The sequence below is a fragment of the Aethalodelphis obliquidens genome, unplaced genomic scaffold (assembly GCF_003676395.1).
Source record: "Aethalodelphis obliquidens isolate GAN/ISIS:26980383/991018 unplaced genomic scaffold, ASM367639v1 scaffold8, whole genome shotgun sequence".
Classification (NCBI taxonomy): Eukaryota; Metazoa; Chordata; class Mammalia; order Artiodactyla; family Delphinidae; genus Aethalodelphis; species Aethalodelphis obliquidens.
Window position 1 is genome coordinate 55,631,259 of NW_020837952.1, and position 70,104 is coordinate 55,701,362.

A 70,104-nucleotide genomic window follows, 5' to 3' on the forward strand; every position below is an offset into this window, starting at 1 on the left:
TGGGAGCTTCTCCCTCGTGTCGCCCCCCCTGCTTCCCAAGCCCCAGACAGGTGGCCATGGAGCAAGGCTGGGGGGGGGGTGGAGCTCAGGCGACCCCCACGCCCCTGCTTTCCGCCTTGATTAGCAGAAACATTCCTACATCCGTCACGGGAAGACAGCCTGCTCTCCATCGTCAATCACCCAGGAAACGCAAACACATTCTGACTGTGCCCAGACCATCTTCCTACAAAGTCATGGGCACCATGGGGGCCCCCACCGCCAGGGAGCAGGCATGTGGGAGAAGCTCCCCACCAGATCTCAGCTTCTGCCACAGCCAGGGAAGGTCTGAGTCACACCTACCTCCTTACATACACACACACACACACACACACACACACACACTCACACTCACGAATACACAGAGCTGCCAGCAAAACACGGATCCACTCACAGCCACACCCACAGACAGCTGTGCACACGCACACAGACACACAGACCACTGACCACAGACCCACGGAGAAGGGGTTTTGTGCCTGCAGCAGAGATCTCAGCTCTCCTGTATCTGGCATACAGGAGCGCACAATAGGTCCACTTTAGGTGGCCCTTCGGCACTCCTCACCCTCGGACCTCTGGTGTAGTGTACCTGTTTCTTCCACCTGCTTCCATTGCCCTCTCCCCCAACTAGGATATGAGCTCCGCATGGGCAGGATTTTTCTCCCTTTCACAGCTGTGTCCCAGCATCCAGCACAGGGCTTGGCACACAATGGGTACTCATTAAACATTTGTTTGTTGAATGAATATCTGAGCAGCCCCACCCCAGGCCCAACCCCGCCCAAAGTCCTGCAGTCATTGCCTTCCTTTCCAAGCCAGGCTCCCAAGTAGCTCTCCAGGAGAGCAGGTGTAACCTCAACATCTTCCCAGAACCCAGGATGCCCCAGCCCCTCCTCTATCACCTGGCTCGGAGGTGCCGCCATCTGACCGCCCCCGACCCCTCTGTCCTCATCTCCCTGCCTGCCCCCAGCCCTCCCCACCTCCTGCCCCTGGCCACACTCAATTCCCAGCAGTCCTGATCCACAGATCAGGTCCTCCCCAATCAAGCCAGGCCATGTCAGTTTCTCCCTCCAGGCTCCAAACTCCCCTGTTCGGGGAACAGGACATCCTCAGTCACTGCCTTAGGTTCCCAGGGCAAACAGGCTATGACAGTACAGGATGCAGATGAGTGCCATGATGGGGGACATGCAGGCCGCTGTGGGGTCCTGCAGAGGTGACACCCAGCAGAGAGAGCTCACTTCAAGAGTTACTTTGCCTCGGGGCTTCCCTGGTGGTGCAGTGGTTGAGAGTCCGCCTGCCGATGCAGGGGACGCGGGTTCGTGCCCCGGTCTGGGAGGATTCCACATGCCGCGGAGTGGCTGGGCCCGTGAGCCATGGCCGCTGAGCCTGTGCGTCTGGAGCCTGTGCTCCGCAACGGGAGAGGCCACAACAGTGAGAGGCCCACGTACCGCAAAAAAAAAAAAAAGAGTTATTTTGCCTCTTCCTATGGAGTGCTTTGCTGAGCCCCTACTTTGCATGTCTGTGAGTGTCATGGCATCTCCCCTGCCCCCACCCCCGCCTCCTCCCACCCCCGGCCCTCCAGCCACGCAGGACTCTGTTCCCCAAGTTCCTAAACGTGCATCTTCTCCTTCTCTCCCTCTTAGGTGCCTTTGCACGTGCTGTCCATGTCCTCTTCCTTTGTCCACTTGCTTAATGTCCACCCCATCCCCCAAAGCCTAAATTTAGGTGTCTTTTCTCTCCCAGTTTCTCCCACCCCCTCCATCCTTTGGCAAAGGTAGAGACCATCCTGATGTGCCCACAGCCTCCCCGCCTCCCACCATCACAGCCCTGTCTCTTCCTCTGGAGCTGGTTTGCCTGCCTGTCTACCCCTGTGGCCCATGAGCTTCTTGAGGGCGGGACTCTGTCTTGTTGGTCTCCATGTCCCCAGTGCCAGCAAGGTCCACCGAGGGCTCGGCACACAGTGGAGTTAAATTAATGTTGGTGTCAGGTCCTCAGGGGTGGGTAGGGTACTCGTGTCTTCACTTAATCTTGTCTCTGCTACAGTTCCTCACCTGGTCACCGGAAGCTTCCTGCTATCCCAGTGCCCACTACATGTCATGCTCTGTGTGACACAGCGAACGTGCCAGACTGCAGTGCTGGCCTCAGCTCTTACTGCCCTGGAGCGGGGCTGCATGTCTGCCCTGTGCCATGGCTTCCCCGCACCTGGATTGTGGGCTTGGCCACGGGACTTGCTCTGACCAAAGGGATGTCAGTGGACAGGACATGAGCAAAAGTCTGAAACGTGCTTGACGGTTATCCTCTTGCACTCCTGCCCTTCGCCAAGGAAGACCAGATGGCCACTGGTCCAAACAGGACGAGAGACAGGGGGAGGGACTCTAGACCCGACCTGCAGCTTGGAACCGAGTCTAGTCGTCCCTCAGGCCGGTAAGGGAGATGCACATGCTCAGTGCGCTATAACACTGAGTTTGGAGTTTGTTACACGGTGTTAGCGTGTCAACTGCTGACTGAAACAGCTGATGTTGGCTGAACTCACATGGACTTTTTCACTTGATTCACTAAGCTTATTTGATTCACTATTATCATTAGCCCCCTTTTTCAATGAGGAAACTGAGGCACAGAGAGGGCACCCCAAGGCTAAGGGAGGGGCAGAGGCAGCTAAGTTCCAGAACGTGAGTGCCTAACCACCCCATCATGCTCTGTCACCAGACCTTCTGCCCCAGAAACAGGGGTGAGGCCACCCACTGGCTGGGGCTGGGCTCTGCTTTTTCTCTTGTTACAGTTAACTTGTTCCTCACCCAGGGGAGCCGTGGTCTCCAGGAGAGAGGCCCACAGCAGCCCTCCTTCCCAGCTGAAGCTTTCACAGTTCACAGAGTAATTTCACAGCCTGTGTCTCATTTAATCCTCACAAGAGCCTGGTGAGACAGGTGTCTTACCTCCAACTTGTACATGATGAGACGCTCAGAGAAGTGTACCTCTTGCCCAAGGATAGAAAAGAATATGAGGTTAGATAAAAGCTAACATATATTGGGCTATGTGACTATGTGACTATGTATTCTGTAAGAATAAATTTAGTTTTAAGTAAAAGAGAGAGAAATCTAATGCATGTCAAGAGGTGGTAACAGTAACCCTGGCATTGCTCCACAGCTTGACAAGGTCAGGGCTGGAGTGTCTAGTCTTCCCTTGACCTTGTCATCATCCTCCACCTCATTACTGCAAAATGGCTGCTGATCCTCTAAGCATCACATCTGCGTTCAAAGCAGGAAGAAGGGAGAATAGGGAAGGGTGCTCTCCCTCGAAGTCTCTGTCTTTTTATTGAGGAAGAGCCTCCACTGTCACCCTCCTTCCATACTTAACACGCTTCCTCTTACATCTCAGTAGTCAAAATAGGGTCAGCTGACCACACTTAGACCAATCACTGATCCAGTGGGATCAGATGTCCATGATTGGGTTCGACCAATCACAATTCATCTTCTGGTGCTGAGATCACAGCATTTCTGCCGGCTCCATAAGCAGATCAGAGTTCTGTCTGTCGGGAGAAGGGAGGATGGCCACTGGGCAGGTGAGGCGATGGGCAAGGGGTGCTCCTCCAGACATGAGGCCAAGCAGTTTACCTATGACGTCTCACTTGGTCCTCTTACAACCTTACGAAGCTGGGACTGTTTTATGCAGATTTATCAAATGAAGAGACGAAGCTAGCAAGCTGCAGAGCTGGCCTGTGTTCTTAGCTGTTCTACCAGACTGCCGGGCATGGAGGGACTCGAATGCCAGGAAGGCAGGAGACTGTCCAATGGGACCACATCAGGCCCCACTCACCACCAACCTCATCACACACCTGCCCTCCCTTGGCTCCGAGTGTGCAGGGTTAGAGTACCTGGGTGCCCAGGTACTGACAGGTGACTGCACCCATGTCTGGGGGGTGGTTCCCACAGTTCACTGCAGCCACTGTGCTTTGGCCAGAGGCATAGGCTGACCCTCCCCCACATCGCCCCCATCTTGTTCCTTCATCCATCCAGCATCTGCTGATGCCAGGCACCCAGCCAGACCTCGGGGGGAACAGATGGGTGGCCCCGGCACAGATCCTGCCCTCACGGAGAGACCTGGCTACCCTGTCTCTCCTACCTTAAAGAAATCTTGGGTAGAATGATTAAGAGATTGAGCGGAGAAAAAGCTCACTTCTGGCCACAGGGACAGTCTTTTTTGCCTCCGTTTTTTAAAAATGTTTTTAATTGTGGTAAAATACATGTAACATGCTATTTACCATCTTAACTATTTTTCAGTGCACAATTCAGTGCTTTTAAGTACATTCAGATTGTTGTGCAACCACGCCACCATCCATCTCTGGACCATTTTCATCTTGTAAAACTGAAGCTCTATACGCATTAAACACTAACTCCCCATCCCCCTTCCCCTGGCAACCACTGTTCTACTTTCTGTCTCCATGAATCTGATTCCTCTAGGGACCTCACTGAAGTGGAATCATACAGTTTTTGTCTTTTTGTGACTGGTTTATTTCACATAGCGGAATGTCCTCAAGGTTCGTCCGTGTTGTAGGATGTGTCACAATTTCCTTCCTTTTCAAGGCTGACTATGGGAATTCCCTGGCGGTTCAGTGGTTAGGACTCCACGCTTCCAGTGCAGGGGACATGCTGCGTGGCCAGAAAAAAAGTGGCTGCATAATAACCCACTGAGTGTATGCACCGTTCATCCGTTAGCGGACCCTTGGGCTGCTTCCACATTTTGACTATTGTAAAATAGTGCTGCTGTGAACATGAGGTACAAACATCTCTTCCAGAATGTGCTTCCAGTTCTTTTGTGTGTACATCCAGAGATGGAGCTGGTGGGTCAGACAGTAATTCTGTTTTAATTTTTTGAGCAACAGCCATACGCTCTTCCTCGGCAGTGGCACTAGTTTACATTCCTGCGGGGGCAGTTTTACAGCGAATTTGAGGTTGACCTTGAAGATGGTCAGTGAGGTTTAGATGTGGGGAATGACACGGCACAGGAGGGATGAAGGGAGAAGGTGCAGCCCAAATCGTGGGCAGGAGGGCGGGCTGCGCACAGAGCAGCTGGGGAGAAGGAGGCCGGAACATTGATCAGGGCGGAGGCCTTTGCACGTTTATGTGTTAGTGTGACTCTCATTTGGGATCAGGAGCCACAGAAGGCGTTGAGCAAAGCAGGGACCTGATCACTCTGCCCCCAGCAGCTCCACAGGCCAGCTGAGGTGAGGTGGACTGTGGCAGAATATTCTGGGGGTGGGGAACCCAGGAGCTTTCTGATGGTTGGTGCAATAGAAAGTGACGATAGGAGACCAAGTCCCCAAAAAGAAGCAGCAAAAGCAGTGAACGTGGAGCCAGCACAGCAGGGTTAGGACTAGGGTGAGGCCGGCGAAGTGCTCACCTTGGGCACAAAATTTTAAATAAAAATATTTATATTTAATTTAAATAAAGGATCTGACTCAGCCAGGATTAAGGTGAAGCGGTTGAAGCATCGTGCAAGGGTAGGGCTGGATCCCGTCTTTAATTGAAACTTGATATTTGGTTCACCATGGATATTTTTTTGCATTCATTTTGATTAAAATTTTTTTTTCTGTTAACGAGCATATCTACCAAACAGAAACAGACTCACAGATATAGAGAACAGACTTGTGGTTGCCGCGGGGGAGGGAAGGGTTGGGAGTTTGGGATTAGCAGATGCAAGCTAGTGTATCTAGGATGGATAAACAACAAGGTCCTACTGTAGCGCACAGGGAACTATATTCAATGTCCTGTGATAACCATCATGGAAAAGCATATGAAAAATAGTATACATATATATACATATAACTGAATTACTTTGCTGTACAGCAGAAATTAACATGACCTTGTAAATCAACTATACTTCAATAAAATTTTTTAAACTTGTGTTGAAATATTACTTACCTTGATCATTAAGTTTTGGGTGCCCCCTGAAACTTTGTACCTGAGGGGAGCGCCTCTCTCACCCCACCCTGGTCCGTGAGACAGATTCATCCAATTATCCAGCAGTACTTGCTGTGAGCCTGTGGTGTGCCTGCAACTGTGATAGGATCTGGGGATCCAGAAGTCAGTGAAATAATTGTAGTTCTCTGTCCTCAAGTTTAAGTCCAGATAGAGATAATAAACTAGAGGGGAGGGAGACTTGGGCAGGTAGGCTCCTCCTGGGCTAGCCTGGAAGAGATGAAGGAAGTGTGGTGCAGAAGGAGACAGACATTTGACTTTTGATCTCCTTCGGTGTTTTGCCCACCCACTCTCTGAACCCATGGGTCTTAGGCCCATGGACCACCCCCCCTCTCTAGAAACTAAAAATATCAGCCACCCACATTCTCATACTCCTTACAGCTGAGGCCTTCAAGGCTCACCCATCAGATGCACCAACCCAAGATTTAAAAACAAAACTCGTGCTCCCAAGAAGCAGAGCCCCTCCCTGCTGAGCCCCTAGGACAGTAGTACCCAGGGCTGGGTGTTGCGTGTGGGACGTGCAGGTCACAGGGGCTGTGGCATTCAGCAGGTGTTTGGAGTGCTGACCTCACGAGCCATCTGGGAGTATTGATCCTTTGTGCATACCACAAGGTCCACTCTCCAGTTCACTCATGATTCATGAGTCACCCAACATTCTTTGAATATCCTTTTGAGTATCTGTTCCTTGAACATCCTTTTCTGCTTAAGTTAACGTGACTTGGTTTCTATTGTCCGCAATGAAGAATGTTGCCTTATATAGAAACTGGTGCCAGGAGATTTTACAGGCTATATGGATGTTGGAGGATGTTTAGAGAAGCTGAGGTTGGTAATCTGGACTGCTTGGGACTGGAGACACTAAAAATTCAGAGCAGACCTGGAATCCTACAGCATGCAGAAGGAAATGGGCATTCCAATCTGCCACCAGGAATCACCTGGAACGAAGAGCCCTTTGAGAGCAGGGGTTTTGAGGCTGAGACTCCATTGCCTTAGAAGAGAATGTGAGGAATGAGGAAATAGACTGTGGGAATGGGCTGCTGTTTCCTACAGTGCTGGACAGTTGAAGAAACAGAAGATGATCTCCTAAATCCTAAAGTCTTGGCTCAAGACCCAGATCAAACCCCGAGGACTTCTATCCTGAAAGTATCTCAATTCTTGCAGCCATAAGGGTGAGACAGCCAAAAATGACACTCAAAATTTGAGCCAGCAGCATGGCAAGTTACATCATTCCCTGATGCCGTGGCTTCACCAGCTCTGCTCCATGGACGTCAGACCGTTGACTGGGAAAGAGTGAGCTCAGCCTTTGCATGGAGCCATGCGGGAGGGTGTGGGGTGATGCTGACCCCCCCGAACCCCCATACTCACCGAACCCCCTTGTGGGCTGAAGCAGCCTCTCCTTGCTATCTGATGATGCTGGCCCTGCCCAGGGCCCCTTTAATGAGCTCCCTGTGTCCCACCATCCCTCAGGGTCTTCAGATCACAGTGGGGTCCCCAGATGGCCAGTGGGGTGGGGCAGGATTGAATATCAAAATCTGGGCAAAGCTTTGCTATTACATATCATCAAAAATCTGGAGACAGGGCTTCCCTGGTGGCGCAGTGGTTGAGAGTCCGCCTGCTGATGCAGGGGACACGGGTTCGTGCCCCGGTCCGGGAAGATCCCACATGCCGCGGAGCGGCTGGGCCCGTGAGCCATGGCCGCTGAGCCTGCGCGTCCGGAGCCTGTGCTCTGCAGCGGGAGGGGCCGCAACGGTGAGAGGCCCGCGTACCGCAAAAAAAAAGGAAAAAAAAAAAAAAAATCTGGAGACAATCTGTGAATGGACCGACTGAGCTGAACTTAATACGTACATACCAAGCAGCAGTTCTGGATTCAGGGTGTCAGGCTGATCAGCTGGGGTGGCTGTCATTGTCTCCAGGGTTAACTTATTGGTTGGCAAGTACGCTGAAGCCTGACTCAGCGGTGGCCCACGCTCGCTGAGGCAGGGATAAGAGAAATGCCGAGATGTAACGTAGAGACAGACTTGTATGAATTAACCACGGGTGACCTGCTGCTCCTAAGCGCGTTCCAAAATACCATCGTGCCTTCCTTCACTGAGAGGGTAAGACCCGTGATGCTGAGGCAGCCCAACAGCCTTCAATGGTCTCCACGTCCAGGTGGGGGTCCTACCAGTGATCCGACTCCTTATTTCCGGGGGTGGTGGTGGGGGGGATAGAGCCCTTCGGAGGGCAGAGGCCACGGCAGCAGTGACTGGCAGGGGTGAGGCGGGTGCATTACCATCACAGCAGGAGCGGGTGGTCATCCCAGTGGTCTGATCAGCGAGGAAGGGTGGGGCTAATGGATTCCAAAGTCCCCGGGGTAAAAATGGATCAGCAACCCACAAGGACCTAAGGCTTTTATAACCAGGTCTGACTTGACAGGAGACAATGTGTGGTCCCTCCCCCATCCCAAACCTGAGTCCCTTCGCAGACCCAGAGCTCCCTGGGTGAGGAAAGGACCCGACGCTACATTCCAAGTCTGTTCCCATCAATCTCCCTGCAACATTCCCCCCAAGGGGACCATGGCCATTTGTGGAAGAACTATGCCCTGGGGAGCAGTGTGGGGGGTGGTGGGGGGGAGGTCTGAACCTCGCTGAGTCTTTGTTTCCTCATCTATAACGGAGGACAATGATATCTGCCTGAAAGGATTGTGGGGTTAATTGAGTAGAATAATGGGGCAGTGCCTGGAATATAAATGCACGCGCTGGCTGCAGCTGAACCTTTTATCCCTGTGTGATTTCGTGCTCATTCTTTCTTTGTTTCCATCTCTACTCCACTGTAGTGGAGTATGATCAGCCATTTGCTGAGAGTTAATAACACCCCCGCCATTGGCAGAGGTGAGGCACGTGCCAGGAGCAGTGCTCGGCTCTAGTGTCTCTAACCTATGCAGCTGCTCTCTGAGGCCATGCAGTGGGGTTGGCGCTGCTGGGATGGGGCTATAGCTGTGTTCTGTTCTAAACCTCTGTTCTCTTCACTGGCACCACACTCCTCGGAAGGCAATAAAATGAGGTGGCAAGTACGGAGCTTGGGACATGGTAAAGTGAGAAATAGGAGAGGAAGGAGGGAGATGCGTGGATGGCAGAGTAGATGGATGGATGGGTGGGTGGATGGATGAATGGATGGACAGATGGATGGATGGGTAGATGGATGGGTGTGTGGATGGGAGAATGGATGGACAGATAGATGGGTGAATGGATGGATGAGTGAATGGACGGATGGGTGAAGGATAGGTAGATGGATGGAAGGGTAGGTGGGCGGATAGATAGATGGATAGATGGATGGAGAGATGTAGATATGGAGAGAGATGATGGCTGGATAGTTTAGAAGATGGATTCGACATGACCCCAGCTCTCAAGGATCTTCCAATCAAGGAAGATGCAGCACTAAGCATGGAGCTGGCTGAGAAGTTGAAATATCTCATCTGTAGTCAGTGCAATTTCCCAGCCACACCACAGCATGTGCGATGAAGATTAGCCAGGCAAGCTGAGACGTGGGGCAGACACACTTGATTGCTCCAGTAACAGACCTTCATGTTCATTCATTCAACAGGCATTTACTGAGCACCTACTCTGTACCAGGCACTCTTCTAGGCTCTGAGGACAGAGAGGTGAACAAAATAACTCCCTGGGGGGAGGGAGGAGACAGGAAAGATGTACAGTTGACCCTTGAACAATGCAGGTTTGAACAGTGTGGGTCCACTTATACACAGATAGTTTTCAATAGCAAATACTACAGTAGTACGTAGTTTTGAATCCATGGATAAGGAGGAACCGTGGATGAAAGGCAGATAGGGAGGGCTGACTATAAATTACATATGGATTAACCGCCGTGTTGTTCAGGGGTCAACTATACCTGCAGAGTGAGCCCAAAGAGGATAAGTCCTATGGAGATAAATAAAGCGGGTAAGAAAGGGGGGCTATGGGACAGCGGTCTGCTCTTCTGGAAAGGTCAGAGAGGGCAAGCCTCACTGGTGGGTTGACCCTTGCACGAAGGCCTGAAGGAAAGGCTGAGATCTGGAAGGAGCAGTGACTTTCCTAGGATCACACGGTAACTACATGCCTGAATCAGGACTATACCCCAGGTTACATACAGGTGTTAGGATTCTGAGGTTCCTGGTCTGAAGCTACAAAACAGTGGTAACACACCAGACGTGGTGTCAGCAGAGGAGGATGGGGTTGGGATCCAGCCACTCAGGAGCTATGTGGTCCTCGGCAGGTCACTTCCTCTCTCTAAGCCTGTTGGCCATCCCTTTGCCCTTCCTTTTCTCCTCCGTTCCTGAAAACAATCCTGAGAGTATTAAGAGGTTATAGATATTTTACTTTATAAGTGAAAGAGGCCATCATTTTGTTATTTTATGGAGGGAGCCGACACTAAGCCTCCAAAGGGGGCTACAGTTCTGCTCTAGTTGAGAGAGGAGGATTGCCGGCTGGGACAGAGAAGGCTCCTGGGCCGGGCGGAGGGCAGGGGGGAATGAGACCTGACATCTGAGTGGGCCTCGAATAAAGGAGAGTTCATAATATGATGCTGAGCACCCAAGGACTGTGGAAGACAAATGGACCAGCGTGGGGGCCACATCGGCTCTTTCCCAGAGTGAATGGGTCTCTCTATTAGGATTGGGTTTGGTTACAAAGGACAGAAAACCCCAAATAAGAGTAGCTCAAATACAGACATTTCCTCCTTTCTTATGTAAAAACTCCTGAGCTAGGCAGTCAGGTGTCAGGGACCCCCGGCCCTTTCCACTGTGCTCCACCAACCTCAGCATTTGGCCTTCACCTCAATGCTCAAAATGGCTGCTTAAGTGCCAGACATCATGCCTGTATTACAGCCAACAGGGCAGAAAAAGGGATGAAGAAGGGAATGCCTTGTTCCCAGCAGAAGGGATTCTGGAAGAATGCCATTTTAGCTTGGCGGTTCTAAAACCCAGAGAGGGCCCACCAGGACCCCGGAGGCCTACAGGCTGGACACTGCTGCTGCCTGGTTTGGCACCTGCCTGGGATGGTGTCTGGGAAAGGGAGAGATGCAGGCAGCTCTGCCTGTTTCACCCAGGAAGTTCCTGCAGCCATCCATGGAACAGCACAGCTGTTTGCAGATGTCAAGATGCCACAGGCACTGGCTCCCCAGCTACCCTCTAAATCCCATCCCCTCCTCCCCCCAGCCTGAGCCTTCTCTAGTGCCCTGGAACCCAGAACCCTGGGGGTTTGGGGAATGGGGAGGGTCCTAGAGACAGGTCGGGCAGGAGGGGGTAGGAGTTTTCAGGTAAATCCCTCTGATCGGCACTGCCCACCACCACCACCTCAAGCATAGGGCTATGAATCCCAGGATGAATTTACACCAAATTGCTATAAAAGCCCCTGGTAGAGACAGACACATGGTAGGGGATCAAGGCGAGTGAATGAATGAATGAGTCAGTCAATCTATCAATCAACCAATCAATCAATCACGGGGAGCCCAAATGTTATTCAGTTTAACCTCAGCCAACTTGTCACCCAGCTGCCACTTACATACTTCCAGTGACAGGGAGCTCACTACTTCCAGGGGCAAAATGGTTTTAGTTTTAGATAGTCCGTATGATGAGTCAGATTCTCCACCTCCTAGGTTTCCCCGTCAGCGCTAGTCTGCCAGCAGGTAAGACCCAGAATACATCTGGCATCTTTTTCATGGAATCAGACCCAAGTCTTCGTGGATGAGGGGAAGCACAGAACCACACAGCTGGACCTTGGAGGCCACAGGTCTCCTGGCCATCTTCTTCTGTTTCAGATGGTATTCCGACCAGAGAGGGGCTATGACTTGCCCAAGGCCACACAGCTGGCTAAGGGCTGAGCCAAGATCAGACCCCAGCCCCAACTTTCAGCTGTGTTCCTTCTAAACCCCACAGCCCCTCCAGGACCTCCTCCAGCCTTCCCCACGCTAGGTAACCCCTCCCCACAGCCAGTCCCACCCCACGATGCTGAGGATCCATCTCCCTTGTGGAGACCCTCAGGCTGGAGAAACCCATCCCTCGTCACTGCCCGTGACAAGCACAGGGACGTGGGGTCCAGGTGTCAGGAGCTGCAAGCGGGACCAAGCCATACAGAGTGCAATGTCTGGCTCTCACCGGCTCCCAGACAGAGCCTCTCTCAGAGCAGCGGGCCGGCGTGTGCGCATGCATGTGTGAACGTGTGTGCGCGCGCGCACGCGCGCATGAGTTTGCGCCTGAGTCTCCCAGCGCGAGAGGAACCCGTTGTAAGCTGTCGGCAAATCCTGCCAATGCGCAAAGGGTAATTGTCACACGCAGTGCCAACAGACAGAGCTCCAGCGGATCCATTTGGTTTTGTTTTGTGGTTATTTTTTTTTACAACTTTAAATACGGAATATAAATAAATTTTACATTTAAAAAATAAAAGGAAAGCCCCCAAAAATATAATCACCGACTTTACAAACTGAAGGAAGCAGATTTGGGAGATGGGGGGAGGGGGGAAAGTGCAGTAGAAGGTGGAAAGGGAGGTGGGAGCTCAGACCCCACCCCTAGGGGGCCCTGGGGATCTTTTCCCTTTTCTCCCCCACTCCCAGCCCAATAGCTGGTTTCCTGGGAGGAGCCACCAGAGATGGAACTCAAAAAGATCTAAGAAGAGGGGCGTGTGCAGGGGCGGAGCAAGGGCTACTACCCCCTACCCTTGGAGACTTTCTCTTGGGTTTTTCACACCCGCCTAAAGGGGAGACTGCTTGAGCTGAGAACTTGGGGAAATGGAGGCCACAGGGACAAGTGTTGCTCCCCTGTCCCCCACCAAGGGCTCAGTCCTGTCTGACCGCTCCAAGTTGCGGGCTGGGTCAGAGGCACAGCCAGTCCACACAGAGCCTTTGTGTCAATTAGGAAAAGGATCCCTTTCCTCAAGACACTTTACCTCCATCTGCCAAAAAATTGTCATAATAAATATACAAATTGGCCATGTCTACGGTTGTGTGTGACCTGTGCTCCCTGCATGCAGTGCCCTTGTGCAGTGCACACCCTGTACAACCTTACATGGCAGTCTTGGCTGGGCTGGGATATGACAGGCAGGCCCCCTGCCGCCCTGGGCCCTGGTCTTCTGTCCTACAGAGCAGTGACTGGAGTTATCTGCAGCCTCAATAAGGGGTCCAAGAGCCCCTTGGTGGAGCAGACTGAAGGGTCAGGACAGGAGGAGACACAGGGTGGAGGTAGAGAGATGAAACAGAGGAAAAAGTGAACAGGGGGAGTGGAAGGAGGCACTGCATGCCCAGGTCACCATCTCCATCCACCTCCGGAGCAAACTTCATCTCTAACCCGTCTGAGAGGGCACTCGGCTGCCTGGTGCTCTGGCCACCCCTGCCTGGAAGAGTCCGCATCTTCAAAGAATTCAAACGTATAAAATGAAAAGAAGCCACTGTGAGCAGAGGTAACCAAGGGGAGATGACCGGGCCTGGGCATTGCAGGAGGGGGTTTTCTCCAGTCTATGCTCCCCAACATGGTCTCAGCCACAGGAGTACGAGTACCCTGGCCTGCCTGGGGGTGCTCCCGTCAGAGCTGGCTGCGGGTCCAGGGACCAGGCAGGCCATGCTGAGAGGTCCTCAGGCCCACGTGCAGGGTTTCAGGCCAGTCCACAGCACTGGAGAAGGAAGCTCCTTTCCCCCAACAGCGACCCCATCAGTCTCTCTTGCACTTTCATCCCATTTTCTCCAGGTCAGGAGAGGAAGACAGCGATGGAGTCCAGGTCCTTCATCTCCTTCTTGAGCTTCTGGGCAAGATGCTGGAGGCCACTGAGGGGAGACCCACTGGTGGAAGTGTGGACGGACACGTGGAGGGGTGGGGGAAGCACCATTGGCCGTCCGAATCAGGCATCGAGACAGACGGACGAGGGGAACAATATTATCACTCCAAGGACCCCATGGGGGCAATACAGCAAATACCATATTAAATAACCCTGTAGGCCAAGCAGAGGAACACGGGGATCAGAAACAGCCTAGGGCTCCATCCCACTCTTACAGGCAACCGGGGGCAGGGAGCTGGGGTCAACCAGCTGCCCCTGATTTCCAGCAGGGCTCAGGGCTGGAAGATTTGAGGTTTAGACCTCCATCCTCTTAGGGCCTCCTGAGACACAGCTGGGCAGCGGTCCCTAAAGCCCCTCACCCAACCTGTGCCGTGGAAAAACTCCACTGATAACTGGAAGAGGAGATCAAGGCTTAGAGCCTGGATTTTGTACGGGAAAATGCCTCTCCCCCCCACCCCTTCCTCAGCCAAAGCCACAGACCAGGGAGAAGGAACACAGGGTGCTGGGCCTCAGTTTCCCCGCCGGGCCCTCACCTGCCCGCACTCTCCTGCAGATGCCCCTAGGCTCCGAGGGTCTCCTTCAGCGCCTTCTTGCCGTGCATGTGCTTGAACTTCCGGTGCTTCCCCTTGGGGGGCCGGCGGACTCGCACCGTCCGAATGGTCACCCGAGTTTGGGGCGTCCTGGCTGCTTGAGAGAAAGAAAGGTCTGGTTAGCAGGTGGATGAACAATGGCGGGGATTTGGGGGTGTCTATCCCCTTGACTAAGGCCTGCCACAGACCTCCCCATATCCTCTGGGCTAAGAGAAGGGGTGGGAGGGGAGTCTGGATTTGAAGCCAGCCAGACCTCCTGGGTTCAAGTCCCAACTCCACCGCTCACCAGCTGTACCTTAGGGACAATTACTGAACCATTCTGTGCCTCTGCTTCCCCATCTGTGAAATGGGGATAACAAACTGCCCACCTCATAGGACTAGTGGAAGGAATAACTGACAATATGCTGGCAAACACAGAGGGGAGCAGATGAACTCTGGCCTCAAGCTCTTTGTCATTACCCCACTGATATGCCCCTGATTTCCACGCCCCTTGTACCTGGACTGGACTTGGATCTGTTAACCAATTTAATGAGGCAGACGGGTGCTGGTCAGTTCCAGGCATGAGCCTTAAGAAGGCCTGGCAGCTCCCACCTTTGCACTTTGGGGAACCCTGTGCTGTCACATAAGAAGTCTGGTTCGCCTGCTGGGGTTGCCACATGTGGGAGCCACATGGGGAGGAGAGGCCCTGGACTACAGGGAGAGGGATAGAGGCCCAGCTCTCCTAGTACAGCCTCCAGATAACTGACTGCAACTGCAAGAGATGCCACCAGGACCACCCAGCTGAGCACAGCCAACCCACAGACGGAGAGAGCGTAGAAAATGACTATTGTCTTAAGCCACTAAGTTTAGAGAAGTGATCAGTAAACAGCAGCTGCTCTTATTCACTTGTTTCTTTTTTCCTTCCTTTGACCCCCTACTGAGGTTTCCTCCCACCAACCTCAGCCTCTTCCGGTCATGGGATGCGGGAGTCACTAGGCTTCGGGCATAACCACACCCCTCCCCCACTGACCTGGGCCTTTCCCTCCGTTGTACCTGTCACCTGCCTGGCCCTAGCCACTCCGAGAGGCAGTACAGTTGGGTGGGCCAGACCACCTGGGTCCAAACTGGGCTCTCCCAAGTGTTAGCTGTATGCTTTGGGGAAAGTCACATACACTCTCTGTGCCTCAATTCCCACATCTTTAAAACTGAGAACAGCAGCCCTGGCCCCCTAGGTTTAGGAGATAATACATGGAAATCGCCAGAAACCCTTAGCTAGCATGCCCCTGTCAACGTTCTAAGCTTATCTATCCTCACAGCAGGTATAGGTTTGTACAGTTAACAGATGAGGAAACTGAGACAGAAAGTCTGGGATTTGAATGCAGGGATCTGCCTCTGGAATCCATGCTTTCAACACTGGGCTGTAAATCACAGTGCCTGCCAGTCTTGGTTAAGATGAGCACTTATGTCTCTCTTCCTCCTGGGCTCCTAGGTAGACACCCTAGCAATGAAAGTTTTCTCTGCCAGGCTCAAGGCCTGGCTCTTCCTGGGAGCCTCCAGAGTTCTCCCCAGCCCACCCAGCTACTTTGGGGCCAACACCTGACTTCCCACCTCACAGGCACAGGCTCCCATGAGGCAGTTACCCCACTGCTGCAAGTAGGAAATTTAGGAACTCACTGGGGTCTCAGGTCCTCACTTGAGGGAGGCTGCCCAAGAGGGCCATTGAAGGGCCAGAGACAGGGCCACCAGCAGGACGCTGGGCTGGGAAAAGCCTGAGCAAAAGCTCAAGGTCATCACTCAGCTCATAAGTGACAGGACAGAGATTTGAGCCCAGGAGGTCTGACACTGACTATCACACGTGCCACACCCCCAGCTGCCACAGGAACTGTCACCCAGGGCCAAAATGCTGAAACTAAAATGACAAGACCTACATGTCAAGTGGTTGAACATGCCTCCTAAGAAACTGGTTCAGAAAATCACATGAGACAAAGGCAGTGAAAAGAACCCCATTCTAAACATAAAGAAGAATATAATTTTTCCTGAACGGCAGTCATTCTCCATATTAACTCTACAAATAATTTACAACATGTCGGTTTGAAGCTGTCAAATTCTCAGCCTTCCTAGGTCATCCATGACTCAGCTCAGCTCTTAGAACAGGAGGAAGAGGCTGAGATGGCCCTGTCTTCAGGAGGCTTGTTAGTAAGAAATGACAGTGAGATTGTCCTGTCCCCTAACCAAAGAAAGTTATTGAAAATCCAAACAGTCACTTGCATGATTTTTTTATGCTCATCTAATCCTATTAGCTTAATGAGTCTCACTTGATCCTTACTTTTCTCCTCGAGGGAGAAAAGGCAGCAAGATACAGTCAAAAGAACCCAAAACTAGGGCTTCCCTGGTGGCGCAGTGGTTGAGAGTCCGCCTGCTGATGCAGGGGACACGGGTTTGTGCCCCGGTCCGGGAAGATCCCACATGACGCGGAGCGGCTGGGCCCGTGAGCCATGGCCGTTGAGCCTGCGCGTCCGGAGCCTGTGCTCCGCAACGAGAGAGGCCACAACAGTGAGAGGCCCGCGTCCCGAAAAAAATAAAGGAACCCAAAACTAGATGTTCCAAGACCTGGGTTCCAGGCTCAACTTTGCCGCTGTGCTACCTTCATGAAGTCCCTTAACCTCTCTGTGCTCCAGCAGCCCCATTAGTAACACTGAAGGACTGACTTGTAAGACCATCTCTAGCTCTAAAATTTTTAAATCCTTAAAAAAAAAAAAAACAAAGATGAGGCAAGTTAAGAGCCAGTGACAGCTGTCAGGGTGAGGGAAGAGCCAAGAACAGAACTTCAGGATACCTGAATTCTAGCTATGCCCCTACCTGGAACTGGCTGTGTGACCTTGGGCAAGACCTCAGCTTATCTGGGCCTCAGGCACCTCCTCCATAAAATGTAGAGGAGGCAATTGGGCCATTTTTTTAGTCCCTTTCAACTCTTGAAGTCAAACTTGGCCCTGAAATTGTGAATTCGTGAAATTTAAGGACAGGAACAGAATTCCAGTTCTAACTTATCCGTGCGTTTGAACCCTATCTGTCACATCCCTGCTACATTGTTGCCCAGCCTTTACTTGCATACCTCCCGGAACACAGAACTCACCACCTCACAAGGCAGACAATTCCATCTTGGACTCCTGACTGATCACCAGCTTTATGCATATATGTAGTTAAAATCTCTCTCTGGTGATTTCTCCCCCCCCACTGGTCCTAATTCCCTCATCAAGGCTACAAGGAATTAGTCTGATTTCTCCTCCCCAGGACAAGTCGCCAAATATCTGGTTACGATATATGCCTTAGGGCGTTCTCTCATTCAGGCCATGGTTCCTCCCACCATTTCATGCACTCACAAAACAAAGTAGGGGGCTACGGTAGCAAGACTGGGATGGGGGCTGCTCTGGATGGGGCGGCCGGCAGACCTCTCGGAGGAGGTGACTTCTGACCTGAGACCCAAGTGAAGAGCAGGACCTAGGCTTGTGAAGAGCCAGGAGGAGTGAATTTCAGCCAGAGTGACGTGTACAAAGAAAGGCCCTGAGGCAGAGACTTATTTGGCCCCTCAAACAGGCCAACCTGGCTGGGGTGGCATAAGTGAGGGGGACTGGTTGGCGACAGGGCCAGAGGGCCAACAGGGGGCTACATCCTCACATAAGGCCTCCCAGGCAGGGGAGGAACCTGGATTGTCGTCAGTGACGTGGAAGGCTTCAGGCGAACTTAACCAGGGGCAGGCCAGACCCAGTTCCCCCAGCGTGCCCCCGGCACCTGCCATAGAAGAAGGGGGCTGAGCAACTAGAGGCAGACCCTGGACGGGCGGTTACCTCGCTGCTCCTGGGAACTCCCAGGACTTCGGGTCACGGTTCGTGCCACCACCGTCTCACACTTGCACGCCAGGTGGTCCTCCAAGGTCACCGTGGCCTTCTTAAAGGTTGGCTTCTTCCGTACAATCTCAATCTTTCTTACCTGGAAGACAAAACCACCAAAGTGCTTCCGTAAGACCGCACAGGCAGGGGCCGAGAGAGCTGCCTGCCCGCTCTGCCACCCAGCATCCCCTGCGGTGATCTTTCCTCGAAAGCCTGGACTGCAGCAGGGTAGACGCTTTGGCCCAAACAATGGCAGGACCTTGCCCTCTGCTCTTCTCGTAGCTTTTCCATCAAAACAAGCCCCCCTGACCTGGTCTCCGGCAGTCCCCCTCAGATCCCCCAGAGAGGGAGAAAGGCATTTCCCGGTTAAGCGTGGGGCCTGTGGTGTCCTCATTCCCTGAGCGCCAGCCAAGGTCAGGGGCTGCAGCAGAGGCGGGGAGATGGTTGTCTGGAAGGAAGTGGGGGGAGGCTTTATCCAGGAGGGAGGCGGGAAGGGGGAGGTCAGCTGTCAGGTGTCCATCGACAGAGCTGGCAGTGTTGGGGACAGGAGATACCATGACAGTGGGCACCGGGGTAGAAAGTGACATGGTAATCTTGGGCCCAAGGCCCAGGCCTGGGATGGAAGGCGGGCACGAGGCAAGGCCACGGCTGACCATAGGGGAGGGCAGTGTGATGAGGTAGGCAGGGCACTTGGCAAGAGTAGGTGGGAAGTACCAAGCTGGTCCTGAGTCCTGGAGAGGCGTGCCCACCGCCCAGCAGCAGCTCGGCCCAGCCTGAGCTGGTGTGGGGGCGAGGCTGCCCCCAGGGGTGCAGAAACCTTTCCACGTAAATCAGCAGACAGCTGAGACTTCTCTGGCCCTGCCCTGCCCCGTGTGAGACCAGGAGCTCCCCAGGACGTCCTCTACTCTAAAATTTCCCTTGAGTCAGAGTGTACACCCAATCTTTCCAGAAAGGGGACAGGATTCAGCATTCTGACTCTCTGCTAGGGGCTGCCCCAGCTCTTGCAGGGTCTGTTGCCTGGGGCGGGGGTGGGGGTCTCTCTGCCCTCCTTGCTAAAGACACAACCTGTCAAAGGGAGATGGGCAGGTGTTAAAGGTGCTGGGGCACCTAGCTGAGCCTCCCTCTGTTTGGACTGAAGAAAACTGAGAGCCCTGAATAGGGGAGATCTCTGAGGGAAGTTGAACGGCTGTCCAGAACGTTCTGAGCGTCCGATGTGTTTGTGGACCTGTCTGTTCCAGGGATGTCTGGGGATTTGATCCCTGTAAAGGAGGAGGCAGCATCCTTTCCATATGGCCCCACCCCGGGGGCCTGTCTGTGGCTCATGGTCACCGCAGCCTGGATGGCCTCAGCGGACCCATGGGCAGCCTTTGCACACCTGTCGGGAGGGAGCTTCTCGATATCAGCCCTCTCTGGACGGAGCCCCGGAGCCCGCCAGGAAGGCCTTTGGACGCCCCCCGAAGCCTGGTCAGCGAGTCCCGCGCCCCCTACCCTCGGGCTGGCTGAGGCCTGGGTACCTGAACGGGCCGCAGCTGCACCTGCGTGGGGCGGCACTGCACATTGCGGTTGTTGCAGCAGCCGGAGCAGCGCTGCACCTCCACGCAGGGCGGCCACACCAGGAAGTTGGCGTTGGTGCGGTCTATGAGGCGCCGCGAGATCTCGAACACCTCGGTGCGTGTCTTGCACTCGGCGATCACGGCTGGCTCAGCGACTGTCGGGGAACCTGGAGGGAACGGGGACCTCCATCAGGGTGGTGGGCCTGTCCAGAAGCCCCATCAACAGGAAAGCTCAGCGCGGAGCCCCTCTGGGACTGCTCGTCCTCAGAAACGCTGGCCTGTCCCATCTCCTTCAACCCCAGTGTGGAGGGTTACCAGCCACAGGACTTGGGCAGGCTGCTGACAGGCTTGAGGCCTCAGTTTCCACATGTGCAAAATGGGAATGATCAGGGACTTCCCTGGTGGCGCAGTGGTTAAGAATCCGCCTGCCAAGGCAGGGGACACGGGTTCGAGCCCTGGTCCGGGAAGATCCCACATGCCGCGGAGCAACTAAGCCCGTGAGCCACAACTACTGAGCCTGCACTCTAGAGCCCGTGAGCCACAACTACTGAGCCCGTGAGCCACAACTACTGAAGCCCGAGCGCCTAGAGCCCGCGCTCTGCCTCAAGAGAAGCCACAGCAATGAGAAGCCTGCGCACCGCAACGAAGACCCAATGCAGCCAAAGAAATAAATAAAAATGGGGATGATGAGATCTACACCCCAAAACCACTGTAAGGATCAAGTGAGATCGTTCCGAGAGCGCTGGCGTGGGGTACACGTCAGTTTCCTCCCGCCAGCCCTCAACCATTTTATTCAATGATTTCACACATTCATGAGTTTGCCTGGCATGTGGCCCTTACTTGTGTATTATCTTGTAGCCACTCTCACATTGCTGTTTACACTGTAATCTATTCTTACGTTTTTGCTTCTTTCAAGCCTCAGTCTCCTCATCTATGAAATGGGAAAATAACAGTTCCTATACTGTACTTGCCGATCAAAGGAGTAAGTGAAACTTGGCCTACAGCAGGCTTACAGTCAATGCTGGGGCGACTGTCCTCTGTCATTATTCACATGTAGAGGAACTGAGGCTCGGAGAGCTGAATTAGCTGCCCAAATTCACAAAGAGTGAAACTCAGGCCACCTGACTCTTATGTGGTGGGCCCCCCAGCCACGGTCTACAGAATTTTGGGGACTGCAGGTGGGCAGAGAGGAAGGGGGGCTTGGAGCAGGTACCCGCCTCCCTAAGAAAGCTTCGGTGGGACCCAGTGACCCGCACCCTCCTCTGCTTCACGCCTGCCGTCACAGGCATAGCACTTCACTGCAGAGGAGACGTGCAGCCTGCCAGCGGCACTGGATTCAAGCAAGAAGAGCCGCTTAGGATCCCAGCCCCACCACTTGCTAGCTGTGTGACCCCAGCTGCTTTTCTACCCTCTCTGGGCCCCAGTTTTCAACTCTATAAAATGGGGTTAATAATCTCTACCTCCAAGGTTGAACTAATGAACCAATGAGGTTTTAACGAACTATATTTAGAAAACAGTGTGAGTCGGTGGGGGGAGGATGATGACTTAGCTGCTCGGTAGAGGGTATTTAAGGATGGTTGTGCTCCTTCAGTTCCACTCGGTCCTAAGTGTCAGCACGAAGGAGCAGGCCCTCTGGCCTCGGGCTGGCTGCATCCCCAATTCTTCCCTGGCTCCCACCTTTGAGAGGCCACCGTTCTCACCCTCAGTCTTACCCAGGCTCCTTCTCCCGCGGGATAAGCTATCCAGCTCGCCTCCAGGATGGGACCGGGTCAAATTCAGGTCCAGTTCAGCCCTGTCTTCATCTGTAAGAGGAGGTCAGACACACACTGCAAACTGTTGGCTGGCTCGACCGCGGCTCTGGGGGCTCGGCTGTGGGTTCCAGGGCAGGCGGGAGGACTGCTTCCCTCCCCGTCCCTGCGCTGGCACACCACTCCAGAAAACGGTCTCCCCTTCTGGCTCCCTGTAAACCTGAGGGTCCTAGCTCTGACGAGGGGCCCCTCCAGACAAATGCCAGGGTGGCCATGGGGCCCAGAGGGTGGTGGGGCCCTGACTGCATCGCCAAGGGATCGTCAGCCCCACTCCGGGCCCTTCAACCACATATTTGGACAGAACCCATGTCAATGGAGTTAAAAATAACCCACCCCCTTTGCTACTGTAAGAGAACCCTCCTTGGCCTCCAGGGCAGGGTGAGGACCCAGAGCTCTGAAGGCCAGTTTCCAGTGCCCCTCCACCCAGCGTTCCCATAGGAAGTGCTGAATGGAGAAATTCCCAGAATCCCCAGGGGGGACCGGCATGCCCTGGACACAGCCCCTCTGGAGCCCCGGACAATGGCCCAGTTGGGCGGGGAAGAGGGAGGGAAGGAGAGGGATGGGGGTGGAGGCTGAAGGCAGAGACAGGGGGTGAATAGCCAGGCCTGGTGGGGCAGGGGGTGGGTGTCGGGAGAGCGCTTGCCCTGCCCCCTTTTTGGCCCTAGTCTCTCTCCAGCCCCCAGTCTTTCACCGTGTTTGTCCCTCTCCCCCTAACCTTTTGCCCCACTTCTGCCCTAAGTTGTCCATTTATTCCTAAAGTCACAAACCACAGCTCCCTTCTCTATCCTGGGTGGCCCTCATCTCAGCGTCATTGGCACTCCTTGGACGCATCCCTCTCTCTAGAGATGGCGGCCGGAGCAGCTGCGGGAAGTGAGGGTTGCAGAGACGTGGAGCTCCTCACCGAATTGTGGGCAGCCCCTTCTATCTCCTGACGGCTGCAGCGCCAGCAAATAAACTACGGGGGTTGAGAACAAGCCCTGCTCCCTCCATGCAGCACCTCACGCTCCTGCTGTCTCCCCAGCCCACCGGCCCACTGGCCCTGCCCAGGACAAAGCTCCAGCTCATCCGTGCAGGCTCCCAGTGGGTCCTGTTTGGAGGAGACTGTGCTATAACTGGTGCCTTTCCGTCTAGCCTACTGCTCCTGCGTCAGCACGTCTGTCTGTCCTTCTCACTCCCTTCCTTTCTCTCTGCCATCTCTGGAATGTCCCTGGTGGGGAGGAGATGGGGAAAAGATGTGCTTTGTGGAAAGGTTAAGTTGATTAGGAAAAAATAGCCACACGGTTGCCTTGAAACAGGCCTGCTATTGAAAACCTCATCTCGGAGCTCCCGACTCCCACCCGGGGTACACAGGGGCTGCCCGAGGGTGAGGGCCAAGGGCCTTGGGAAGAAACAGCAGAGAGGCTAAATTTGGAAGTTGCCCCATTGTGTTGACCAGGGCTGGCCAGTCGGGCATGGGGTGGGAGGTGTGGGAGACGTGGGGCGGGGGGCCTGGTGAACAATAGGTGGGCCCAGCTGGGGCCCCCTCCCGCCTGCCTCGCCAGCCCCCAGCACAGGCGGGTTTGAAAGGGCCCGGGAATGCTTTTGAGAGGGAGCCAGGGGCCCAACGGGGAGAGGAAACAAAGGCAGGAAATGCTGTCCCCCGTAGATAGCAGTCTGGGCAAGGATTACAAAGTGACAAAGAGACAAAACCCCAGAGGGAAGGGGAGCTGGGGGTGCAGGGGGGCTGCCGACCAGGGCTCCAGGGAACAGGCCAGAGGTTAGAATAGAATGGAATTTGCTCTGAAGGCAGCGTTTATAAATACATTCCCGACCCAGCCCCGCCACGTGTGTGCCGCCAAGCACGTGCCCATGCGCTGAGCGCGCTCTTGGGCAAGGGCAGGGCTGCCCACTAGTGTGGGCCAGGTGTCCCCCGGAGACCTTGGAGACTGGGCCCTCGGCCGGAGGGGCAGGGAGAGGGCCGCTCTGGTACCTCCCTCCCCGGCTGGGTCCACACCCGGATGCACATGCGGCAGATGCCCTGGATACCTTCTCCCTGGCCCCTCCTCTCGGCACCCCATCCTCTGCACCCCGCCAGAGCCACATGTGGGAGCTTCTCCCGCCACACCCCACATCCCAGGTAGCAACCCGTCCGCCTACCCAGGCCTGCCTGGGACAGGTGTGGCCAAGCCCTGCGTGGCTGCCACAGGCCTCTGGGTCTCTGGATGCCAAGGGAGCGGGGATGCCCTTGCCAGATGCCCTGCCCCCCTTGGCAGCGGGGATGCCCGCCCGGCTCCCCAGGACTCAGCGGAGGGCCAGAGCATGGGACGAGGGCTCCACTCACCTCCGGAGTCTCCGTGCAGCAGACGCTGGAGGTCATTGAAGGAACGAATGGAGTGGTCACTCAGCATCTCGTAGAGCTCCTCGGGAATGGGGTCCCCCTGCCAGGCAGACACAGGGGGGACAAGTGAGCTGGGAGCAAGGGCTTCCCAGCCGTGGCCCTCTTCCCCCCAACACACACACTCCCTCCTATGGCAAGTTCCATAGGGCCCCTTGGCCACGGACAAATGGACAGCCAGGCCGGGGGCAGGCAGGGGTCGGGGGGTGATTCCAGGCCTGACAACCAGGACCACAAAGGCCCGGGACCAGAACCTGCGGAAGCCTCTAAGATGCAGCTCAGTTCTGCGTCCCTCCCCCCCACACAGAACCTCAGCTTGCTTTAAGTTAGATTTGATTGTATGTATCTGTCCCCCCATCACACTACAGGTTCTGGAGGCTCCAACATCCTGATTTCTCTCTGCTTCCCCTCCACGCCTGACAGCTAAAGGCGGCCAGCATTTGTCATGGGAGATCGAAAAACCCCCATTTGACAGAGGTAAAAACAGAGGCTCAAATAGGCGACATCCTTTGTCGGAATCCTACAGCCGATTATCAGCAGAACCTGCTTTCAGATCCAGGTCTTTCTGAGGGCAGAGCCTGTACCCCCAGCCTCCTGGGTACACAAGGTGTTTAACAGATGCTTGAAGAACTGGATGGTCTCAGGAGGCCACATGTACTAGCGTTATCTATTCAGTCTCTCACTCAAAAGAGGAGGGAAGGGAATCCTCAGATACAGTGGGGAACCCTGAAAGCTCCCCAGTGCCCCGTGCCCAACCAAACCCTATTTTTAGAGCCCCTCTGGCCTGTTGCCAAAAACACTTGAAACTTAATAAGCACTTTAACAGGCCCCATTTGGAGACCGGGCTTCCTCCAGGGAAATCACAGGTCCTACAATAACATGAGAGCAGCCCTCATAGGAATGTCACGGCCCCGTCCGCCACGGTCCAGGGAGACCTGAGGGGCTGATGCCAAAGGTCTTGAAAAAGAGGCGAGGGCCTCTTTCTTGTGCCTCGGGGCAAAGAAAATGCGCAAGATCTGCTGCGTGTCCGAACTCACATCCATGCAGACACATGCACGTGCACACGTAAACACACAGGAGGGCTCCGCCTTGTGGGAGGAGCCCCTGGGGAGGGTTTCAGCAGACCTGACTTACTACTGCCTGACCTTGGGTTACACAAGTCTGTGCCTCAGTTTCCCTGGATTAAGAAGGGAGGCGCCCCTGCTCGAGCTGGTGCACTGAACACTCCAAAGACTGGAGTGCTGAGAGGCTTCCCACAGGCTGCCTCGAGGAAGGAACGCCGCCCTCGCCCTGCCTCGTGGCCAGTCCCCGGGGTGCTCCCCGAAAGGTCTGTTAGGAGCCTGGTGACTGACCAGGTTCTAGCACTTATCAACACCTCCTCCAGGGGTCCCACCACACGCGGGCCTGGCCGCTGGAGTCAGCCCTGGAGTCAGAGGCCAGGGTGGAGTGTGGCCATGTCCGCTCTTAAAGCAAATTCCCTGAGAGCTCTGAGCTGAGTTTCTTCATTCGCACGTGGAGCTTATAAGCCTGCCTGGTGCCTAGGGTGGTCGGGAGGTATGAGGGAGAGAAGGGCGGGGGTCTAGCAGTAAGCTTGGCTGGGAGCTGGGGGTCCATGACGGCACAGCCGGGAAACCAGGGGATGCGTGTGCGAGATGGGGAGGGATGTCAACTCAGCTGCCCCTCACTTTCCTCTCCCACCTCCACGTGGCCTGCCTCCTCCAACCCAGAGAGACCACGCCTTTGGTGGTCTCCAAATGTGGACACAGGACCCAACCCACGGAACGGAAAGCGGCTGGCTGGTCTCCAGTGGAGCCCAAGGCAGGCCACTGCCCCTGAGGGTTTTGTCTGCCCCAGATCTGGTAGTCCAAAGAGCAGGGTTTCACCTCTACCACTACTAACCTCCCCGTGAACTCAGGTTGGCCACCGCCCCTCTCTGATCCTGGCTCTCCGTTGCAAATAGAAGGGGTTGAAAATATTTGATTCAATTCTAATTCTGCCTGGGGGTCTCAGGAGGAGCAGCAGAGGAAAGCCCAGGGTGGGGTCCCCAGCCAGGTCTCCCAGGCTGCTTGCGGAGTAATGATTCAATTAACCCCCCAGGAGAGGGGCCCAAAGGCCCAGGACCAAATGGCACAGAGCACTCGTGCCAAGACCTCCTCGCCCCTGGAGAGCTGGCTGCCGCTGCTGCCGCCGGCCAAGGCAGAGTAGGCAGACTCCCAGACAGGCCTACCTAGCAGATGCCCCGGACCCAGCCTGTGATGCAAAGGAGATGCCATCTCATGGAAACAAACCCACAACCTCCCAGGCTGAGTGGGGAAGAGCCCAGGATACAGACGGGAGAGGTGGGAGAAGCACACAGTAGATGCTCGATAAATACTGGTAACATGCATGAAGGACTCTCCCCTTGTCTCTGGAGTTGTCTCCTGTATGATTCTCCCCCTCCTCCACCAGGAGGACCACCCCCGAGCACACTGCCTCCTAAAGGGTCCACTTTCTTCTAAGCAGATGCCATTCCTGCACGTGCTTTTCAGTAATTTGGCCACTGGATGCCCAGAACACCCTGAGAGCTCCTGGATTTGACACTAAAACCACAGCTAACTTCTGTGAAGTGCTAACTACAGGCCAGACACTGAGTTAAATGCTGTACCAACTACCAACCCCAAGAGCCTGGCACTTTTTGTGTTCCCATCTTCCAGATGAGGAAGCTGAGGCTTAGAAAAATTCAGTAAACAGCTACAGGTCTACACGACTCGTAAGTGGCAGAGTGGGCCCCTCCCTCCCAGTGCCATGGAGCTGCCTGGACATTAACCTCAGTTTCTGTCAGCTCCCCACCCTGCAGGGGTCACGAACAGCAGTTCTCAATCAGGGGCCGGTGGGCCCCCCGGGGACACTGGTCATGTCTGGAGGCATTTTTGGTGGTTATAAATAGAGGAATGCTACTGGCATCTAGTAGGTGGAGGCGATTGAGGCTGCTAACCATCCTTCTGTGCACAGGACAGCCTCACAATAAAGAATTCTCTGGTCCCAAACATCCACAGTGAAGAGATGGAAAAGCTCCGTAGAAGACAAAGCAAGGGCTTCAGCTGCCAGGGAAACCTGGGTTCTTGGAGTCAGGCTTTTAACAACCTAAAACCTCAGCTTCTTGTTTTTTTAAGTCCAACTTTTTATTGAAGTGTAACATACACACATTAAAGTACAGAGGTCATAAGTATACAGCTTAATGAATTTTCACAAAGTAAACACATACCTTGAGAAATAAACAGGCCATCCCAGCACCTGAGATGCTCTCCTTGCATCTCCTCTTAGTCACAACTCCTTTTAAGGGTGGCCAGTTTCTATTCCTGTTCCCAGTTTCTATTACTGTTAGGTTGGTCTGATTCTGAACTATGTTCTCTTTGGTCATGGGCTTCTTTGTTCAACATTATATTTGTGAGACTTATCCAGGTTGCTGTATTTAGTAGTGGTTCATTCATTTACATTCTATTAAATACGTATTCCCCAATTTATTTATACGTTTTACTCGATACATTTTTGGGTTGTCTCCATTTTGAGGCTATTATGAATAGGGCTGTTATTAAAATTCTTATATTTCTCTTTGGGTGCATATTAGTATTATTAAAATTAAATAATGGGCGACGGTTGCATAACTCTATGAATTCTGAATTGCCAATTTCTGCAAAGAAGCCAGTTGGGATTTTGATAGAAATTGAGTGGAATGTGTAGATCAATTTGAAGATTAATGCCATCCTAACAGTATTTACTATCCTAACCCATGAACATGGATGTCATTCTTTTTATTTAGATATTTTAAAATTTCTTTCAACAATGCTTTGTACTTTTCAACGTACAAATCTTATACTCCTTTTGTTAATTTTATTCCTAAGTATATTATTCTTATTGATGTTATTATAAATGGAATTGCTTTCTTTTTTTTTTTTTAACATCTCGATTGGAGTATAATAGCACAGGGAGATCAGCTCCGTGCTTTGTGACCACCTAGAGGAGTGGGATAGGGAGGGTGGGAGGGAGACGCAAGAGGGAGGGGATATGGGGATATATGTATACATATGGCTGATTCACTTTGTTATACAGCAGAAACTAACACAACCTCCGCTTCTTTATCTTTTAAATGGGGCTAATAATACCTCAGCGGCATTACTGGGAGGCGGAACCGCACCTAGCAGAGCAGCCCGCAAATGATGGGTAGTTAATGAGTCCTGCTGTGATCCCCATGCATTCCTTCAGTGTGGTTCCTTGAGGGCAGCAGCGAGCAGCACGCATGCGCGGGGCCTGCAGGGCAGGACATTTTTGAGGATGATGGTGGGTAGGTGGAGAGCATGTGGCTTTGCATTGTCCCCCGTGCCGGACCACAGGAAATGACACCGGAGCCCCACACTGGCACTTGCCTCGGGCCTTGTGGGCTGGTGGGTGGGTCCCTTCCGGGGCTGGGGGTGGCTGAGAGATGGGCAAATTCAGCCTGTGGTCAGCTCCAGGATGCAATGCCCTGGGAGAGGCTCACATGGGCACCTGCTGGGGGTCAGAGGTTACTCGAGGTGTGGGAGGGTGAGCAGCCCGGAGCCCGGGTTTCAGGGGCACAGGTTCTAGAAGCCTCCTTAAGGTGGGCAGCTCCCCCTCGGAGATAGGAAAGGCACCCTGATGAAGCTGCCCCAGATCTCAGGCCTGGGGTTCCTGGCAGGGCGAGGGCGTGGCAAGAAGGCAGCTGGGGCACAGCCAGCCGTGGGAGCCAAGGCAAACAGCCTCCTCCCCACCTCACCCCTAACGTCAGCTGCGCGAGGTAGGAAGGGCACAAGCTAGCTGAGGCCAGGTGAATTACCTGCTCCCAGCCGGGCTGGAGGATTAAAGGGGCTTGGACCCCACCCTCCGCCTGGGCCCCAGCTGTACACACAGATATACACTCCCCAGCCTGCCTGCTGTTCAGCTGAGGGAGACAACACGGGCTTGGCCCAAGCAAGCAGGGGCATTGTCCGTGGCTGGCAGAGGGAGAAGGCCTCAGAGCGCCCGCCTGCCTGGGAGTCTCAGGCCTGATTTAGAGTCAATGCCAAAGCCAAGCCCTTTGAAGAAGCCTTCTCTGGGCAGACCGCAGAAGCCATTTAGAACCAGCCTTTCCCACCTAGTATTTCCCTGCCGTATTGCTCCTGGGACCCTCCGCTATTACTGTTAGCCCAGCCCCCCATTGGGCTCCCGCGTCTCCCTCCAGCAGAAAAACTGTTAGACCAGGAAGAGAGAGGCCAGGGCAGCAATTACAACCCTGGCAGCACATCGCAATCGCTGACCCCAGCCACCCCTGGTCCCAACTCCCAGCACCGAGTGGGGCCCAGGAATCTGCATTTTCAAAAGGCCAGGTAATTCTGCTGCTCTTGGGGGACTCTGAGCTGATCCAACCTTCTCGGTTTTTTTTTTTTTTTTTTTTGTAGATGGTATAGACTGAGGCCCAGCTCAAGATACCCAGAAACTTTGCAATCAAATTTTCCTTCTGTTTCTTTCTCTCTGTCCAGTCTAATGTCCAAGTACCAAGACATGGAAAAGAAAGAAGTGCTTGTCTCTCAAGAAGGGGGTGGGGGGAGGGAGCGATGCAGGGGCACTCAAATGAAGATGCTTCTACTGGAGGGCAGCATGGCTACCGTTGGCTGCCCTGCGGGAGGACTGAATGAGGCCACGTTTACAAAGCACTTAGCAAGCCCTAGATACGCGTCTGGTCCTTCCCTCCCCGCCCCCGCAAGGATTCACTGTCCTTTCCACAAATATTTACAGATTATGCACCATGGGCCAGGCACCGTTCTAAGCAGGGGAGACAGTGGTGACCAGGACAAAAGCTCTCTAGGGGAGTTTATACTCTGGTGAGAAAAAACATATAATAAACAACTAAATAAATCAGAAAATGAAAATAGTTGTGCTAGAAGGGCATTTCAGTGGGGGCGGGGTGAGGGAAGACTCTGAAAGGGACTTTTGAGGCCGATGGCAAGCATCGCTTTACACTCCTGCTGAATCAATCTCTCTCTCACATACACACACACTGTTCCTAGGTCTTGCGCCAGAGCCTCCAAATTCTGTTTGATCCGAACCTGCAGCAAGTCAGTCTCCCACTACCTAAGGCCGTTAGCAAACCAGAAAGAAGCCGGGTGACTGAAGGTCTGCGGGCCCCTTCACTCCTTCTCGGCAGAAGGGTGCAGAGGCCAGAGACATCACATGACAGGGAGAGTCACCCTCCCGGAAGCCAGCTCAGCTGATGGAGATGGGACCTTATGGGCCTCCGCCGACCCTCAGCCAGGCCCCACCTCAGAGCTCCCCGTCCCTCCTTCCCAGCTGCTGAGGCCTCCACCTGAGGCTCAGTACAAGCATGCCAAGGACATGGCCAATCCCAAGGCGACCTCCACCAGCAAGCCCTCCTGGACTGGCTCCCATGTCAGTAGGTTTTCCCTTTAGGTCTCCTCCCTTAGAGACTCCTGAGGCTTACCCAGGCTCTGCAGGAAATTGCTTCGTAAACTGCAAAGCACTACACAACTGTGGCTTCCTGAAGGCCATGTTCAAGGATGCTGTGACTCACGTGAGGAGAAAGGCACCAGCTTCCGTGCCCTAGCCTCCCCACCAAACACTCATACCCCTGGGGCTCTGGAAAAGGAGGAGGAGTTGCTGGATGAAGCTGGAAATGGAAAGGGCAGGCCTGGGAAGGCCTTCTCCAGCTGTCACCCAGCCTCTCCAGAACGGGCTGGGATCCCCAAAGAGGATAGAACAGTCAGGGGTGGGAAACCCCCTCAGCCATTCAGGGTCATCCAGTCTTGGAGGTTCAAAGAAGGGCTTATTTGAAGGGAGAAAAACTCTGAACATCACAGCGCCCCCCATTATCGGCCACACGAGCATGGTTTTAAAAAGCGACCACAGAAGGATAATGCTTGAGGGGCTTCGAGCTGACCTGACCAGGCAAAAACCAGTGGGTGCTGTGGAGCCGGGACCTGACGGGAGGGTCCCTGCTTCCATTCCCTCGTAGTACCCAGGAAGGAAACGGGGTCGCTGCAGAGATAACTAGGTTCCAAGGCCCACGGTGGGCTCACCTGTTGCGCGGGGGTGGGCACCTGGTGCATGGGGGTATAGGGGCCGTGCATGCCTATGTGCGTGCGTAGGTGTGCGCGCACGTGTGCTCAGGCTGCGTGTTCAGGGGCCGTGCGTACGTGTGTATGCGGTGCGCGCGCGTGTGCCCCGCGTGTGCACGGGCGTGGCGGCGGCGGGCGCGCGACCCGGCCGCGGTAGTGCGTGCCCGTCGCTCTGCGCACCCGCCCGCCCGCCGGAGCGCAGCATCGCCTCCGGCCAAGAGTGTGCATGCGTGGGGTGAGTGAGCGAGTCGGGGGGCCGGGCGGGGTGGGCTGCGGAGAGCAGCGACGGGGGCGCCGCCGTTCCCAGGACGCCCTGGCACCGGGCCCAGCCCCCAGACCCCGCGGCGAGGCAAAGCGGCAGCTGGGGCCGGCCGGCGCCCCCCTTCGCAACAGCTGGACGCGGCCCGGGGGGCTGCGGGAGCGGAGAGGAGGGGGCGTCGGGAGGAGCCTGTAGGCTGCCGGGCTGAGCCCCGCGTCCTCCCTCCCGGGTGCTGGCCGCAGGGGGTGGCCGCGGAAGGGCGGGGCCCCAGGGCGGGCTGCCGGCGGCCCTCGAGGAGCCCCGAGAACAAAAGGAGACGGCGACGGCTCCTCCGTGGTCAAAACAACCTGCGCTGGCGGCGGCCCAAGGCCCGGCCGCGGCCTCGGAGCTCTTCACCTTAACCCCTTCGCCGCCGCCTCCTCCTTCCTAAGCCTCGTTGGAGGCCGAGAGGGGCCGGCCCTCCCGGGGAGCAGGCGAAGTGCGGGCTGCCGGCCGCGGCCGAGCAGAGGCGGGACGGGACCCGGACACGCCGCGCTCCCCGCTGCCCTCTTCTCCCCGGCACCTCGCGCCTCCTCGCTGCCCCGCCCCCTTTCCCACCTGGATTCCGGGTAGACTTGCCAACTCACTGCTACGTGAGGCTGGGAGGGGTGCGGGGGACTCAATACAATCTGATAGCTCCCGCAGACGTTTTTACACCCCAGCTCTGCTAGGCTTTTACAGGCGGCGCGCTCCGCACCCTGCGAGCGGGGGAGAGAGGTGCGTTCTTTCGCAGGGTGCGGGCGCAGGTATGGCGCGACCTCAGGCACACACCGCCCCGGGGGCTGAATTCCCTAAGACCCCCACTCCTCCCCTAATCCCAAGTGCCCCAAAACCTGTCTCGGCACCCACTGCGCCCAAGACACAGGCTGCTCCTGCACCGCACTCTGAGGCCGGGCAAGACCTGCACGGGCCCCGAGGGCACCCAGCCCGACCGGGAGCTGGAGCCAGGGTGGGACGGACACCCCCGCCGAAGACTGGAGTGGCTGCCACCACCGGTGCGCGAGCTCGCACCTCCCGTGCAAGCCGGGTCCGGGACAGGACCTAAGCTGTAGCCGGAGTGGGCTCGGGAGGACGCGCTGCCTGCTGCCTCGGCACCACCCCAGCCCTCTCCCTTGGGCTAGAAGGGGGCTTATTCTCGGGTTCCTGAGGGGTGGGAGACAGGACCACACACACCTTCCCCTGACGTCTAAAAGCTCGGAGATCTGAGATCACCCCTGGGAAAGAAAGGCACCGCTGCCCCCTCCTCTTAGAGCCTGGCACCTCCCGGACCTCGCGTCCCAGCCCTCGGAGGTCACCTAGCGCCCGGCGCCAGACCCAGGGGCTGCATGGGTCCAAAGTTCACTGCAGTGAAAGGAGGGGGCGATCAGGGGGTAGGGGTCGGGGGTAATGAATGAAGCGAAGCAGCCCCAGCCGCCGTCGCAACTCACCTCGGCGCTGACCAGACGCAGGTAGCAGCAGAGAGACAGGAAGAGCGCCCAGCAGCGATTCATGCCGACTCCGGGCCCGGCCCCGCGGGGCCCCGGACGCGTGGACCGAGCGCGCCGCCCCCGCGGCCAGGGTGGGGGGCGGGGGCTGGGGAGGGAGGTGGGCTCTGCTCGGGTCTGCGGCGATCAGGCGCTCAGGCCGCTGCAGCCGCCGCCGCGGCTCACCCGCATGGCCCCCGGGCGCCGCCGCCCCCAGGCCGGGCTCCGTCGTTGGGGGGTTGGGGAGGACCTGGGCGTCGGACCAGGGTCCGAGGCCGCTACCTGGGCGGATCCCGAGCCCGAGCGAGCATCCACGGCCGGGGGGCTGCGTCGCGAACCAGCCGAGGCGTCTAGCCGTGTGGGGGCGCCCAGGGGACTCCAACCTCGAAGAGGAAAAAGAACACGGCAGTCGATGGTTCGTCTTCGCTCGCCGGCTAAAGGCGTTTTCCTCTGCCCGCCGGCTTAGGTTTTTTGCAACATTTTCTGGAAAGGCCCCCGAAGTCGGAAAGCGCAGAGCTGGGCACCTCAAAGCCAAAGTCTCCCCAAAAAAACTTTTTCCAAAGTTGGCTTTGCAGCGGCGGCTCGAGTACCCGGGCAGGGAGAGGTGCAAACTCCCGCCCGGGCCGGGTGGGGGGGGCCGGAGCGTGTGCGCCCTGGCGCGGGGCCCGGGCGGCGGGCACGGCTGCTCCGCGCGCGCGTCGTGCCCGCTGCGCGCTGGACCGGGCCCGGCAGACAGGTGGACGCGGCGCGAGTCGGTCGGTTCGTCTGCCCGCCCGCTCGCCGCTCTGGGCGTCCTCTACGGGCTGCGAGTTGCGGCTGCTCCGGCTTTCTCTTTGCAACGAGGCTGGAGGGTGGGCTTTTTTCCCCCTTTTTGCGCGTGTGTGTCTGTGTGTGCGCGCAAAATATCCCTATCTCGGGAATGAAAGATGGGCGCTGGCGGCCAGAGGGGAGCCCTCAGGGAGGCAGCGGGGGAGGCTGCGGGCGCACGGGGAGGCAGGCGGGCTGCTCCCAGCGGCAGGAGGAGAAGTTGCCACCCTTTCAGCTGTTCCGGCCTTTATAAAGGAGAAGGGAGAGTGCGAGAGGTGGGTGGAGACAGCCTTTCCTCTTCTGGCCGAGAGTCAGTACCGGGAGGGGGGAAGGGGGGCGGGAGCTCCTGGAGGGCCTGAGGCGAGGATGGGGTGCCTAGGGGTTTCCAAAAGCCCAGCAGCCCCTCCGCCCAGAAATCTGGTCCCTGGGAAGGTAGAGCTAGGAGCAACCAAACGCTGGGCCTCTCAGCACAGTGGCTGTGGCCTGGTTTCTAGCCCACGTGGTTGGGGGCAGGGGTGTCTCCAAGGCCGCTGGCTTGCAGAAGTGCAAGCCCGCACCTCCAGGACCAGACATTTGCACCGTAGCACAGGCATGGTGGTGAAGGACTCAGGCTCTGCAGATCCTGCCCTGGTGCTGAGTAGCTGGGTCACCTTGGGCAAGTCACTTCCTTTCTGTGCTCCTCCATCTTGCCTCAAAGTGGGATAGGGTTATCGTGAGGACTTAATGGCAGAAAGGGCCAAAAGCAGCCAGCCCCCAAAAAGCCACAAGGTGATCACACAAACCCTGCAGCCAGTACCATTCAGCTGAAAGCTGGGTGCACGTCTCCTCCTCCTAGCTGGTTGCCTGGCACACAACAGGCGTTGCTGGCATTGGTTGAATTTGAATTTGTTGAACTGCAGTCGCACAAACCTCCACAGCCCTGCAGCATCCTTGCAGGGCCGCCATCACGATCCTCCAGTCGCCCTGATGTTTACTACCTCTCTCAGCCCAGAGCTTGGAGACCCAGGGCCCCCCACCCATGCCAGCATTCACACAGTTAACGCCTTCCGCCCCCCAGCTCCGGGAGCTGCTACGTCCCTTCCTTCAGCAGTCATATGCTGACAGTCACAGAGTCACACGCTCGCACGCTGAGCCCAGCACCCACCACGAGACCCACGCGCCGCATCGCCCGGCTCCTGGCTTTAGGACACCTTTATCTGGTCCCGTTGTGCTGTCTGTGTCATCTGCCCTTTGTACCCAAACATCCCTACGGGGTGGCAGCCTGCTCCTCACGTGTGCACACACCCTTAGTCACTGAGACAGGCACACTCACCGTCTCTTCATGAATTGTCTTCTTGGCCCTGAGCGGGGGCAGCAGGGAGGGCGGATGTCCCAGGAGGGCCTCTCTACAAACAGCCACACGCACCCGCCCTCTGCCCATTACTGCCTACGCAGCATGGCACGGTGGCCAAGAGGCGGGCCAGGGGCAGGTCACCTTGGTTCAAATACTGCAACGGCCACTTGCTGGCCAACTTCTCAGTCCCTCGACTTCCTTCCCTGTACACTGGAGAGACAACTGTAATTGGAGGGAGGGAGGGATTTCCAAGAGGCATGGGAAATTTTTAGGGGTGGTGGAAATGTTTGTCATCTTTGCTGGTGATGATGAGTTCACAAGTATTCACACATATCTAGACTGATAAGTGCTTTATTGTAGCTCAATACTGTTGTCGAAAGATTTCTATCTACTTCATAGCGTGGTCTGGAGGCTCAGATGAGGTAATCCGTGTGGAAGCACAGAGCAGAATGCCTGGGACACGGAGTACATCATTCCTTCGACAAAGCTTTTGCATGTTCCCTCAGACACCGGAACAGACACTGTTCCAGGCACTGGGGAGACGGCATGATGCCGATACTGCCCTGGAGGAGCCCCCATGCTGAAGGACAGGCAGACGCATAAACAGATAAATCAGGAGACAGGGTGACAAGGGAGATGGGTGGGGGAGATAGGAAGATAATCCTCAAACACAAGACCTGAAGTCTAGAGACTTAGAGATAAAAGCCTGCTCCGCTGGACAGCTAGGTGTTCTTGACTTTGATCTTCTGTATCCTTATTTATAATTGACAATAGCCACCACTATTATTATTGAGGTGCCTTACGGTTGGTGGTGTTCTTCCTACTCTGCACGTGGTTTCTCAATGCTCCAATGAGATATGTTTACTCTTATGAATGGAGACATCGAAGCACAGAGAGGTGAAGCAACTTGTTCAAGGTCACATAGCCACAGAGTTCAGGGTCACATAGTGGTGGAGTCAGGACTGGAACCCAAGTAGTCCAGCTGCAGAGCCCACACACTTGCCTCAGCCACCATGCTGTGCTGTGTCCTGGCGGCGATGACGATGACCGCAACGACACTTCCTACACAGGGCTTCGGTGAGCATCAAACACACGAATACCTGCAAAGCACTTTGCCAGCTGAGGGTGCTGGACCAATGTGAGCTCTGACTCACATACAAAGTGCTGTAGGAGCACAACGAGGGAGCACACAGCTCGGCCTCAGGGGGGATGTGATGGGGCAGGGCTCCTGGGAGCGGCAGCATCGGGCACCTGCGGTTTGCTGTGTCAAGCACTGGGAAAAGGAAAGGGGAAGGAGAGCCACTCCTGGCACTCTGGGACCGCCCGGCTCTTGAGTGAGGCAGACGTAAATTGAGATGGCTTTGTGCACTGGTTAGAAGCGGCAGGACTGGGACAGCAGAGGCAGCAGGGACCCCATGGCCCCTGGGCCTGAATGCCGTGCTGAGCAGAACCCCTTTCCTGTAGCACCTCTCCTTGCAGACACCACGCCCATGTTGAGGGTGGGGGAAGAACACCCCCTCCTTTTCCTCCTGTCAGGCTCGTCTTAGCCGACACCTCCTCCAGGAAGAGCCCCCAGACTCGGTGCTCGCTCTGGGTCCCCAGAGCACGTCCCCCACAGTATTGTCATTGTCCGTATACGGGTCTAGCACTAGACTCCAGCTATGGGTCTGCACCCATTCCAGCTCCTACCGTACAATAGTTGCTCAATAAATGTCTGCTGAAGGAACGAATGAATGAGTAAACATCTTGCCTGTTTCTTCCTGGCCTGTTGGTTCCACCCGCCTGAAGGGTGGAACGAGTTGCGGGGGGGGGGGGGGAGCTTGTAACATGAGCTCTAAACTGAGATGCACAGGATATCTGAGGGGCACTGCCCTCACAGACCCCGGGATGACCCCAACCCATCTGTGGCACTGGGGCTGCTGAGGAACCAGGCTTTCCAGGAGGGCTGGGAGCAGGTTTTGCAGGGTGGGGGGCCACACTCCCATAACTCTCACACCTTCCACCCCCAGGAGGTCTGAGCCACGTGGAAAGCCGAGGGGCCACAGCCCTCAGCTAGGTGCTGGAGGGGGCCTGCCCCAGGCTGGGGGCTTTTGGACTGCGTTTAGAGCAATCTAAGCTCTCGTCCGTTTAAAGCATCTCACACCATGGGATTGGGGGCTAGGGGCTGAGGAAAGAGCTGGCTTCAATCCCGCGGGCAGACTTGTGCCCTCAAGTCCAGAAGGGGGGGAATGATGTGTCCTGGGCATCGCCGCTCTGCTGCGGGAGCCCTGGGAACACCCATGCCGGGCAAGTTTGCTTTTCCCAGCTTGATGGAAGAGGAACTGGACCTCCAAACAGGGAACAGTCCAAGGCCAGGCCACAGATGGCCTGAGACCCCAGCCCGGGCTGTATGATGGCAAAGTGCATCCTCTGCGCCCACGCCCTGTAGCTGCCATCAGCTCCCCCAGCCCCCTCACTGGCCGGTCCCCTGACTCCCCATCAGCAAGGCCTTTGCCCTTGCTTCACCCTCACGGTCACCCAGGGAGAGAGGTATTACATCACATGTGCTCATTTTACAGATGAGGAAACTGAGGCTCAGAGAGGGCAAGGGACAAGGCTTCCCAGCAAAGACTGCCTGGGTTCAAAGCCCCCGCTCTGCCATTTACTAGCCTGTGACCTTGAACAAGTCACTCGACCTTTCTGAGCCTCAGTTTCCTCATCTGTAAAACGTGGATGACTATAGTAATTACCTTACGGAGTGAAATGAGTTACAACACATCCTGCGTGGAAAGCAGGAGTGGGTGCTCCAAGCACGTTGTCGGTTATTCCTGTGATCATTATTATCACTCCAAGCTGCACGCGTATGTGCACGCACACACCCACCTGTGAGTTCCAGGGGCAGGGCTAGGAGTGGAGTGCACAGCTGGGAAGGCCACACGCCTGTCACCTTGGGGCGGGGGGCGGGGGTGGTGTCCTCACCTAGTGCCCCACCACTTCTGTTAGAGACCCCCCACCCTGGCGAGGCCCTGGCCACTGTGGCCGTGAGTAACAAGGAGGCAGAAGAGACCCCAGGAAGGCAGATAGACAGACCCCCCGCCCCCAGGCCTAGGGAAGCCTGGAGGAGCCCACCGCACTGCCTCTGCGGCCTTGGGCCTTGTGTCCTGTATACAAAGGCAAGGGAAGCGTCGTGTTTGTTTTCCCGGGGCCAAGGCAATACATTTTTAGCTCCTTCAGTCTCCAGACAAGGAAGAGGATGTTTGGACGGGCAGCTCTGATCTACCTGTCCTGGAAGCTGGCTGGAAGTGGAGCGAAGCGCCCCAGGGTGAGGGGAGCTGGGCCAGACAGGCTGGGAGATGACCTACCTGGGACCTGGTTGGCTCTCCCTTAGAGAAGGGCCATTCTCACTGCACCTTTTGGTGCTCACCTGCTGGGCCTGGAGCACCCTGCTAATTGTGACAAGCTCACTTCCAGAGCATTCGCCCTGGGCCAGGCCCTGGGCCAAGAGTTTTACCAGAACTGACAGCATGGAGAGAAGTACAGCAATTATTACCATTTTAGCAGCAAAGGAACAAGGCTGGTTGTGTCCTTACCTGCTTCCTGGAGGGCTGGTGCTCTTGTCATCGTGTTCATACCTGGGGGAGGGGGCACTAAGGCTCAGAGAGGGATACTAGCTTGCCCAGCGTCACCCAGCAAGGAAGTCACAGTGTCAGAATTTGAATCCAGGACCGTTACGCCCAAACCCGCACTTTTGCCATCTCCCTGTTCCATGACGCCTCCCTGTGTGGCCTGGATCAGAGCCGCCGAGCTTTTCATGTCACTTTGCACGCAGAAAAGTAAACAAATTTCGCAAGCTGGATGAAGGAGGCTGTGCAGGACTGGACGCCGTGGCCCCCGGAACCCACCCACCACCCCAGGGCTGGGAAGCTGCCTGCAGGATCTGGCTTAGCCAGCCCTCTCCGAAGCAGGGTGTCCTGGCTGCCGGCTGCTGAAGATTTGACTAGGAATTCTGGAAGGGATGGGGACAGGCAGGTAACAGGCAGCCCGCCTTGGTGGGGGTCCAGCTAGGACAGCACACACACCCTTACCAGCTTTCCAGAGGAATATATTTGGAACTGCAGGAAACGTAAAGGGCCTGTGCAAAGAGTGGGAACCCAGCCACAGTGTAAAAGTCACACGTTTTTCATCAATGTTTATAAGAGCAAATGCTTACATGGCACTCACTTTCTTGGCAGCTCGCTCCAAGCCCTTCAGGTGTATTCACTCAGTTAAGCCTCAAGAGAGGAGCCGTGATCACTCCCATTTTACAGATGGGGAAACCAAGGCCTGGGGCAGCTCTGCAAGATCAGGGATGAGTGGGGGCAGAGCTGGGATTTGAGCCTCGGCCGCTGGTGCCAACACCACTCTCTGGATATCTGCGCCCATCTGCCAGCCAGGCGAAGAGGAAAACACCCAAGTGCCCAGTTCACCTGAGCCCTGCCCTCACTCACCCACAGAGTCTGGCCTAGCTCCACCCCTCTCTGGGGCGGGCCCTCTGGTGGGCATTGGTCTGGACCCCTTGCTGAAGGAGCCTCATGAATGATGCCCCACCGTACCGGGCGGGGGACTCTAGAGGCTGCTAGAAAGGGAATGCACGTGGGAGGTAGGCATGGTCCTGTCCTGGCCCTCCTCTCTCCCTTGCCTCAGCTTACCACCCGCATCCCCATCTCCCACCACTGCCATCAGGAAGCTCCCCTTTGGGAGGAGGTCTGACACGGCTTCGATGTTCAAGACCTTGACCACGCAGTACAAGCTGCGGGCGTTCCCAAGGGACGTCTGAGGTGCAGAGACATCATGTGACTTGCCCAAAGTCACGCAGTGAGTCAAGGACAGAAATGGGTGACAGTCTGCCAACTCCAGGGACCCCTGGCCCTCCTCTGCAGTGGAGAGGGCCCCCAGGGCGGTGATTCTGGAAGGGTGTTCCATGGGAGAGGGCCGGAAGCACATGGGTGGGAGGAAAAGGGTTGGGTGCGGTTGGGGTTCACAAGGAATAGCCGATGGCTTATTTTTACCCCAAATCCCACCTTTACTCGTGGTGTCCCCTTCATGCTCCTCTCCATCCCAGGTCTCACCCACTTCCTCACCCAGCCTGCCTGCCCGCTGGGAGCTTTTCCTGGGGGTGAGTTCTCTTCCCTTCCCCTAGCACATTGTCCCTTCCCACCACTGCCTGGAGGTCACTTGAGGCTATTGCCACGTCCTTAGGTGTGTCTTAGGTCCTCACCAGGGCGAGTTTCTTGAGGGCAGGGACTGTGAGCGGGGTGCGGGGTGGGGGGGTGCTGGGTGCGGGAGGGAAGGGTTTGGATTGATGGACAAGGACCCTGCTGGGTAAGCCCCACAGGCCCGTCTTTGAGACCCTGCAGGTGCCAGTTACTGGCTGTGTGTAATGGGCAGGGCATTGACCTCTCTGAGCCTCAGTTTCTTCGTCTGCCTGGCAGGGCTCCTCTGAGGATGGAACGGGAGAAACGTTGTGAAGGCGCCAGCCCAGTGCCCGGCACTGCGCACTTGCTCAACACGTTGTGTAGTTAGTACCTTTTCACCGTGGTCTAGACCTCCACCGTTGCTCCTCCCATGAGGCCCAGCAGCCGCATCCCCAGGGGGCTTGTTAGAAATACACAGTGCCAGGCCTACCCTATACCTGCAGAGTCAGAATCTGAATTTTAAGAAGAGCCCTTGTGCACAGTTTGAGGAGCACTGACTTAAAGCATGGGTCCCAAATGGCCCAACATCGTGATTTCACTGCTCAACCCCTGAACCACCTGACAATCCAGGGAGAGCAAAGTATATTATCCCCATTCTACAGACAAGAAAACTGAGTCCCAGAGAGATCACACAACTTCCCTGATTCACATGATCAGGAGGTGGCCAAGCCAGACGTAAACCAGTGCCATGGGCTTCAGACCTACACCTGCTGGGGTAGCCGTCCTGGGCCAGTCCAGTGCTGGGCTTGGAGGAGAACAGTCTAGGACCTCAATGTGCTTATCTGCCTAATGGGGTCCCAACACAACCTGGCTGTGGGGAGTATGTGCAGACGTGCCCCGTGTGGTGCCCCGGAGTTGTCCTCACAGGGAATTGGGTGTTGCATTACCAGCTCACCTCTCTGGAGCCCCCTGCCCTTGAGGGGCTTACAGGCTGAGGCAGGCAGGTGGAAGACAGAAAGACCGAGACAACTGTACAAACACCCTCAGGTAGTGCTTATGTAAGTCAACAAGCAAACAGAGGGCAGCCCGGCGGGAGTGACTAATCGTCTTAATAGTAACCACCACGGCAGCAGGCATAACGCTCCCTGGACACCAGGCACATCCCTGCTGAAGCCACGGAGTTGTCATCAATGGACCCAGTGGCAACTTGAGGCCCAGGGAAGCTGGGCCACCTTCCTCCTTCCTCTCCTCCTCTCCCACCACTTCTTCGGGGCTCTGACGGGATCCCTTTCATTCTTCCTTGGGTGTGAACTGTGCCAGCCTCCACCACATCCCAGCTGTGTGACCCTTCGCTAGTTCCTGCCCTCCGGGCCATAGATGAGGATGATTCTGGAACCTTCCACATTTGGTCACGAGGTTAATCCAGCGACCAAATGTAGGTGCTTAGCACAGAGAGAGCACTGGGTAAACGGGAGCTGTGGTTGTGATTCCCCTCACTTGGACAAGGCGGTCCCCACAGGTTGCCCCAGAGGGAAGCACCAGGGGGATGACCATACCCTTATTACAGATGAGAAAACTGAGGCTCAGAGAGGGAAACTGACTTCTCTAAGATCACCCTGCCCGTTAGAGTTGGAGCAAAGCAGGATTTGAACTTTAGTCACAGGACTCCCAGGGCAGTGCTCAAGGGGAGGGAAAAACAAAGGTCAGAAAGGCAGACCCCTCCCCAAGTTCCACCCACCCAGAGTGAGATCTTTTCTCCTGTGGGCTTTGGTGGGGGGGCGTGCGGAGATGGGCGTGTGTGTCTGTGTGAGGTCGGGGGAGGACATGGGTCTGTGTGCATGTGGGCATCCGTGTGTGTCCATGAAAGCACACAGGCCTGGGAGTCAGGGAGGACGAAAATGCCCCGGGGAGCCAGCGGTGGCCCACATGGGGGACACTCAGCGCCAGCCCCCAAGGTCACTGGGGCCCTGTGTGCGGACATTCGGGGGGCTTCCCCTCCCAGAAGACCACCACAGGGTGGAGGGTGCATCTCGGCCTCCACCTATCATTTCTCCGTCCATCCCCCACCTCTCCCAGCTCCTTCCTGTTTTGATGGAAGGAAAAAATTTCAGCTTTTTCCTTCTTTATTTTTCCAGACGGGTGACTCGCTCTGGAAAGGAATTCCCCCCTCCCCAAACCATCATAATACCTATGAATCGATGCCATAGATACAGGCCCATCCTGTCGTGCTGGAATAGTCACCGCTATTTTTGGGCGCTTTATGGGGGTGGTACCCCAGGGGAGGGGATATGGTGGGAGGGGGCTCGTTTGTCTCTTGCCAGTCCGCATTCCCCCTCCCAGGTTCCTCCCCTCCCCCACCCGTCCTGCCTGCCTGCGTTCTGGGAGGAGGGAAGGAAGCCTGCTTAGCCAGGGTATAAATAACTCAGGTGGTTACTCAGCTCCTGAGAACATGATAACATGAGTCATGATGTGAAATCAAGAGGAGCAGTGAACAGCCTTGGGCCGCCGCCCCGGGCAGGGCAGTGGGGCTGCAGGCGGAGGAGATCTGGTGCCCGCAGACCCGCAGTGGGCAGAGCCCAGGAGAACGGGCAAAGCTGCCATCCCACGCATGGTCTCAGACAAGCCTCTTCCTAGCTCAGACCCTCAGTTCACTCACCTGGAACATGGGGCAGGGTGGACTGGGTGGGCTTCTTTCCCGAAGCCCTCCCTGAGCTGGGAAGAGGACGGAGAGCAGGGGCCAAGTTCTGAGCATCGAAGCATTGGGTCCTTTCCCTTCACCTGTCACAGTCAGTGGGAAGAGCAGGTGTCTTGGAACTTCTGGTCTCCTTCCCCCATTTCCAAGGCAGGTGGCCCAGGGAGTTCCCTGGGCCTCAGTGGGACTTGCAGGATGGGTGGTGGGAGTTTAGACGGGAGCACAAGGTTCCTGGACACTTGGGCTGCTGAGCCTTCCCCCACCAGGGTGGCCGTGAACGAGGGACAGTCCCCACCCTCTTTTGGCTGCCCGGCCACGGTGTGGACATGAGGCGTGGGTTCAGAAACAGGACACCCTCAGGGATCACCGGCTTAGCCAGTGGGATCAGTCCAGGCAGCTAGACCAGGCTGCTGGCCCAGTCCCGGGCTCTGGCAGGCGGGGGGTCAGAGGGCAGCCCCAGCCCACACTGCCTGCTAGCCCAAGGAAGTCCCCAGCTGCAGGCTCATCTCCAGAGCAGGGCAGGCCTGGACCCCGCGTTGCCATGGCAACAGGTTCTGGAGCCTGCGCAGGCTGAGCCACCCTCTCCTGTCCCCCTGTGGCTGCCTGGCCTGCTGGGGAGGGGGCTAAGCTGGGGACAGGGCACTTGTCCCGGTGGGAGGGCCGCAGGCTGGGGGTACAGCTGATTGCTGTGGACCCTGGATGGGAGTCAGGATACAGGGCGTCTATGTGGCCTTCGGCAGCTCATTCCTTAGATCTCAGCCCCACCCCGGCTGTAAAGTGGCAGAGCAGCGGGAAGACTAACGGCGGCCCTGGCTGCTGAGAGGGTCGCACAGCGGAGCAGCTGCGAGCAGGGCTACCCAGAGCTCCCTTCTCGTCTGTGAGGCACCCTCCTTCCCACCTTTGGCCTTAATCCCAAGGGCAGCGCCCCCAGTGTCTGCACCCCACCTGGCTCTGCCCTGCTGACCCTTGGCCTGGCTTCTCCTCCAGTAGGGAGGGGGCCGCCGCCCCCCCACCCCTGCATGCCCAGACATGGGCATGGCTCAGACATGGGCATGGCTCAGACCCAGCCATTCAGTGGACAGCCTGCCCTCTGGCCCCTCACAAACAATGGGGACTCCAGGAATATTGTCCTGCCTGGGCTGAATCAAATGCTCTAAATTTAGCCCATCTGATGCGTCCTCTGCTTCCTGCCCCTGCTGCCCTCCTTTCAAGGCGATGAGGTCACCCCGGAACCGCCTGCCCAGCAGCCAGACCCGGGGTTTTTCCAGGTCCAGGGCTGCGCTTTTGCTCTTGGGGAACGAAAAGCCAGGGGATCAGGGGTCACGAGTCCTAGTTCCCTCTCTCCCTCCTGTCCTGCCCAGCCCTTCAGGCTGCTTGGTCCAGAGCTGAGTCTCCAGGAACTTTGCCACAAGCCTGGGCTGGGGGAGGCCTCGGAGGGAGGGAACAGCACGCACCCAGGGAAGGGGCTCACATTGACAGACCAGGGGCTTGGATGTGTTGGAAGAAACACAAAGTCTCATCACCCCGTTCAAGAAAGATGTATTGAGTGCCTGCTCTCTGCTGGGCCCAGTGCTGGGAAAGAAGATAAGCCTGCCCTCCTGGAGTAAACAGATCAGAGGAAGAAGGATAATTGGCAAGTAAACAAGAAATGACCGAGATCGTCTCCATTGTGACACATGTTATGAAGGAAAGAAATCAGAGAGATGTGATCGCAAAACGTGGGCAGAGGGCCCGGCTTCAGAGAAAGGGGGCAGGGAAGGCCTCTCTAGAGGTGACCTTTGAGCTGGGTCTTGGATGACCAGAAAGAGCTATTCGAAGATCTGGGTGGCGCCAAGACCTCCAGGCTAGAGGAAGGACAAGGGCGGACGCCTTGGAGAGAAGAAACTTGTAGAGTTGGGGCAGCCAGGGGACCAGGAGACCACTCCCAGTAGGGATAAGGGTGGGCAGTTGCAGGAAAAGGAGGCAACAGGGGCCAGATGGAGAAGAAGCCAGGGTAACATTCCCTGTGTGAGAGGCGTGCCCCTCCCCCAGGACGATGAGCCACGTGCCTGACTCACAGATTTAAGAGAATCTGTTGGCTGCTGGGTAGAGACGGGACAGCAGGGAGACCAGGGAGTATGCTGAAGCCTAATGTCTTGGCACAATGAAAGCTGTTTTCTAGAGGCACCTGCAAAATTTACCTGCTGTAGTCCTCTCATGGGCCTCTGAGGCCCAGAAAAGGTATGTGTCTTGCCCAAGGTCACACAGCAAGTTGGAGCTCTGCCTGGAAAAGGTTTTATAGGAGGTAGTAAGAGGTGCCTTGCCACCTGAAAAGGATGTGTTTTTCTCAAGAGCATCCTGTCTGAGAGGCCGCCCTCAGCCCAGTTCTGCCAGTCTGTAGGCTGTGCCGTGGGCCCTGCCTGCTCTGGTTGGGGAGGGGGTGAGTAAACTAGGGATGGCCAAGCCCCTCCCACAGTCCTCCCCCACCGCAGCCCTCTTCCCTCTCAGAAGCCCCCGCTCTCCTGCTCTGCAAGACTCCGGCGTTGGCAGGGAGCTGTGAGGGCCTCTGGAATGTGGCTTTCCGGTGCCAGCAGCAGCGTGCCAACCTTGGTAGAGGCCTCGGGGGCGGATGGGGGAATCACCGGATCTTGTCTGGAATGGGGTGGCTGTCAGCCGGGAGCCAGGGGAGGGCTGGGCCCTGCCTGCCGCTTCTCAGGTGGGGGACATCCCGCACTGAAGCGGCCCCCAGGGCTCCCAGAACTGCTGACCTGCTGTCTCTCTACTCACCATCCCTCCAGGAGCAGGGAAGCTGGTTCCCTAGCAACAGTGCCCCCATCCCACTCTTCCCTCCAGGCCCACATCCTCAGTGCCTCTAGGTTTACCCTGCAGCCCTGCTGGGGGTGAGGGGAGAGAGCGCTCTCTGAGATTCCTATTACACCAGGAGTGAGGAAAAGAGCTTTGGGCCGAAGCTGATCTAGGTTCAAATCCCATCTTGACAGTGATGGACTTTCTGGGCCTCAGTTTCCTCATCTACAAAATGAAGATGATGCCCCTGCACAAGGACATGGGGTGAGAATGCAATAAGGTACCCCCCACCCCACCCCCAGGGCCTGGCACTCTCCAGCGCTCCTTGTCTGTTGGTTCCCTCCCTCCTCTACCCTCTCCTGCTCGGTTTCCCTATCCCTGTGTCCCCTGGCCGCCTAGGGGGAATAGTAAGCTTCTTTGCTGTGCTGGGACCAGAGACCGGGAGAGATGGGACACCGGAGTGGCCAGGGGCAGTGCAGCACCTGGTTAGGGTCCTGGCTCAGGAGCCAGACAGACCTCTGTTGAGTCCTGGCTCCTCCACTGATGAGCTGTGTGGCCTTGACCAAGTTACTAAACCTCTCTGAGCCTTGATTTCCTCACTTGTCCAGTGGTAATAATAATAGTGCCTTCTCCACAGAGCCATCAGGACATAGCTATCATTGTTAGCGGGTAGGGGAAAGAGGGTATTGGGGTGCTAGTGTACCCCAGCAGCCCTAGGTGGTTGGAAGCATCTGATGAGGGTGAGAGGCACACTTGAGTGGCTGAGGAGAGAGTAGTCAGCACCCAGACACCCACCCTCCTGTGCCTCTCATGGCAGGAAAGCTGAGGGGCCAGCAATTCTCTGGGGACCCCCCGCACTCCCAGCTTTGCTGGTGGTGAAGCTGGTGAGGTCTCCTTTGCCAGCCAGATGCCCTTCAGGCCCCCTCCCCCCCCTCTGCCAGCAGGGCCCAGGCCAAGATGCCTTTATTTTTAAACCTGCAAACAATGCTTGTCCAGGCACGGCCTCCTGCAGAGGACAGAGAGCGAGGATGGGCTGGAAGCCGCACTTCCGAGGCCGGCACTCCTCACCTCCAGACAGGTGCCAAGGGGACATGGCCCTCCCACTGACAGGGGCACAGGGTCTGCTCGGGTTCCTCCCACCCCAGGCCTTGACCCTGGACCCTCAGGGGTCCAGATTCCAGAGTCTTCCGTAGTCCCTGTTCCCCTGGCTGGGACAAGCCGCCACATCAGATGGGCCTGATGAGGCACACCTGCTGTGTTTCGGTCCCCACAGGGCCAGTCCCAAGAATGACTGTAGGACCCAGGACATCCGGCCCCTCACAGGGGCTGGCTCCGATTCCCGTTCCAGCCCAGAGCCCCCTCAAGACCAGGCTGGACACTCCGCACCTTTGGAAAGGCTCCCCGCCCAGTGCCCTTGATCCACCGCTGCCCATGCACACCTCCCTCTGCCCACAGCTCTCCAGAAAACTCCCGCTGAGTCTGTTCAGCAGGAGGGCGGTGCACTTGGCAGTGACCGGCTGCTCAACACTCCTGGAGGGCGGGGCCAGAGCAGCGGACCAGGAGTCAGGGAAGTGGGGTCTAGTCCTGGTTGTGCCATTAACCTCCACGTGACCTTGAGCAAGACCCATAACCATCCCTCTCCCTCAGTTTCCTCTTCTGCAGAACAGGGGTAATCGACCCACCCTACTCCCATCTCAGGGTGGGAGACAGCTTTGTGAGCTCTGAGGTGGGGACGTGTGTGGGACACAGGGCCTCTGGATGGGCAGGAGACCCTGGAAACCGGTGTCCCCAGTACCTGCTGGTCTCTATGAAGAGCCACAGACACCAGACCCCAGAGCCTGGCTTCAGATCCCGGCCCTCTGTAGGTGGGGCAACTACCCAGCTCCCCATCTGTAAAATGGGATCGTGACCTGTCTCCAAGGGCTGCTGGGAAGACTGATTCGCATCAGCTCTTATCACGTGTGTGGGAGAGCCAAGAGGTACATGTGTGTGAGTGTGCCCGGGTGTGCACACGCCTCCTCCTGCTGGCATCTCCTCCTGCTGGGACCCTACGCCCAGAGCCTGGCTCCACCCCGGGCCACTGGGGAACAGCCTCAAAGGGAGACCTCTCGAATGTATAAAGAAGATGTGGTACATATATGCAATAGAATATTACTCAGCCGTAAAAAAGAACGAAATAATGCCATTTGCAGCAACATGGATGGACCTAGAGATTGTCATACTGAGTGAAGTAAGTCAGAGAAAGACAATTATCATATGATATCACTTATATGTGGAATCTGAAAAAAAATGGTACAAATGAACTTATTTACAAAACAGAAATAGAGTCACAGATGTAGAAAACAAACTTATGGCTACCAGGGGGGAAAGTGGGGAGTGGGGATAAATTGGGAGATTAGGATTGACATATACACACTACTATATATAAAATAGATCACTAATAGGGACCTACTGTATAGCACAGGGAACTCTATTCAATACTCTGTAATGACCTATATGGGAAAAGAATCTAAAAAAGGAGTGGATATACATATATGAATAACTGATTCACTTTGTTGTACAGCAGTAACTAACACAACATCATAAATCAACTAGACTCCAATAAACATTTTTTTAAAAGGGAGACCTCTGGGAGGGAGAAATGGTGAGGGGACAGGTCACTGAAGGCCTCAAAATGGGCTGTCTCTCCTGTCTCCCAGGCAGCTTTGAAGTTCCCCATAGCAGCACTGCCTGTTATAGTTCCTGTAGTTATTTCATCTGCCGTCTCTCCGCACCCATGAGGAACGAGATCTTGTCTGTTTTGTCCACTGCTATGCCTCAGTGCCTAGACCAGTGCCAGGCACACAGTAGGTGTTCAACAAGTACGTGGATGGATAGTTTTGTTGTCGGCTCTATCAAGGCGTCACGCACATACATGAAAGTCACCAGCTGTCAAGCCTCAAACGTGTACAGTGGGGTAACCACCACCTCCACCAGGATGGAGAACATTTTCTCACCCTAAAGGTCCCTTCGGGGCCCTTCCTAGTGAATCTCACCCCTCGCCCCTGGCAACCACTGGCCTGCCTTCTAGTACGGTCATGTTGCACTTTCTAGAATTCTGTGTAAGCAGGGGAGTGACGTGATCATACCTGCATTTGACGAGGCAGTGCCAGCTGCTGTGTGGGTCCTGGCGAGGAGGGCCGAGGGGGATGGAGGGACCTGGCAGGATGGAGGTGACGGTGACAGGCCTGGTCCAGGAAAGGTGGAGGGTTTGAGAGGAACCCTCGGACCAGGTGAGCAACTGGCTGTGGCGGCCGAGGCGAGGTTTCCACTGGAGCAGCTGACCAGAGGCTGAGAGGAGCGGAGACTGAGGGGGCCTTCACGGAGCACGAGCTCAGGAGACGTCGCTGGCCTGCCTGGGAGAGAGATGCGCCCAGAGGCACCTGAGCGCATGGGTGTGCATGCACTCACAAGCACAAGCACACCTGTGCACACACATAAGGAAGAGGGCAGCCCAGGCTCAGGCAGATGGCCGCCGAGAGGCACAGCTGCTCAAAGCCTGGCTGTTTCCATCTTCCCTGCAGAGGAGAACCTCTCCAGGCTGCACAGAACGGAGCGAACATGGTTGGCAAGAAGTGGGGAGGGGAAGCTCTCGTTCACGGAGGCCCGGCCCTGTGAGAGGCATGGCTCACGTGGAAGGAATCCCATCCTCAGGGTGTAGCTGCTCCCTCTTACAGATGAGGAAGCGGAGGTGTGAACACGCTGAGTGGCTCGGTATCCTTGCATTCGGTATCCTTGCATTCGGTATTCACGCTCTTCTTACAGCACAACCTTGACCTTTCTCCCGTGGAGACACGCTCCTCCCGTGTTCCCTCTCCTCCAATCTGGATGGACTTGGAATTTGCAAAAGCAATGCTCTGTGGTTTCTGAGCAAGGTCAGAAAATGCAGTGCACCTTCTGCACGGTTCTCTTGGGACACTCATCTCTGGGGCTCTGAGGGTCACCATGCTGGGAGGAAGCCCAACCAGCCCACATAGAGAGACCAAACAGAAGGGCCCAGAGAGGACAGGAGGAGGAGAAAGACACCCGGCCAGCACACACTGCAGCCACTGGCTGCAACTGCATGAGGGACCCTAAGCCAGGCCACCCAGCCAAGCCCTTCACAAACTCATGACTCACAGAAACTATGAGAAATAATAAAATTGTTCTTGGGCTTCCCTGGTGGCGCAGTGGTTGAGAGTCCGCCTGCCGATGCAGGGGACACGGGTTCGTGCCCCGGTCCGGGAAGATCCCACACGCCGTGGAGTGGCTGGGCCCGTGAGCCATGGCCACTGAGCCTGTGCGCCAGGAGCCTGTGTTCCGCAACGGGAGAGGCCACAACAGTGAGAGGCCCGCGTACCGCAAAAAAAAAAAAAAAAAAAAAACCACAACAACAAAATAATAATAATAAAATGGTTCTTGTTGTTTTAAGCTGCTAAGTGTGGGGTTGGTTCATTATGTAGCTGTAACTAATTAGAACATGACCCATTGCAAATCCTGTTGGACTGATGTTCAAAATAATCCAGAATCCGGGCTTCCCTGGTGGTGCAGTGGTTAAGAATCTGCCTGCCAATGCAGGGGACATGGGTTCAAGCCCTGGTCCGGAAAGATCCCACTTCCGTGGAGCAACTAAGCCCGTGCGCCACAACTACTGAGCCCATGTGCCACAACTATTGAGCCTGCACTCTAGAACCCGTGCTCCGCAACAGGAGAAGCCACCGCAATGAGAAGCCTGCGCACCGCAACAAAGAGTAGCCCCCACTCTCCGCAACTAGAGAAAGCCCACGCGCAGTAACGAAGACCCAACACAGCCAAAAATAAATTAAAAAGAAAAAATCCAGAATCCAACTGCTTCTCACATCTCCACCCACCACCCTAATCTGGGCCACCATTACCTCTTGCCTGGACAACTCAGTAGCCTGCTGACTGGTCTCCCTGCTTCTGCCCTCGACCCCGCGGTCTGTTCTCTGCACCGCAGCCAGAGCGCACCCGTGGAGCAGAGACACCTCTTCTCAATGCCCGCCAGTGTCTCCCATCTCCCTCAAGACCTGACGGTGACCCACAGGCCCTACACGCGCTGCCCCCACGACCTATCTGACCTCAGCTCCCCCGACTCTCCCCTCCTTCACTCTACTCCAGCAGTTTCCCCAAACTCATCAAGCACATTCCTTCTCAGAGCCCTTGCTCATGCTATCCCTTCTGCCTAGCATTGCTTTTCCTCCCAGAGGTCTTCCTGGCTCGCTCCCTCACCCCTTCAACTCTCAAAACAAGTGAGGAAATTGGCAGGCAGTGGGGCTTCCCTGGTGGTGCAGTGGTCAAGAACCCGCCTGCCAATGCTGGGGACACGGATTCGAGCCCTGGTCTGGGAAGATCCCACATGCCTGGAGCAACTAAGTCCGCGAGCCACAACTACGGAAGCCCGCAAGCCACAACTACGGAAGCCCGCGCGCCTAGAGCCCGTGCTCCGCAACAAGCCAAGCGCCGCAATGAGATGCCCGCGCACCGCAACGAACAGTAGCCCCCGCTCGCCGCAACTAGAGAAAGCCCGCACGCAGCAATGAAGACCCAACGCAGCCCAAAATAAATAAATAAATTTATTTAAAAAAAAAAAAACAGGCAGGCAGTGATGCGGGCAATAATGTACAATCAAGTGGTCCTGGGTTGGGGAAGGGGGGTGGGGAGGGGGCAGTGCAGCGCAGAGGGGTCGGGTGTTTTCTCTGAGCAGGTGACATTTAAGAGGTGAATGATTAAAAGAAGAGAGCCATTTGAGGCAGAGGGAACAGCAGGTGCAAAGGCCCTGAGATAGGAAGGAGCTGTATGCATTGGAGAAACAGCAACATGGCCAGTGGGAAGTGAGTGAGGAAGCAGCAGCAGGAGATGCCGTCAGAGGAGCCCGGCCGCTGGGTCTACTTCCCTCTCCCCTTCCTGCCTCTGACAGACTAGCACTTGCAGAACTGCCCGTCCCACCCACCCCCAGGTCCGAGCTAGGGTGCTGCTCTGCCACCGCCCCTCCTGCCTTGTGACCTCAGCCCCACCCAGCCCCAGTCCCCAGCCCCCACTTCCCCTTCCACTTGTGACCTGGGAAGGCAGGAACCACATCCTTCATAAACTGCATCTCCTCTCCCTCACTCCCTCCTGGACTTCCAGAGTGGATGGCAGTGGACAGAGCAGCTGGCCCCCAGTCAGTGGCTGACTCCCTTTTGACTCCCATCTGCCTTCCCACCCCTCCCCACCCACTGGCCCCCGGTGGCGTCAGACCCTGGTAGCCTCCTCTCCTTCCCTTTCAGCAACCCTCCTAGAAACCATGGGGGTTCCCCAAATGCATCAGCCGTTCCCTGGGCCCAGAACACCCTTTCTTCCCTCCTCCCTCTGACCAAATCTCAGCTGTCACCTCCTCCTGGAAGTCCCTGGGTTATGAGCAGAAGGTGGGTCCTGCCCATCTCTGTACCCCAGGGCCGGGTGTAGGGCCTGGCACCAAGAAGGAGCTTAGTAGATGGATGGATAAGTGAATGGACAAACGAGGAAGTTACCTGGGTCCACTTGGTGTGTCATCCACTGGCCTGTGCTAGGCACAGAAGTTAGGGATGACGATGACAGACCCTCTCGCATTCAAGTGCGCAGACTCCATTCCCCAAAGCCAGGGTTCTGGAGCAGGTCTGGGCTCTGCACTCATTTACTGTGTGACCTTGGGAAGCCACTGGCCTGTGCTGAGCTCTCCTCATTTGCCAAAGCAGCAGCTGGAAGAGGCTAAATGATCTCAAAGCATCAGGGTCACAAGTGTGGACTCGAGCCAGGCGGCCTGGGCTCAAATCCTGGCCCTGCCCCCATGCCAGCTGTGTGACCGTGGGCGAGTTTCTTAACCCCTCTTGTCCTCCAGCTCCCCATCTGTAGGTGCTGAAGAGCTTCAGGGCGTATCTCGCAGAATTTGTCTGAAGATTCACAGCTATGGCTCCTGTGGAAAGCGCTGGACACGTGTTAACCATCAGGTTAATTAGACCATAATTAGGTCTGAGGTCCTTGATCTGCGGCTAACGGGACGTGACAGGTTTGTTGGACACATCTACTGTGTGTCAGAGTAGGAGGCTGGGAGTGTCCAGGACTGAGGTTCTGAGGTCTCTTGGGGCACCGAGGATGGGGCGACTGTCACTCCTGGCTGGAGGCATGGGACGCATCACTCATACGTGTGGGCTGCGCACACACAGGCGCTCTTTTTCGTGTACACACTGCCTGCCCGAAAGCAGTCTCTGCCCTTCCCCACACCGCTGGACCCTCTGAGGGGTCAAATGTGAAAGTGGGTGCTGAGGGAAACTGAGGGTAATCCCATCGTGCAGACTGAGCTTCCAGAGACCTGCTGGGACATGTCCCCCCAAACCACCCATCCTACCCCACACTCTCCCAGGGAATGACGGACCGGAAATGAGGTCGCAGGCCACACATGGGAGGTTCCAGGGACCCCAGCCAGTAAGGGGCTGCCTCTCAGACTCCTGTGTCCCTGCCCCTGAGGGCCAGGGTGAGATGGCCTCATGTGAACAGAGAGAGTTTAGGAATCTTAGTGACCACTGTGTCCAGAGCCTGTGGCATAGGGGAAGCTGAGGCCACGAAGGCTTGAGTGACTTGCCCAAGGTCACACAGCAGTGGGGGCAGAGCTGGGATCAGAACCCAGAATTCCAAGCCCCTAGCCCTGCTCCGCCTCCACACACTGACGCATTTCTGGAAATTACCCCAGTTTTACTTTCCAAAATGAGTCAGGAACATCTGTACCTCAGGGGCCAAAAATACTCCCAAGGACTCCCTAACAAAGACGCTGACATCTTCCCGAGGTGTCTGAAAGCAGAACTGGCCTTCCCAGGAGCTGATAACGATGCCATTGCGTTCATTCGGTCAGAGTTCCGGAAGTCTTAGAAAGCCACGTTCTTGTGCTGTTCTTGCTACTGTAAAGTAGGGAACCAGGCCCCATTTGCCAGGGGACACCACTGAAGCCCGAAGGGGTGGAGTGATTTGCCCAGGGTCACACAGCCCTGGTTCTGAACTCGGATTCCAACCCCAAGCCCAGAACCTTCTCTGACTCCCTGGAGGTGAGTTTGACCTTCCCTCTCAGAGATCTCGGCAGATCTTAGGCTGCATAGACTCCCACTCCCAAATTCAAATTCTTTTTCATTTTTAATGTCTTTACTATAAAAGCAACAATACATGTTCACTTACGAAAAATGCACAAAAGTCAAAATAAGGAAGAAAAATCACCACTCACAGCCCCACCACCCAGGACAATCATTGTTAAGGTTTGATGTATTTCCTTCCATAGTTTTTTGTTTGGGACCTTTTTTTAAACCTGGCTGAGATCATACTGTATATTAAAAGAAAAAAAACAAAACGGTGGTATCCTGCCTTTTTGACTTGCCATTATATCACGGGCACTTTTCTGGTTATTTTACTCCCTATAACCTCGTTTCTTTTTCCTCTTCTCTGAATCTCATTTTTATTGGCTGCCTAATATTTTGTCAAGTGGAAGTTCCATAGTTTATTTAGCCATTCCCTTATTGTCGGACATCTCAGTTATTTCCAGTTTTTCAATGTTATAAATAATATATTTTGGTTGGGCGTCCCTGGTGGCGCAGTGGTTGGGAGTCCACCTGCCGATGCAGGGGACACTGGTTCGTGCCCCGGTCCGGGAGGATCCCACATGCCGCGGAGCGGCTGGGCCCGTGAGCCATGGCCGCTGAGCCTGCGTGTCCGGAGCCTGTGCTCCGCAGCGGGAGAGGCCACAACAGTGAGAGGCCCGCGTACCGCAAAAAGAAAAAAAAATAATAATATATTTTGGTAGATCATTGTACCAAATGTAAAGCTTTCCTTTTTCCATATTTAGGGATATCTCCTTGGCTGGAATGGAATTACTGGGTCAGTGAGTCATATGGGTTTCTTGCACACTTGGTCAAATTGCTTTTCAAAGGCCCTGAGCCACGCCCATTCTACAGGTGAGCAAAGCGGGGCCCCAAGAGGTGATGTGAACTGTCCACAGTCACTCAGCCAGTCAGTGATGCCTGCAGTTCTTCCTCAGTCCCTCACCTACCTCCTCCTCCATCACACGTTCCTCTAATCATTCACTCATTCATTCATTCATTCAACAGAAAAAGTACACCTACTTTGTGCCAGGCACAGGTCTAGGTCCTGGAGATACTGGAGTAAGCAAAACAGACAAAACCCCTGCCTTCAAGACGTTTCCATCCCAAAGGCATAGAGGGAAGGAGAGAACAGGAAGACTGCCTTGGCATTTGGCTCTATGCAAATCCAGGTGCTCATCTGGAACAGAGAAGGCAGAGGGTGACATCTGGCAGCCCCGAGGGCAGAATCCAGACCAGTTTTCCTTGACCCCAAACTGGTTTTTAAAATTTGGGCTTTCCTTAAAAATAGAGAGATTTCTTGGATTTCTGGCACCTCCTGAATACGCTGCAACCCAGACCCTGCCCCCAGCCACGCCAAACCCGGCCACCTCGGCCCACACTGGGCTCGGCTCCCTGGTTGTGCTTCCTGCACACATTCAGTGCACGGGCCTTTTGTGATGTGAGCTGGGCTGGAGGGACTCGGTAATAAGAACAATAACAATAGTAACACTGAGACAAGTAACAAGGAGGCAAAGTCACAAGGGCAGGTGACAGAGCTGCAAGTGAGAGGCAAGATTTGAATGGGGCAGTTGGGCTCCTGAGTCCAGGCTCTCAACTGCATCCAGCTGACAGTTTAGTGCAGAAGCTGTCAGGCACCAGAAGGGCCCCCAGGCAGACAAACAGCCCTGCCTTGGCCAGAGGAAGCTCAGAGGGGTCCCCAGGGCCAAGAAGCAGCGCTGAGAAAATGGGCCTAGGACGGGAACTGAAAGATCAGGTTGGAGATTTCCTGTTTCTTTGAACCTGGGGTTCCCTCTGCCCAAAATGACCTTTCCCCCTTTCCTTTGCCTGCTTAATGCTTATTCTTGCTCAGCTGAGATGCCACCTCCTCCAGGAAGCCCTCCCTGACTCAGAGAGGAGTTTGCAGCTGGTTCCTGAACCCTGGTCCAGGCCAAAGGGGGCACAAGACCTGGCAGGGTGGGAGAGACTGGAGCACCAACAGCATCCAGGTTCTCAAATTCCCACAACTCCCCTCCCGCAGCCCCTGCAATTCTCACCCTTCAACTGCCAACCCCTGATCCAGCTCCTCAATGCAGGTTAGGAGAGAAAGGAAGAGTGAGCAGTGACTGCAGGACAGTGTGTGTGGCTGGTGGCCTCGGGGTCCGAGTCATGTGTGCATATCCCAGATTTACTCTCCCTGGCTGGGTGAACTTGGCATTCCTTAATCTCTCTGTGCCTCAGTTTCCTCGATGCTTTTTTTTTTTTTTTTTTTTTGGCCACGTCAAGCGGTATATGGGGATATTAGTTTCCCCACCAGGGATTGAACCCACAGCCCACGGCAGTGAAAGTGCTGAGTCCTAACCACTGGACCACCAGGGAATTCCCTCCTCACTTCTAAAACAGACTGTAAAGGAGTGCTTAGCTCCCAGTCACTGCGAGACTTAACTGGAAAAGACCTGATGCGGACGCCCCAATAAGTGCTCACTCTTGTTGTTATGAAGAACGGGGAGCATGCACCCACGGAGTCAGAGGCTCACAGAACGCGGGGGGCTTACAGCGCCTCAGCCCCTCTCTCCCATTTTACAGTTGAGGAAACCGAGCTCAGAGAGGGAGGAGGCTATGCCTTAAACAAGAGCCTCTTACCCTCCACCCCACCCAGGTGCTGTCACCAGCTGCCCTTGCTCCTGGGTCCACCCCCCTTGAAAATGTTTCTGATAACGGATTCATTGACCCCGGGTCCTGCCCTTAAAGGGCCAGTGTGTGTGTCTTCTGCCCTGGGCCCAGCCAGGGCCTGCTCCCTGAGCGGTCACCTCTCTGGGAAGGAACTCTTCCCCCCAGAGACCGCCTACCCTGGCCATCAAGGGAAGGGGTGGCTTCCTGGCCTGAACAATGGGGCCGGGATGTCCCTCAGCCTCTGGCATGCAGGGGCGTGGGGATATTTAATGAGGATGCCATTCCCATTCAGGGAGCACAGGGAATGTGGAGATGGGGGCAGGGGAGGGGGCTTCAGGCCCCAGTTGGACCCAGCAGCATCTTTGGGAAACACTCCCCAGCCTTGTCCTTGTGACTTGGGCAAGGGGTTCCATCTCACTGGGCCTCAGTTTCCTCACCTGTAAAACGGAGAATGACAAAGGCATCTACCCCATAGGGTAGTTGTGAAATTAACCAAATCCTTAACATAAAGGGCTTGACACCGACCAGGTGGAGCCAGAACTCACGCACAAGGTGAAGCCAGGCAGCGAGGGCAACAGCTGCACACACACACTCAGCTGTCACCTGCCTGGGGGAGAATCCCACTCTGCCCTTCCGGCTGTGTGGCCTTGGGCAAGTTACTCAACCTCTCTGTGCCTTCGGTGCCTCATCTGTAAAATGGGAATACTAACAGTCCCTCTGCAGAGGACTGTCTGAAATTAACTGAGTTAACGCATGTAAAGCACTTCAAGAACAGTGCTGGGCCCTTTCTAAGCGCTTGTCATTGTGGCCGTCATCATCACCTCCTTACCTTCTTCTGCGCTTCCTGTGGCAGCTGTAACAAATGACCACTCACACGGTGACTTAAAACAACACACATTTTTCATCTTACGGTTTTGGAGATCCAGATGTTGGCAGGGCTGTGTTCCCTTCGGGAGGCTCTAGAGGAGAATCCGTTTCTTTGCCTTTTCCAGCTTCCAGAGGCCGCCCTCATCCCCTGGCTTATGGCCCTTAAGCCAACAACAGCATCTTCTGATCTCTGCTTCTGCTGTCACATCTCCTCTCTGTGACCCACTTCCCTCCCTCTGTTTTTTTTAACTTTTTACTTGGAACTCGTTTTAGCTTCACGGAAGTTGGAAAGATAATTCAGTGACTTCCCACATACCTTCACCCAGATTCCCCTGTTAACATTTATCAAAAGGAAGGCCTTAATCTTGATACATGTTAAATGCATGTATCATACCTGTAAACTGCAGACTTTATTCAGATGTCACCAGCTTTACCACCAGTGTCCTTTCCCTGTTCCGGAATCCATCCAGGATCCCATGTGGCATTTTTCACCTTCATCCCTACCATCTGTGATGTTCCTCGGTCTTTCCTGACCTTGACACTTTTGAGGAGTGCTGCTTGGGTATTTTGTCCCTCCATTTGTTTTGTGTTTTTTTTTCTTTTGCGGTACGCGGGCCTCTCACTGTTTTGGCCTCTCCCATTGCGGAGCACAGGCTCCGGACGTGCAGGCTCAGCGGCCATGGCTCACGGGCCCAGCCGCTCTGCGGCATGTGGGATCTTCCCGGACCGGGGCACGAACCCATGTCTCCTGCATCGGCAGATGGACTCCCAACCACTGCGCCACCAGGGAAACCCGTTCCATTTGTTTTTTTTAAAAACAGCTTTATTGGGAATTCCCTGGTGGTCCAGGGGTTAGGACTCGGCGCTTTCACTGCTGTGGCCCCAGGTTCAATCCCTGGTGGAGAACAAAGGTCCAGCAAGCCGAGTGGCGCGGCCAGAAAAAATAAATTAAAAATATAAAAACAAAAACAGCTTTATTGAGATGTAATTCACATACCATACAATTCACCCATTTAAAGTATACAATTCCATGACTTGTGGTTTATTACATTATTTTTTAAAGTATCTATTTATTTTTTGGCTGCATCGGGTCTTAGTTACGGCACACGGGCTCTTTCGTCGCGGTGCGTGGGCTTCTCTCTAGCTGCGGTGTGCAGGCTCAGCAGTTGCAGTGCACAGGCTCCAGAGCGTGTGGGCTCTGTAGTGGCAGCACACAGGCTCTCTAGTTGTGGTGCACGGGCTTAGTTGCCCCGCAACACATGGGATCCTAGTTCCCTGACCAGGGATCGAACCGGCATGCCCTGCATTGCAAGGCGGATTCTCAGTCACTGGACTACCAGGGAAGTCCCGGATGCAGTTCAGCTGTTTCCCTCTGATAAAGACCCTTGTGATTACATTGGGCCTTGCTGGGTGATCCAGGCTAAGCTCCCATCTCAAGATCACATCTGCAAAATCTCTTTTGCCCTGTAAGGCAAATGTCCAGGGATCACGACCTGGCCATCGTCATGGGGGTGGGGGGAGACGCTGTGGCTCTGTCTGCCACACCTCCCTTGGAGCCGTCAGCCACCGCATACCGGCAATTACCTGTCCACCCACTGGCCCTGCGCTCTTGCATGCAGGGTCTGGTCGGCCTTGCTCACTGTCGTGTCCCCAGTACCTGGAACGAGGCCCCGGGAAACCTGAATTCCTACGTTCACCAGCGCTCACAAGCGCCTGAGCACAGGAAATTACCATTTTTGTCAAAAATGGTCGAATAGAAATTTCCGTCTGGTCCAGTGTGTGCCGGCAAACTAGGCACGGAGGACCTTGCTTCCACCTCCACTGTCTGTGCAGAACGAGGCATTCCCAGACCCGTTTTACAGATGATCGGGTGGCACATTAGCCCCCAGGTGTCTCTGCCCCCAGGCTCCTCCCCCTGACACTGCAGGCTGGGAGCCACCGGGGCCTTCCGGGCTGCTAAAATCCTGAAATACACTCAAATTCACCGGTAACCAGTCTCGACTCCAGGCCTCTAGATGCCCCCACGCAGCTCAGACCTCCATCCCCCCACCGAGCACCCAGCACGTCCTCATGAGCTGGTAACTAGTGGGTCTCACCTGGCCCAGAAGGGAGTCCTCGGACCTGCTCCCCCGGTCACCTGATTGGCCGCTGCCTGGGCCGCACTGGGCGTGAACGCTTTTCTATCTCTCCCTTGCTCCGGCATATAGTAGGTGCTCAATGAGCTGAAAACCCTCTCAGCCCCTTGCTTCCTGCCCAGTGCTCAGTCCACTCAGCCTCACTTCTGGCCCCCCACCATGGCCTCTGTGCTGCCGGGGAGCCCCCCCCCCCACTTCCCAGGGGACCGCTGGGTGTGAGGGGGGCTGAACAAGAGGGCTTTGAGGCAGCCCTATCTCCGGAGGGAAGTTGAGGAGATAACACAGCTTCTCACTTTCCCAGCCTGTCTCAGACCAGAGATAACCCAGGGGAGATGGGGTGCCCAGAGCCCTACTAGCAGCGGGGCCACCCACCTGCCCCCTGGGTCTCCCACGTTCCCACTATCACAGACTCCGGGCTGAAATCTGAGGAGCCGCTCGGAAGAACCGCCTGAGACAGGCAGATGATAAGCCAGCCAGAGCCGGTGGGGAGGGGGACAAGTCTCCAGCGTCCCCTGGAAAATGACCCGTAGGCTGCAGCCACCCTTCCCAAAGCCTGGTTCCACCCATACCTCCCCCAGAGAGCCAACCCTGACCCGCCGCACGCTCTCCAGAGCTGCCCTGAGACACAGCCCGGCCAACGGCCCTGCAAGAGCACCGGATCCAGTCCTCTGGCTGACCAGTGAAGAAGCTGAAACCAGAGAGGTTGGGAGGCTGGCCCGAGTCACACAGTATCTTGACAGTGGAGCAAAGGCTTAAACCCAGATCACTCAGTTGCTGCAAGTTCCTCTTCAGCACACCAGCCGTGGAAGGCCAGCGCCCAGGGTGGGCTGAGTGTCTGATGAATGAATGAATGAGCGAGTGAATGGGTCAATCTGCTCAGTTTCTTACCAGAGGAGCGCCTCTCAGCCTAGTTTGCTCACCAGCCTGACCCCAGCTCGGCACCCTTTTGAGCTTCCTGACTCACCCACACACCCAGGTGGAAGCAGCAGGTGGAGAGGAGGCGCTCACCCAGGGACAAGTGTGCTGCTTCCCGTATACCAGCAGCCCAGGCACTGCCTGCCTGCTCTCTGCCCATCACCGGGCTGAGCGAGGCTTTCCCTGCAGGACCAGAACCTCCCAGCATCTGGGGCCCAGGAGTACAGGCTGGCCCAAGACCCAGAACACAGACCCCGGCCCCCAGCCGGCCCTGGCAGGCCAGTGACTAGAGAGTGAGCGCCCCTGGGGGTCTGGAAGCCCCCCATCTTGCTTTCAATGAGTTCACTTATAGCACCAAATCTGATGCTCACGGCAGAATAAATTTTAGTTGGGGAAACTGAGGCCGGAGCAGATATCTTGTCCAAGGTCACAGAATGAGACAGAGGAAGACAGAAATAGGACTCAGGGGTCATTTCTTTGAGCCTGCAGCCCCAGGGGGGCTCCTTTTTTTTTTTTTTTTTTTTTTGTGGTACGCGGGCCTCTCACCGCTGTGGCCTCTCCCGTTGCAGAGCACAGGCCCCTGACGCACAGGCTCAGCGGCCATGGCTCACGGGTCCAGCCGCTCTGCGGCATGCGGGATCCTCCCGGACCGGGGCACAAACCCGTGTCCCCTGCATCGGCAGGCGGACTCTCAACCACTGCGCCACCAGGGAAGCCCCTTTTTTCTTTTATTCGTCTGTTTGTTTATTTACTGGCCGTGCCATGCTACTTGCAGGATCTTAGTTCCTCCACAAGGGATTGAACCTGGGTCCCCAGCAGTGGAAGCGTGGAGTCCTAACACCTGGACCTTAGGGAATCCCCCAGGGGACTCCTCATACCTCCTTGCCCCCCCCCATCACCTGTGCCCTCCACTCCCATGATTTTGTGATGCACAAGGCCCTCCTCCCAGATTCTGTGCCCCAGTGTGGTGGGCCGAAGCTCGCCAGCCCTGTCCCCACCATCTCTCACGATTTCCTCTGAACCTCGATTTTCTCCTCTGCCATCAGGGGAGCTGATAATAGCACAAATTTCATGATGTTTTTGTGAGGATTAAATGAGATGCTGCCATTTGAATAGACATTTCTCCAAAAAATGTATGTGAATAAGCACATGAAAAGATGATCATGATTAGTGGTTAAGGAAATAAAAATTAAAACATCACTCCTACAAGGATGGCTATAATCAAAGGCAGAAAGAAGAAAGTGTTGGTGAGGCTGTAGAGAAATTGAAGTCTTCCTATTGCTGGTGGGAATGTAGAATGATTCAGCCACTTTGGAAACAGTTGAACAGTCCCTCAGAATGTTAAGCAAAGAGTTACCATATGAGCCAACAATTCCCCACCAAGAGAAATGAAAACAGATGTCTACACAAAGACTCGCACAGGAATGTTGGTAGCAGCATTCTTCCTAATAGCCAAAAAGTGGAAACAACGCGAGTGTCCATCCATGAATGAATGGATAAACCAAAAGTAATATATCCATGCAATGGAATATTATTCAACCCTAAAAAAGAATGAAGTATTGGGCTTTCCTGGTGGTGCAGTGGTTAAGAGTCCGCCTGCCAATGCAGGAGACACGGGTTCGATCCCTGTTCCGGGAAGATCCCACATGCCGCGGAGCAACTGGGCCCGTGCACCACAACTGCTGAGCCTGTGCCCTGGAGCCTTCGAGCCACAGCTACTGAGGCCCGTGCGCCTAGAGCCCGTGCTCCGCGACAACAGAAGCCACCGCAATGAGAACCCGTGCACGGCAACGAAGACCCAACGCAGCCATAAATAAATTTATTAAAAAAAAAAAAGAATGAAGTATTGATACATGCTACATTACGCTAAGTGAGAGAAGTCAGTCACAAAAGACCACGTATTGTATGATTCCATTTATGTGAAGTGTCCAGAATAGGCAAGTCCGTAGAGAATAGATGGGTGGTTCCAGAGGCTGGGCCAGGGGTATAGGGAGTGACTGCCAATGGCTACCGGGTTGCTTTATGGGACAATCTAAAATTAGATTATGGTGATGTTTGTGCAACTATGGAAATATACTAAAAATCACTGAACCATACACTTTAAGTGGGTGAACTTCACAGTACATGAATTATATCTCAATAAAGCTATTTTAACAACTGAGATACTCCAAGCTTGCCTGTCCAGCATCTGGTTAGACTCAGGGCTGGTAGTGGGTAGGATTGGTAGCCTTGTTACTTGCACTATCGTTTCTTTTGCTCTTCACAACCCCACAAGGTGGGCATTTGGTGGGCATTTGAGAGCAGCGTGCGGGGTAGAGGAGGCAGCCTTTCCAGGGGAGATGGATTGGGGCACCATTAGCTGCATTTTCATGTGCCAGGCTCTGTAGTAGACTTTGTGGGGAGGGAGACAACAAAGGCCCCCGGGGTCTGGCCCTCCCACCCTTCCCCACTCCAGGCCTCTTCTTTCCCATCTGTCAAAAAAGGCTTCATCAGTGGTTTTCAAACTGTGTTCCAAGGCACCCTGTGGCCAAGAAGAGATTTCAACCGCCCCTGAGAAAGGATGCCCCTGAGGTTCCCGCTGGGACTCCAACCCTGTCCCTGTCTCCCCTTCAGGCCTGGCCCACACCTACCGGATGTGCCTGCCAAACGTAGGTGGGGAAGAGGAAGGCGTGGGGGGTCGTGTGCAGGAATCCACATCCTGGGGACCAGGAGATGAGAACTCCAGGCGCCTGTAGCCTAGCTTCCGGCTCCAACCTAGGGAAGAAGCCTCAGCTGCCGCCTCCCAGGATGCAGCCGCCTGGCTCAGAGCCCAAAGCCCATCCCGGACGTGGTGCCGGCACTTCCGCTTCCCTTCTGGTAGGGGAGACCCTCTGGAGCCTCTTGTTCAAGGCCCAGGTCCCCAGGCCTGGATTACTCACAGCTCTGGCTACCGAGTCCCAGACATCCCGAGAACCTGGCAAGAGGGTAAGGCTGAGCCTGCGCCGGGCACTGAGGACCGTGCCCTTGGGGAATTCCCAAAGCCCCCATTATGTCTGCACGACTCTAACCCCAGCATCAGAGACCCTCCCGTGGGTCAGATGGAGAGTTAGTGAGCGAAGCAGAACAGCGGGTCCTGCGGCTGAGTGGAGCTCCCTCGCCCTGTCCCAAGGGCGCAGCTGCTACTTGGCTGCAGGCGGCTGTTACCAGCCATTTTGTTTTTTTAAGAGAAGCCAGAAATCTGGATTTTCATGTGAAATCTGCAGATGTGGGGAAAATCGGGAGAGCAAAACACGTCCATAAACAGAGACAGCCTGTGGGCCACCAGTTAGCGATGCTACCTCGTTGACGGAAGCAACCACCACCTTACAGGTGACGAAACCGAGGCTGAGGGAGAGGAAGTGAGACGTGCAAGGCCCCCACGTGGTGCAAAGCAGAGCTCAGGCCCAAACCCAGGTCTCCTGTTCCTGACTCGAGGGAGGACGCTTCCATTCCGCTGTACTCTTGCTGAAAGAAAGAAGGAAAGAAAGAAAGAAAGAAGGAAGGAAGGAAGCTTCTGTCTGTTTACAGAAGCTCCTGCAGGCCAGCCATAGAAGAGAACGAGGAAGCTCTGCAGGGACCGATAGGGGCCACTCCCCAAGGTGAGAAGGAGAGAGAGAGCTCTTCCATTCATGAGTATGTGTTTAAGGAGAGGAAAGAATATAAACTTTTCTTTGCATGTGTCTGCCTAGGCCACCCCTGGGAGAAGACTGGAGAAATGGACTAGGGGATGGGGTCGGAGCTTTTCACTCCACACCCTTTGATGTATTTTTCCCCCCTTTGGTGTATTTTGATTGTTGGACCTGTGAGCAACAATCTTCAACAAGTGTATTGCTTTTGGTTTGTTTTCATTGCCCCCTCTTCTTCCCCTCGTGTCAGTCTCTGAGCCTGGGACATGAAGGGGGATTTGCAGGTGTCCTGGGGTCTGGGGCCAGCTCCCTGGGAGCTAGAGAGGGTCGGGGAGGGGAGCTACCCCCATGAGGCCTGCTATGTGCCAAGGTCCTGTGCACTCGAGCCATTCAGTCCTCACAACTCTGGGAGGTGAGGCAGTTATGACCCCATTTTACAGATGAGGAAACTGAGCCGCATGACCAGATGTTATGGAAGCTGGTTCAGAGTTCAGGGCCCAGGTTCCCAGGGTGTCCCTGCTCCTCCCTAGGCCTTTCCCTTTCTCCGCTGGAGATCCACAGCATGAGGTCTGTCATGGCCCAGCCCAGGCCCCAGGCTCCTTCTTCAGACTCCTTCCTGAGAGTTAGTAGGGCAGTTCCTGGCCCCCCAGCCACACCCTCACGCTCCTGCCCATCAAGCTGGGCTCAGAGCAGCTAGTTTCCTTCCGAAATGGCTCAACCCCAGGTCTGGAGACCATCTGGGTTCCAGCCAGAAGCATTTCCAGCCCTGAACCTCCGGTCCAGCTGGGGGCTACACAGCCCCCAATGGAGCCTGTGTCTGGGATCCCCCATTACATCCTGCCCAGGGTGGGATTTGCAGGCAGGATACCTCAAGAACTCATGGTGTCCCTTAGACAAGACACAGGATCGCCAGGAGATTAGCGCCCCATTGATTCCTCTGATAAAGAGACCAGAGAGGTTAGGCCATTTAGCCTAAAGTCACACAGCAAATGGGGACTTTGGGCCAGTCACATCCTAGCCAGGTCTCGGCTTCCTACCCTGTAGAGGAGGATAGAATGACACCTCGTAGGCTGTGACGGGGAAGAAGTGAGGGTCCACATGTGAACACAGAGATGGAAAAGATATGCTTCCCTGCCCTTAGAAGCTCAGGTTCCAGAGACAAATAAAAAGGTTTGACTTCGAGAAAGGGAGCCTGAGCCCAGAGGACACCCCAGGCCAGCCTGAGAGTCAGCGAGGCCTTCCTGAGGAAGGGGCATATGGAAGGCCCGGGGACAGTGCAGTTAAACTGGGAAGCGTCCTTCTGCGGGGTGGGTGCAAGCCCTCAGGAGGCCAAGCGGATGACCAGACCAGGGCAGGAAGCCCCCAAGTGGGGCTTTCTGGGCGGAAGTGGAGGTGGGGTTCCTCAAGGTGGAGAATGAGGTCAGGGCTTGGCGATGCCAGCAGGTGATTCCTTCTGGCCAGTTCCTGCCCTGTCCAGGGAGGCCAGCCCCCCCCCCCAGGGCCTTCCCCACCACCAGCAAGTGGTCAGGCCTGGGCTGCCCAATGCCCCCTGTGCTGACTCATGTCCGCCCGGTTGGCCCCGGCTGGAGGGAGGGGGCGGACCCCACTCCATGCTTGACCTTATCGGGCCTTGCTTGTGTCCAGCGCCTGGATGTGGGCAGGGCCTCGGCACCTCCCCACCCCCTCCCTGGCCTGGCTGAGCAGAGCCTGCATGAGCTCATGAGAGACCGAGGCGGGGACAGGCAGGCAGGGCAGTGGCCCAAGAAGGGAGGAGGGCAGTAAGCTGGCTGGGGTGCCCTGTGGGGCTGCCCGTCAGCCCCCTGCCTGCTGGGACAGGGCTGGGCACGGGCTATTTTTAGTTCCCAAATGAGGAACGGTGAGACCTGGATGAAGCAGCTGCTACAGGGAGGATTTTCACTGCCACAACCTGCCCCGGGAGCACGCGCATGCACATGCACACGGACACACCCATACGCTCGGCACTCATGCAGATCCATGAGCACATGTGTACAAACATGCTCATGCACAGAGGTGTGCGCACGGGACGCGCCCACACGCATGCAGAGACACACCCACGTATAAGTACAGACATGCGCACACGTATCCTCACAAGCACAGGTCTGCCAGAATGCAGAGGCCTGCGCCCAAGACCCCCCCCAGTGCACAGTCGGGGTGCCCAGGCTGGCTGAGCCTCACACAGCTGTGCATGCACCCCCAGGCCCCCCCGCCGTGTGCACACATGCCTTGTCCTCGCTCGGGACACCTCAACCCCTTGCCGGCCCATCTAGGCCGTGACCACACAGTGGGACCCACATAGTGGCAGGGGGAAAGTAGGGGGCTGTAGGTGCACAAAGGAGGTGGCATCTCAGCCTGGGGTGGCCAGGGAAGGCTTCCTGGAGGAGGAGGCTCCTAAAGGAATGATCAGTGAAGGATTTGCCTGTTTTAATGAAGTCTGGAGAGGGTGATTTTCTGGTACCTATGAAAATAATAGCAACAGTCAACAGCCACGGCAGGCGCCAGGTGCCGTGGCTCTCCATGCCAGCCCCTCCACCCTCATCTCATTCCACCCTCTCAGCGCCTCGCGCGACAAACGCTGTTATAAACACTATTTGCAGAGGAAGAAAGAGGCCGAGAGAGGGCTTGGCATACGGCTGGTGGGACTCACCCCAAAGCCCATGTTCAGGCCCTGGTGGTGACTTTCTTGGCCATCAGGGTGTCCAGTTATCTATCACCGTGTAACAAGTGACCCCAAAAGTTGGTGGCTTAAAACAAGAGCAAGCATTTGTCTTGCTCACAGATCTGCAAGTTAAGCAGACCTCAGCGGGGAAGGCACATCCCTGCTCCAGATGGCATCAGCTGGGGCAACTCGACTGGGGGCTAGAGGACCCACTGGCTCTGTTGGGGTAGAGGCTGGGGGCCTCTGTTCCCCTCAACGTGGCCTTTGCATTGAGCTCTTGGGCTTCCTCACAGCATGGTGCCTGAGTTCTAAGCGTGAGCATCCTGGGAGATGGACCGTGGAAGCTGCTGTTCCTTACAGCCTGGGTCTGACACAGCATCACTTCCACCATTTTTCCCAAGCATCCACAGAGCCCAGATTCAAGGGAAGGGGACCCAGACCTCCACCCTCTGTAAGAAGACTGTCAACTAGCAGGGGGCAGGGAATATTCTAAAACCACCAAAGTAAAGATGGAGGTGGCCCCAAAGCAGGCAACCTCTGTCTAGCCCAGATGCCCCTGCCCTGCTCCAGACCTCAGCCCTCCAGCCAGGGCTAGCAGATCAGTCCTAGAGCAGATGGTGTCGTTTCCTCCATCCTCACCCTGCCCTCTCCATTCATGCCTCCTTTCGTGCCATGAACAGAGGGACCATTGTGTGTAGCTGCAGAGGCCCAACTGGCCTGGCACCTTGGCTGGAATGGGGCAGCCTCAGTGGCGCAGAGGAGCTGGGTGCCCAGGTTGGGGAGGTGCCTCACTCCTGCCAGAGCTCTCCCAGGGCCCCGCAGGGTTCCCCCAGTTCTAGCTCCTCTGCTTTCTCCTTGCCCACCCCAGGGGGACACAGGGTTTGGGAGTGGTTGCTCCTGGGTCACCCCAAGGGAGACTCCAGTAGAGATGTCCTTTCCAAGGACCCCTCTCCCTATGCCCTAAAATTTCATGATTCTGGGGTTGGAAGTATTCAACACTATAACCCCCAAAGGTCTATTTCCATGCTTCTCTCCTTCTCAGGAATCTAAGTTTCTAATACATTTCGACTCAGTTTGATAAAACCAATTGAATTGTAAAGGAGCTCACACTCTGACCCAGTAATTCTCCTTCTAAGGAATCTTCTGTGCTCCAGAAATCCTTACGCATATGCAAAAGAGACAGTGCAAAGATGTTCATAGTAGTATTGCATATCATCGCGAAAAGCTGGAAACTTCCTGCACGTCCATCCACGAGAGCTTGTTAAATAAGGGATATAGAGTCACACGGCGGACTACCTGCAACCACTAGAAAGGGTGAAGTCGCTGTAGGAGTAAAAACCTGGAGCCCTCTCCCAGCTACAGTGGGCAGGCAGTGATAGCCATTTACAGAACATTACGTGCGGTGCGTGCCTATTTAAGTTTGAAGGACTTCCCCGGTGGCGCAGTGGTTAAGAATCTGCCTGCCAATGCAGGGGACACGGGTGTGAGCCCTGGTCCGGGAAGATCCCACATGCCGCGGAGCAACTAAGCCCGTGCGCCACAACTACTGAGCCTGCGCTCTAGAGTCCGTGCTCCGCAACAAGAGAAGCCCCCGCAATGAGAAGCCCGCGCGCCACAACAAAGAGTAGCCCCCGCTCGTCACAACTAGAGAAAGCACGCACGCAGCAACGAAGACCCAATGCAGCCAAAAATTAATTAGTTAATTAATTTTAAAAAGTTTGTAAAGCACAGTCTCTTGTATATAAGAGAGTTCTGTGTGGGGGGAACGGAGAGAAGCCGTGGAGGGACAGACAGGGAACTGGGAAGGGCCCTGCAATTGGAGTGTGTGTTGGTTTCCTGGTGCTGCTCTAACAAACAACCACAAACTAGGTGGCTAAAAGCAACAGACATCTATTCTCATAGTTCTGGAGGCCAGAAGTTGGAAGCTAGGTGTCAGGCTAGCTTCCAGGCTCCCTCCGAAGGCTTAGGGGAGAACCCTTCTCAGCCTCTTACAGCTTCCGGTGGCTCCTGCCACCCTGGGCTTGTGACAACATCCCTCCTGCCTCTGCTCCGTCTCACGCTGTCTCTCTGCTTCCTGCCTCCGTGTTTCCATTTTCAAATCCTTCTCCTTTCTCTTATAAGGACATTGTCCTTGGATTTAGGACCCACCCAATTCCAGGATGATCTTATTTTGAAATCCTTATTTTAATTACATCTGCCAAAGAAAAAAACAAAAAAAACCTTATTCCAAATAAGGTCACAGTTTGAGATTCTGGGTAGACATGAATTTGGGGGACACTATTCAACCCACTCAGGGGGACAGGTGAATGTGCTTTCCTATAATGAAGGTGTGTTTATGGACTTAGATTTTATGTGTGTTATTTCATTTTAATTAAAAAAATTCTAAAATCCCAGAAGACCAGATGTCTTCCAACATCCCCTGTCTCCCAGGGCCAGCATCTCAGGTTTCCTGGGAGGCCCAGTCCCCCCAGCAATGAGGTAAAAATGGTCACCGTGGACAGGACTGTGCTCTCCCACATCGGCCCCGGCTGACCAGGCTGGCAGTGGCCGGGGGTCCTCAGACCTCCAGACCATGAGCCTCCCGTGTTCCTGGAGAGATGGCCGCTGGTGTTCACAGCCCAGCACCTCCCGAGGGGATGAGCTGAGCACCCAGGGTGTGGTGGTGGCGGGGAGGGGAGTGGTGGGCTGGGGGCTCCGCATGGCACGAACAACCCACTCACCCATTGAAAGTCTCCCCAGGGTCATGGGCATTCATTGATCCCAGCCCCTCATTTTATACATGGGGAAACTGAGGCTGGAAAAGAAGGAAGGATTTGGCCAAGGTCATCTCCTGAACTAGAAGCCATGTGTCCCATCCCACTGCTTCTCAGCAAGGACCTGCCCCCAACTCTCCACGCCCAGCAGCTGCAGCCCCCAGTGTTTCCACTGCAGATTCATTCTTCCCAGTTGATCCTGTGAGGCAAGCCGGACAGTGAGGTAGGTGAGGGAATCCGAAGCTCAGACCAGTGAGGGGCAGAGGGAGAACCAGCTGGGCCCATCCTGTCCGGTCAGCAGACACTGACCGGGCTCACAGGGCCCTCGGAGCCAGCGCGGAGCTGGGCGCCAATGACACCCATCTCCCAGTGCACACTGGGGCTCAAACAGACCCACACAGCAGAGGCCGGAAGGAGGCCCCAGCAGCCCTCTTCACCCTGCCTGGCCTCGTGGTCTGTCCTCCTTCCTCTGACAGCCCCTGCCGTGCCCCTTGCCCTGTCCCCTGCCGACTGCAGGCTGTGTGATGGCCAGGGCCCAGGACAGAGCAGGGTTTGCCAACAGTAACGACAGTTACACCCCTACCTGTGTCTGGGACTCTGGCGGGCCCTGCCTGTGTGTCCCCCTGCTCACACTGGGGGCTGGGGTGCAAGGGCCGAGGAGACAGCTCCCCAGTCACAGGCTCCCGGTGCACTCGACCGAG

At 55.6% G+C, this 70,104-nt stretch overlaps 1 protein-coding gene across 2 annotated transcripts; it reads right to left on the bottom strand.

Annotated features, from left to right (window-relative positions):
* Positions 1-12,338: 12,338 nt before the first annotated feature.
* PDGFB (platelet derived growth factor subunit B) lies at positions 12,339-36,716 on the bottom strand. Of its 2 annotated transcripts, none has more exons than XM_027107697.1 (7): positions 32,821-36,716; positions 23,936-24,032; positions 21,520-21,609; positions 19,769-19,974; positions 18,213-18,354; positions 14,332-14,482; positions 12,339-13,951 (listed from the first exon to the last, which is right to left on the bottom strand). In XM_027107697.1, exons 1-6 carry the CDS (start codon positions 32,881-32,883, stop codon positions 14,358-14,360), a joined length of 723 nt encoding a protein of 240 aa, XP_026963498.1. In that variant the 5' UTR covers positions 32,884-36,716; the 3' UTR covers positions 12,339-13,951; positions 14,332-14,357. The 2 variants fall into 2 exon arrangements, with proteins under 2 accessions (XP_026963498.1, XP_026963497.1); XM_027107696.1 differs by having other exon boundaries at positions 12,474-13,951; positions 14,332-14,485; positions 32,821-32,927.
* Between the last annotated feature and the right edge of the window lie 33,388 nt (positions 36,717-70,104).

What these genes read in the sequence shown, in the direction of transcription:
- PDGFB (XM_027107696.1), bottom strand. Translation starts at nt 32,883, where the DNA reads ATGAATCGCTGCTGGGCGCTCTTCCTGTCTCTCTGCTGCTACCTGCGT. An exon ending in TGCGTCTGGTCAGCGCCGAG is followed by an intron (nt 24,033 to 32,820) that starts GTGAGTTGCGAC and finishes TCTGCCTGGCAG; the next exon opens with GGGGACCCCATTCCCGAGGA. An exon ending in CCGCGGGAGAAGGAGCCTGG is followed by an intron (nt 19,975 to 21,519) that starts GTAAGACTGAGG and finishes CGTTCCCTCCAG; the next exon opens with GTTCCCCGACAGTCGCTGAG.